The sequence below is a fragment of the Uranotaenia lowii genome, chromosome 2 (genome assembly GCF_029784155.1).
Source record: "Uranotaenia lowii strain MFRU-FL chromosome 2, ASM2978415v1, whole genome shotgun sequence".
NCBI lineage: Eukaryota > Metazoa > Arthropoda > Insecta > Diptera > Culicidae > Uranotaenia > Uranotaenia lowii.
This window is the reverse complement of record NC_073692.1, coordinates 378,318,737-378,390,825: the sequence shown is the minus strand read 5'-3', so window position 1 is coordinate 378,390,825 and position 72,089 is coordinate 378,318,737.

The following is a 72,089-nucleotide window of genomic DNA, read 5'->3' as shown; positions in this document are numbered from 1 at the left end:
CAGCCTACACCATCTTTAGAACTCGAGCACAGTAAATTATATTTCATTGCTGCAATTGGTATTGATACAAAATTTACTCTAAAAAGTTATCTATATATATAAAAAGCAATTTCTGTATGTTTGTTTGTTTGTTTGTTTTTTTGTTTGTTTGTTTGTTTGTCCTCTATAGACTCAGCCGTCTTAAAAGCTAGAGGTCTGAAATTTGGCATGGATGCTCATTAGGACCAGGAATGATGAAAAATGTTTTCAGATTTTCGGATTCAGAAGGGGGTCGTCCATACTAGACAAATATTGTTTTCGCGATATTGACGTTACTTTTCGTAGGATTGCTTTGAAAATTTGCACAGAAATGTTTCGAAAGATGAGCAATTGATTTCAGGTATCAAATTTTGTGAAAGGGGTCAGCCAAAGGGGTCGTCCATATTAATTGTTCGCTGTTTTTGCGATATTAACGTTATTATACATCGTATTCAGACGAAAATTGGTACACGATAGTTTTGAGTGACGTGCAATCGATTTAAGGTATCAAATTCAGTGTAAGGGGCCGGCAAAAGGGGTCGTCCATATCAACTTTTCAATATCTTAGTGATATTGACGTTTTTATACATAAGATTGGGATGAAAATTTTCACATAGGAGTTATTAGGAACAAACAATTGAATTCACTTATCCAAACTAAAATCAGGGGTTGGCCAAAGGGGTCGTCCATATCAACTATTCATCTTTCATGCGATATTGTCGTTATTGTACATCGGATTCAGACGAAAATTGGTACACGAGAGTTTTGAGAGACGAGCAATGGATTTCAGTTATTAAATTCAGTGTAAGGGGCCGGCAAAGGGGGTCATTGGATCGGGATGAAAATTTGCACACGGTAGTTTTCGGGGACGGGCAATTGATTTTCATTGAATGATTGTCAAATGTTTTGCCAGCGGTCGACTACTGAAATCGTCCACATTAATAAATTTTTCACTGTTTCTAGCAATATTGACGTTATTATACAATAGATTGCTTTGAAAATTTGCATACGGGAGCTTTGAGGTAATGGCAAACGATTTCAGATTTCAAAGATTGTATAAAAGGCCACCGAAAGGGGTTTCGCTTTTTGGCAATAATTGCGTTGTTATGCAACGATCGAGTCGAAATTCATACACGGGGTTTTTTGGCACGGTCAATTGATTCCTGATTTCAAATTTAGTAGCAGACGACAGACAAAGTGATCGTCCAATATTTTTGCAATTATAACTTAACAATGACTTCAGAAGTGCATCTGGAAAATGCTTGCAATCGACTTTCATACAAATTGTTCATGACATATTCCAAGTTGAAAGCGAAACGGAGTTCAGCTAGTATTTATTAAAATCTTACCGAAATCCCCCCCCATAATCCCTTTTTCCTACGGCCCATGTAACGAGTATTTTTATTTGTCTACACTGTCAAATCATTCCACATTTTAATGTGTAGAATTTCACACATTGTCGAGATAAGTAGACCTACACATGGAATGTGTGAAGGTATTGCAGCACATTAATGGGAAATGCCGTTTAAGGAAACAAAATGTGCGAGTTTCACACATTTTGCAAAAGGTATTTGATACGAAAATGTGTAAAATGTACATAGATTAACGATCCAATCAAGCTAATGAGCTCTGGATTTTTATTCATGATTTGAAACCAAATGAAACACAACAATTAATGTTTTTCCGAGGCGCTTTTATTAATAAAATTATACATAAAATTGCAAACAGAAGCACTTTTTACTTATGTGTTCGAGAAGAATTTGCAGAAACACAAAAAATGAATATGAGTGGATGTTAATAAGTTGAAAAAAATTACGGAAATTTTCCTTATTGTTAAGTGAGACTGTTGTCGACGATCTGGCCGTATAAATTATTCTCCTTGATTTGTTACTACTTAGTTGATACAAAAGTGATCAAGTAAAATAATTATCAAGTTTGCTTTCACACACTTTTTCCGAAATCCGCTATTTCAAATAATCTGTAAATTTAGAACTAGCATGGAGTGTGAAAATCACATTTGAATTTGATAGCTCCATAAATTTGCTGATTATGCGTGAAACAATTTTGCAAAATTTGTGAACTTATTTATCAGTGTAGAGTAAATCTATTTTTTATGATGACTTTCTGAAAATTTAAAAAAAGGGGAATGTTCAGATAGGTTGGACGAGTCATTTTCAAAACATCAGTATTTTTATAATAAACCATAGTGAGTCTTTTGGCCAAGTTTTGCGAGTTACAGATAATTTTTTGTGTGGTGTGCACACTTGACACATTAACGCCCTCTAAGAAATGTAAGTCGTTAGACAGCAAAATTCGGCATTCTATATCCAACAAACCACTGGGCTGAATTTCTTGAATTTTGTGGGTAGAGTAACTGAAAGTGTTGTGTTGAATTTCGTAGAACACACATTTTACTTTAAAATTTATAATGTTTGAATGTTCAGGAAGCTAAAAAATTTGATATCTCGTATTTGGTCCGCAAGGTTTTAATATCGAAAAATCTATATACCTAATAAAATTAAAAGTGCAGTAAGAAGTGGACTTTTCAAATTAAGACTGAACCTTTTTTTGAAGTTCTTTGTATACCAATCTAGTTTTTAAGAAATAGTTTTCATTTTGGTTCTGATATTCAAACTGTGTTCAATCGAAGTTATCAATGGAACAAAATACGCTGAAAATATACTGAAGTCTTTAAACCAGTTTTCATTTCTCGAAGACAAAATTTCAAAGGCCAGACTATATTTTGGAAAAAAAATCCACGAATTTCTTTTTTTTTTTGTTTCAAATCTTTTTCTATAAGTTATAAGATAACTATAGTCTATCCTTGAAGCAAACGACTGCAAATCTACACCGTGAAATTTCCCAAGATTATTAGTATTCATCGGATGTGCCGTTGCTGTTGCCAAAATCCGAGCCATGATTTCATGCGACTGGGTTGTTAAATTATTCCTAGCATAATTCAACGCCATTTCGTGGAAAGCTGCTGCTGCTCTGCTCCTGTCCCATAACTCTTCATACATTCATACCAGGGCACTTGCTAGCTGCTACTGCTGGTTTAGTACTTAAGCATCAAGTGCATCAAATCTTCATACTTTAGTCAGCCAAGCGGAGAGGGTTCATACATAATTTGGCAGCGATGGAATTTTGCTCGCTTCTTGTTAGTTGAAGTTTCCTGCACCAAAACGTTCGCTGGTTGGCTGATGACGGTGGCCGATTTTCCCGCCCGATAGTGCTAAGCAAGTCGACTCACGCACTCACAATTTTCGTGCACGTGAACGAGCACAGCAGCAACATCAGGACATGCACTTTCAGAATGAGCAACGTTTAAACCGCCCAACCACATTCATGCAATCAATGGTAGAACGAGCGCCTGCTGTGAATTGGTTTCTGCAATCGCACTCCCTGGAGTTGACAGAGCGACAGAGACAGAGATACAGATAGAGAGCCAAACAACCCTCAGGTCTCATTTGCATAATTAATAGACATTTAATTACAATAATAACAAAATTTATGGTAAATTTAAGCCATTTTCACACCCTTTAATTCGTAATTTATTATCCGGCTGAGTGACAGGCTCGGTGGTTTTCCGCTGGAATTTATGGCCCCGGGCAGTTTGTCGTTGACCGGATATACTCGTAGCGAGTTTGGGGCTGGTTGAAAAATGGAGGCCACACCATCATTCCAAATGGGCTGCTTCTAAATCAGGAAGTGACACATTCATTCGTTCGTTCTGCGACCATGCAGTGGAAATGAAATTATTTATACCATTGTGGTCATAATTTATGCCTATTGTTCTGATGAATGGCCCTCGTTCGGGACGACGATGCAGCTTTAGTCGTTTTATCGAGCGTTTTTCGATGCATTTCTATGGATGAAATCTCTGGTCACCTAGAGCGGTTTAAGTTTTGCACAAAAATGGAACGTGAACTAAAGATTTGTCAAGAGCTACCGTTTTAATAAATGTAGCTGTTTATACAAAAAAAAAAACAAATAGAAAAATCTAAATTGCTATTTCTTTTAATCTCGCGGGTTGCAAAAACATGTTTTTCAAAAGTTTGTAATGTTCAAATATTGCAAAAAGGAAGTAATAAAAACTTTTTTTGTAGCACTTATGGCACTTTGTCATAATTACCCCACTTAGCCCTATTTCCCTAAATCGACACTTTCAGTGTTTTCTTGAATTTCAAATGTTCCTTGTTTTAACATATTCTCTCCTTTTTATGGAAGAAGAAATGGGTGTAAAACATTTTCCAGATTATATTCATAAGTAAAGATATTCAAATACCACAAACTAATAAGAGTTGTTGCAAAATCAAATAAATGCGATAAGTTAAATAGCATGTGCCGAATAGTTTTGTCCAAGGCCGTGTGAACGAGGGGGTGTTTCAAGGGTTTAACGTTAAACCCCCCCCCCCCCCCTTCCAATGGAGATTTTATTCAAGTAAAATTTCCAGATTAGTTGAACTCAAAAGGTGTTCAAAACTAAGTATTAACAAACGTGTCTGAAAATGGTCTAGCCTCCGGCGATGTTCAGTCCTATATCGCTCTAGACCTAAAACATTTCATTCTACGACACTACATGACATTCATGAATTGAACTCATTTTAAATTGTCAATTTCGATTTGTAATTTAATAAACCTTTTTTTTTCATTGAAACTCAAATCATGACACACAAAACCCCTACCTCGTCTTTGAAATTATTTTTCTATTTAGAAATGGATCTCTAAACGTCTTTTTATATCATTAAAAACTTTATGCTGATATTAAATATTCTCCTAGAAACCAATATCAACGGCTAACGCGCCGTTGCACTGAAGCGGAGATTACAGGTTCAAGTCCTGCCGGTGAGCCGTTGTATCTTTTTCGAAAAACTCATGATATTTACGGCTTATGTTCTTTCGTTCTTTGATAGCTCATGTTTCTTTAATTCTTTCCGTCATCTACGAAAATGTGATTATTTTCAGGTACAAAGATGTACCGAACGATTTCATAACATCAGTATTGACAAATTCAGTACCATGGCAGAAAAATGAAGCCAAACAAAAATTGAATAAATATTTTTTTCCCGCAAGGTCGTACCTCATTTTAACGCCATTTGAATTTTTTCATCCAATGCTAATACATTAAATTGCTTCTATAGGGTTAAAATTCCGCCAAACCTGGCTCACAGAGCTAATATGATGTACAGAATCAAGCTCTATAGCTGACGTTAGAGCAGAATTGGTGCTAGTTTTTAGTGCTTATGGTTTTTTGGGACGTTTAAGCTTGTTTTTATGCGCAATGTTGACTTAATTAGTATTTGCTATGTATTTTCAATTTGATTGTCGTATCTGAAAAATATCGTTCATTTCCGAATCTGTTTTTTGTCGGTGATGATGAATTGAGCATGTTTTATTTTAAACATGTAAAGTTATTATTGTGAACTCTAATCAAACATAAACTCTTTTAGCCTTTTAATTTAATTTTGAACTGAAAAAATTTGAATATAAAAAATAATTTATCTCTCTCTGACTTTGATCACTGGCATTCTTGAAATAAAATTAAATATTTCCTTCCTTTTATTAAATTAAATTCAATCATCATTTTTGTGTTTTGCAGAAATTCTCTTGAGTTCAAAATGAATGTTTCCTTCCTTATTAAAAACTCACATTTCAAATCTTGACTAAATTTTTTTTAAATCTGGTGTTATTTTCAAGGTATTTTATTTCTGTGCACTGATTCCTATGCCCGAAGCTTTAAATTCTGATATTTATTTTAAATTTAAATCGCATTCGTTTTCTGATGTTTCGAAAACATTGACATAAAATTTATAGTTCAAAGTTTGTCTGATGGTCATAAGTAAGAAAATGGTTTAAGAAATAATTTTTCTAATGAAATGTGCATGTTTGGTATTGTTTTTATTTCTTGTTAAATTATTTCGAAAGCACCTCCCCTAAATGAACGGACTCTTCGCATGGGCCTGATTTTCTCTATCAGTGTATATGCTATTTTGTTAAGTTCAATACAATAATTTCATCTGGTTCATTTATTTTGTTTAATTCCGTTGTTCCTACGATATACCTCCTTTAGTATTTGTTGGGAACACGCATGAAAAATTGAGAACATATTTGTATAACAAGGTTTCCAGTTCATCCCCTTCGGAGTCTACATCAGTCTACGCAGTCTACTCTTGGACAAGCTAGTGTTTTTTTTTGTTAAGCTCAAGGAATAACTTGAGATGCATAATATATTTTCCATCGTACACGCAGCGAATTTTTTTTTTATTTCAAAGGGATGTGCCGCAAATACATAGGATGTTTTTCCTTTCATTTTTGGATAAATAAAAATTGCTTTGATTCAAATTCATCGTCATTTGATTCGAAGAAATATTTTCCTTTGAATCACAGGTGTTTCTTTGCTTTAAACAATAAAATGCTTTTGAACCAAACACAAACCTAACTTGTACTCCCGGAAAGATATTGGAAGTTATACAATTTTTTTCAAAATGATTTTTTTAATTTAAGCGTTTTTACTGTAAATTTGAAAGCTGCTTAACGTAGGATGAAAATATAATATCGCAAAAAATTACTTTGCATAACCAATGAGTTTGTTAATTTGTATAATCTTGGCAAAAACATTTCATGAAATTATTAAAGCTTTAGCAAGCAAAGTCTGCCATTTTCGAATACTCTTCAATGGATTCTAATTTTTTATTTTGAAATGTTTATAACTTTTTTCATGAAATGCTTAGCTGCTTGTCATGTTAGCAAAAAATGAAGCTTAAGAACAGTTAAAACCAAAAATCAAAGACCAACTTCGTTTCAAGCTTATTGAAATTTTCTGGAAGATTTAATGTGCAAAAATTTCTTCTTTCATATAAATATCCTTACAAAATTTAAACGCATTGCGCTAATTCAAGAATCAACCAAATCATCTCAAATTTTACACTGATGTTCGATGACTAAAAATACATTGAAAAAATATATGGGAGAAAAAGTCATTTTCAACAGCAGTCTAATGTTTTGCCTTTTACTTTGATGATTTTTAGACCGGTACATTTGTAAATGTACCAAGAACAAAAGAACAAAATTGACACATGAATAGTATTTACATAGCGCACAAATTTAATAAAAAAAATGCTTTTCAAGTTATGAAGCTTGAAAAGAGACTTTAAGCTAGTTACCTATAACATTTAGCATAATAAAAACAATGCTTAGTGTGTCAAATCTAAAGATTCTCCCGATGTTTGTGGTCGTAATTGAACCACTTTCTTTTAAATACTTTTAGCTTTACAAACACTTAGACAGAAAAATAATAAAAATTTCCTCGAATACCACACAGAATCGAAAAAAACTTGATGCGGTTTTTGTGAAATTATAGAAAATTATAGAAAACTTTTTTTTAATTTAAGGTGTTTAAGGATAGTTGGAAAACAGAAAAAAACATTCATAATTGAAGGAGGATAATTTTAAATTTTGAATTTTCAGTAACTTAAAAATTCGGAAATAAAAAAATTATGAAGAATCGTTGAAAAAGTGAATTAAAAAAACATTCAAAATTGAATGAACATAATGAATTATTAATATTGAGATTTTTTAAAGATTCGGGAACTTATATTTATTAATTAGGATATTCTGGAAATTTTGAAATGAATAATGAACATTTTTTGGAAAATTAGAAATCGAATGTTTAAAGATTTAGGAGATTACAGTTTGTCGAAATGAGAATTTTTAGTTTTTAAATAGTTGATAAAATAGGAAAGGAAGAGGTTGAATTACTGGGTGAGTATAACATCAATGACCAGAGACCAATAACTTCTCAGCTGGACAGGTATATACACGTAATGCGGAATACCAGTCGAAGATTCATAACATTGAACATGTTATTAATTTAATACGGCTGTCAAAATGATTGACTCATTCTTCAAAAAACACATATAGATACACGTAATAAATTCATTACAAAACAGTGCACACGAAGACATGGTGTTGGGTATGTTTTTAGTTGTAAACTGCGGTTAATTCGTGCATCCAGGGTGGATAACCTACATACATACATACATACATACATACATACATACATACATACATACATACATACATACATACATACATACAGCTCTGCGAAGTAGTTCCACCTCCTCGTGGTGCAGAGTGGAAACGTGTCTGCTTTACGCAGATGTACGGCCGAGAGAACTACAATCCCACCCCCACTTATGAAGACCTATGCAACGACCACGGAAATCGAAAATGGAAAAACTATTGGAAACCGACTCCATTTGGTGAAGGTGTTATGCTGAACCGTGCCGATGTACCTGGAAGGCTGGCGGGTCGCTAAATCACGCCAGTCTCTAACGGTAGCCTGTGGGGCACCGGGACACACCCCACAGTATTCCAGTCCTTGCTGCGCTAAGCAGGTCACTGGCGCAGTGGACCGTATACTTACCTCGCGACTCGTGGGATCAACATGACAACAAACAATAATATTAGAAACAGAAGGATGGATGCGAATGAGACGGAGAGGGACACCTGTCCCAATCCGTTTGGTAGGAGCGGACTAAGGCGCCCGCCGGTTAGGCAACCCGCCGAGCCGGTGAGGACGCCGGTTGAAAGTGGTGAGGGCGATGACCCCCTTGCAGAGGTTCAGCAGGCAGTCGAGGAACTCCTAAGCTCTCCGGAGCTTCAGGACCCTGAGACCCCTGCTGAACTGGCCGTAGCTATGGCCGGGATGGAAGACCTCGTGGACTGCGTTAGGAAAAAATCTAACATCCACAAAGAGGTGCGAGAGAAGCTCGCAAATGTGATGGCCCTGTTTGTGAAAGCAAACAGGGCGGTGGTGAGCTTGCTCACAGCTCCGGAATGCCGGACGAGGGCACGCGAAGACGCTGCGACTCCCCTTCGGGCAGATACAACCCGCCCGAAGAAGGTCAGCGTCTGCGTACAAACGGATGGCAATACAGAGGTAGCCGGAAACGGCAAGAGAAAAAGGGGGTCACCAGGCGAGACGAGGCCAGGAGCCCCAAAAAAGCGGGCCCGGGATCCTACGGTCCGGCAGGATCCGGGCGATGATAACGAGAGTGTTGGAGATGCGGAAAATCTAGCGAGGGTACTCGCACGTGCATGCGACGCTGCGATGACGAGAAGGGCGAAGCGGAAGGACACTCGACAACCCGTCTACTGGTGGACGGCGGAAATCGCGGACCTGCGTACTAGCTGCCTTCGGGCTAGGCGACATATGCAGAGAACGAGGTCTCCGTCAGCGAGAGCGGAGCGGAGAGTACCCTACGCAGTGGCGAGGTCTGCCCTCTGCAGGGCAATCAAGGCGAGCAAAAAGGCACGATTCAGGCAACTCTGCGAGGACGCCAACGACAACCCCTGGGGCGACGCTTACAGGATTGTCATGGCCAAAACGCGGAGTGGAGGTGCGCCACAGGAATCGTGTCCGATAAAACTGCGTGAGATCGTCAACGAGCTGTTCCCACAGAATGCGGAAGTGACATGGCCGAGGGTCCCATACGACTGGGATACGAGCGACGAGGAGAGGATTTCACTGGAGGAACTGCGCGACATCGCTAAGTCCCTTCAGCTGAACAAAGCTCCGGGTCCGGATGGCATCCCTAACGTTGCAGTGAAGGCCGCGCTCATGGAACATCCCGAAATGTTCCGGTCTTCACTGCAACAGTACGTGGATGATAGGGTCTTCCCAGATGAGTGGAAGTGGCAGCGATTGGTGCTCCTGCCAAAACCGGGCAAGCCACCTGGTGAACCATCAGCGTATCGACCGATATGTCTGCTGGACACCGCTGGCAAGGTTCTAGAAAAGGTGTTGCAGAGTAGGATCCAGCTCTACACCGAAGGAGCGAACGGCCTATCCGACGAACAGTTCGGTTTCCGGAAAGGTCGTAGCACGGTGGATGCCATTCGACTGGTCATCGAAAGGGCAGATGAAGCCCGGTTGAAGAAACGGAGAGGAGATCGGTTTTGCGCAGTGGTCACTCTCGACGTTAAGAATGCGTTTAACAGCGTCAGTTGGGCAGCGATTGCGTCGTCGCTCATCAACATGAGGATTCCGGCATATATCTGTAGGATGGTGGAGTGTTACTTCCGTGACCGCCAACTACAGTATATGACCAGCGAGGGACTGGAAACAGTGAGAGTCTCGGCAGGGGTTCCACAAGGATCGATACTTGGCCCGGTATTGTGGAACATCGTCTACGACGAACTGCTGAGACTGCGTCTCCCCACAGGAGTGAGACTTGTGGGATTCGCCGACGATGTAGTTCTCCTGGCATCGGGCCCGTCAACAGAAGAAGTCCAGCTACTCGCCACAGTAGCAATTGAGAAGGTGGAAAACTGGATGCGCTCTAAGAGCCTACGCCTAGCACACCATAAGACCGAGATGGTGCTGATCACTAACTTGATTTCGGCACAATCCGGGACGATCGCAGTTGGCCCGTGTGCAATCGAGTCCAAACGTGCGGTGAAATACCTGGGGGTGATGATCGACGACCGGCTGAGCTTTACGGCCCACGTCGACTACGCCTGTAAAAGAGCGGCAATGGCGACAGCAGCCCTCTCACGGGCCATGTCGAACAACTCGGCGATCCGCTGCAGCAGAAGGAGGGTCCTGGCGAGCGTGACCTCGTCCATTCTGCGTTACGGAGTGGCAGCCTGGAAGGCAGCCTTGAGTAGGCAGTGTAATCTGCAACAGCTCTGCAGGGTGCAGCGGCTGATGAACCTGCGTGTAATCAGCGCATACCGAACGGTGTCCTCGGTAGCTGCTGATGTTGTGGCGGGGGTCATGCCCGTCTCGGTCTTGCTAGAGGAAGATGCCTTCTGCTACGAGAACAGGCACGTGCCCGACGTGCGGAAACATGCCAGAGAGAACTCGCTGTCCAACTGGCAGCACCAGTGGGACAGCTCGGAACGTGGCCGGTGGACCCATCGCTTGATCCCTAATATCGGATCCTGGATGGATCGAAGACATGGTGAGGTGGACTTTTGCATGACACAGTTCCTGACTGGCCATGGATGTTTCATGCAGTACCACCATCGGTTTGGACACGTGGATTCGCCATCCTGTCTAACCTGCGGAGACATAATTGAGACGCCAGAACACGTAGTGTTCAGCTGTCCAAGGTTCGAGGAGGTACGTGCTAACATGCTTGCCGCCTGCGGACCAGACACGACAGCCGACAACATAGTGCAGAGGATGTGCGAAGACGCCAACACTTGGCGCGTGGTCAGCGATGGGTTCACCCGGATCATGACTGCCCTGCAGAGGAGTTGGAACCAGCACCAGTCCGCGATCGGTGTAGGGTGACTCCTTCGTCGGGGAGCACCTGAGTAGTGTGCGTTCGACCCTGGCAGTAAAGCATACAAAGATAAGACTATACCTTCTGCGTATGCCGAGCTGCTAGGTACGTCGCGCGTCTGTGTGTAGGATACCTCCAACGTTATCGTCGTGGAGTATCCGAGTCGAACGCGCCCTCTACGATGGAGGCTGTGGGGATAAGACTATACCTTCTTCGCAGTCGAATTCGTAGTGGGAAGAGTATTCACGTCGCGGAATACTCTCGGGTAGAGTGGTCTCACGTCGCCGCCGGATGAGCCACTCGAGTCGGGTAGGATGACATCACCGTCGGGATTCATCTGAGTCGTAAGCGTCTAAGACCCGTACGTGTGCTGTGACAGGCGCGAGTCCAGGATAAGCTGCTCTCGATTCGGCACACGGACGGGCAAAGAGGAGAGGGCCTCGAACCAAGCCAGGCGGAGCCAAGACTTCAAGTCGTTAGAGGCGAGGTCATTGGTCTCTTGCAGTGGTCTCGAACAGAGGCGGAGCGCACGTTTTTCGTGGGAACCAAGCTAGTCTCGATTTGCGAGTAAAGGCCGGATCTCAAGTCGTTAGAGGCGAGGTCCTTAGTCTTGAATCGTAACAAGAGGCAGGGTATATATGCTGGAGTTTGACTCGAACTGGAGTTTGCCGAAGAGCGCTTAAGCGCGGACTTGGTCTCCCATCTTGGGTACAGCCTTCGTTGCAGGTCCGGATGGGAATTATGGCCAGAGGTCCCAGGTGGACTTTATGGCGTAGGGGTACATAGTATCATGAGTCGTCCAATTGCACCCATGGACCCAGAGTAGCATACTGGGGGGACTCGGTCGCTCGCCGTGCCTTGGAATGCAATCCGTAAAAAGGATTTACCACCTGGGTGATCAACTAATAAAAAAAAAACATACATACATACATACATACAAACATACATACATACATACATACATACATAAGAAAGTTTTCAAATCATATAAATAAAATTTGAATTCAAAGTTCACAAGAATTTGGATTCAAAGGAGTAGTTTCTTTGATTCAATGGTACAAGTTTTCTCTGCAAGTAAAATTTGGATTTCTTGGATTATTTCACGAAAATGCAGTCCAACTCGTAAGAAAATATTTTTCAGAATCATTGAAAGGCTGACAATTACAAACCGTCAAGCTTTAAGCTTTTAAGCTGACTTTGGTCAGCTCATAATTTCTGGATGTATCACAAGTTGAGATTTCATCACATAAAAAAATCAGAAATCAATTTCAAAGGATTGTTACGTATCGCTGAGCATACCAAGGTTGCTGAAATCACAGAAAATTCTGTATTATCACAGAATTTCGAGTAAAATTTTGTCACTGAGTCTGTGTTACAGATGACTGATTTTTTGTCACTTTCTACTTTATATTTCTGATTTTTATTCACGAAAATATGAATACTAGGTAGTGTAAATTGATTTTTTTCTGTTAAACCTGTAAAAAAATTTCAATTTTTTTAATATCGTCGCAGAAAATCGTCACAGAATTTTTGGTTAAAATTATAGAATTCGAATTTTTTTTAATCAGAAATACAAAATTTTTATTCGGCAACCTTGGACCCCCCCCCCCCTCTCCAATGTCATAATTCGTAACGATCAAGCTTATTCCTTCCTCTCTAAGAGCATTATGTGATCAATGGACGCCCCCTTTTAATATTGTATTTTGAAAACATAGGACTTCGGATGTACAGTTTTAGAATGTGGATTCTTTCCATCCGCATTATATGGTTTGTGATTTGCATATCACTAGTAGGAAGATCTTGGAAGGATAGCTCACTCCTTTCCGACTCAACGCTTGGGTGACAAAGGTAGTTGCTTTCAAAATAATTAAACACTTTCCAGCAACTATCTCCCCCGTCCCCACACAGTTATTTAGTTGGCTGGCATAGTGTCAAGTCATTAGCGATGTCGGCAGGGTGTCAAAAACTTAATTGAAATGAACGGAATCGCGTGCTTGGAATGGCGGATTTCATGCTCAATTCAAGGGCGTGATGTTTTATGATGTCTTTTAATGGAGCATAGTCTAGAATGCATATGTTAACGGTGATGTTTTATCGGGGCTGATTGATGGGAAGATTTTATCTATTCAGGTGAGTTTTATTATGGCGAGCATTAATACGTTCCGATGAGCATGACTGATGAAGCAACTTGAGGAGCTACTCATCCAATTATAATCAAATAAAACGGATCGATGGAGTAGTTGGACGTAGGCTTCTAATATAACTTCTAATTTTGTTTGCTCATGTGCCTCTAGGAGCTGATCTCAAGAAATCTCTACCTCGACAGTCCATCAGATTTAATGCGTAAATAATTAATCCAGTGATACGAATCCTAAATTAGGTGCCTGAGAATGCTGACTAAAGCCGGCAAGCCAAAAGTCCACCGCCAAAAGTTGGACTATTTATCTTCCCATGAAAATGGGTCTAGTCCCACACTCTTCCTCCTCCATATGTTTCCCCTTCATGGTAGAAAATCTGACCTTTAGCCTCCGGAAAAACCACGCATCATCATAATCATAACTTCAGTCGAGCAAAACCACCCCTACACGATTTTCTCCGGCCAAGTAACTTACTCTTACATCATCGGCCAAGGTTTCATTAACATCACACGGATTCGAGCACACTGGTCTTCCCACACCATTTTGCCAAATTTTCCGGATGAGCAACTGGCCCCGGATCGTAATGAACAGAACCGGTAGCACCACTCATGATTTGGTCCGTGATAAATTATGAAATAAATTATACGCCGTCCATCCGAATGTGAACCAGTTCACCGGCGCACTTGGAACGATAATGTGGAAATTGAAGGGACCGGATCTGGTACTTACTCGATATATTTGCCATATGCGAGGCCACAGATTCTTACCGAGTTTATTGGTGAAAAGAGAAAGTTTCTAGAAGTGCGGAAAGTTTGTTTTGTGATTCTTGGAGGAGCGAAGAAGAAAATTGAGCTAGTTTCTGCTAAATGAAGACGTTTGAAATAGTTTTTGATTTTTGTCAATAAAAATTATATCGCAATTTTTTAATTGTTATGCAGTTCAATCGGTATTAATATTTTCAGATCTTTAAAACAGACTTGAAATAAAACCCAGTTTGATTGAATGGAAGTGACCACATGTCTCTTTTCTTTCATTGGACTGAGTTGATTTGGTGACATTTAACTTATAATCTGATCTTTGGATAAATGGAAAGTTTGCAGTGTACCCAGATGATGTGGTCGGGCAGAAATTAACTCAACAAACTGACCGATTCCAAATGCTCCACCCAAGTTGATCTAAGGACGACAAAGACGACGACGACGACGACGATTCCATGTGCCGGGTGTCCCCAAAGAGGTTCATTTGAATTAACTAGACGAGCCGTTGATGGAATGTCTGGACGAACGAGTCGGTTTTCTCAATTTAGCTCGACGCTGTTTGCTCGGGGACCTGTTATTTTTGATAATGGGATTTTTATTTAAATTGAATGGTCTGTTGGTTTCCTGATTGCTTCCGACTCTATTGCAACGACCCTAAGAGGAAGTAGTTTCGGATAGTATTTTGGAGCTCGAGAATGGTTCGTTCAGAGAGTTTATCATTGCAAATGGTGACAGTTTAATTTCAAATGGCGTGTTAAAAATAAAAGAATGGTTTAAATTCCTAAAATTACATTTTAGATCATTCTGATTTCCTGAAGTAACTATTACGGGTGAATAAAACTTATTTATCCGGTTATCATAGAGCTTTCTTTCCAAGTGTTTTCGAGCTTTCAGTTTGAACAATGAAACTGAAAAAAATCAAATTTCTTTTTGACCTCTCATCATAAGAGAAATCATTTTTGTTGTTATCTCTCATCATCACAGCTACTTAATTCGGATACAGCGAGGTTTCGAAACAAAACCCAAATCATTTTGGCAGTACATCAAGGACCAGCGGAAAGAATCCGGCCTACCGCCCTCCATGTTTCTGGATGATAATTTAGCGACCTCAGAACCTGAAATTTGTAATCTCTTCGCTGACAAATTCTGTAGTATATTTGACTCAAACTCAATATACTCGGACCAAGTTACCAGTGCGGCTTCAGGTATCAGGTATCAGAATGGGAGTAGGCTTAATAGCGGCACGTTATTCAAACATACGGGAAAATTGTGCCTAGCCTTTTTTTTATCCAAGATTTCACCATTTACCTGAGAAACCTGAAAAACCTATAAAAGGAAGAAATAAATTCAATCTATTTAAGATGGCATAAAGCCTTTCCACTAGGGATTATTAGCATTAAAGCTCTTTTCTACATTCGGTAAGGAATGATAGAATGTTTTTTAAGTTTAATTTCTTAAACTCGAGATTAAAGATTCGCTTAAAACGTAAGATCCCAGAGTACAAAAACGTAGTCTGGCAAATGACGGACAGTTACATATAAGATGGAAGGGATCTTCCACATCTGATTCACAACTACCACATACTGGAGATTCAGCACGCTGAATGTTGTGCATGTGATAGTTGAGTTTACAATGACCGGAGAGTGCTCTGATCAGGATGCTGCAATGAGCTTTACTTCAAGTTAACAAGTAACTCGAAATGGTTGGAGATGGTTTTTCTAAAAAAAATTTTGTTTGGCGACAAGTGTCCAACTCTTCCCAGTATCGTTTATGCTGGTTAGAGGACCAAGATTGAATTTGGTTTCTGAACCAACATGGCGATATTAGAACAGCCGGCTCTGGTCCATAATATTCCTTTTCCGATCCAGCTCTAGCGATTTAGTCGGCGCATTCGTTTCCAAAAATTCCCTTATGTCCGGGTACCCATAGAAGGTTTAATCCATTGCCTTCAGCAAGTTCTTCGATTACTTTCCGGCATGCGATTACCAGTTTTGATCTAGAACTGGGAGCACTGAGTGATTTGATAGCTGCTTGGCTATCTGAACAGAAATAAACTGTTCTGAACATAATTTTCTTTTGAAGTGCAATTTGCACTCCATACATAATAGCATATACCTCAGCCTGAAAGACTGTACAATATTTACCTAGAGGTTGGGCATGATCTATGTTCAACTCGTGACAGTAAATTCCTGCACCTGCACGGCCATTTGATAATGAACCGTCAGTATAGAATACAATGTGAGAGGACATTTGGTCCTCTACGAAACCTGGTAACCATTCTTGAGGAGAAGGAAATTTGACTTTGAACCGCATGTAGGGAAAACTACTCGAGAGTGTTAAATCGTTTGGCGCTAGATTAAACTCGTTTAATCTAACTAATTCAGGCCACACATTTGTATGACTCGATGATCTTTCGATATTTCCTGACAGCCAGAGTCCAACTGCCTGTAGACGAAAAGCACATGAGAAGGCTTCCTGTTTTAGGAACAAGTGTAAAGGTTTGATAGAAAACAGAGCCTCTAGTGCTGCAGTAGGAGTTGAAGTGAACGATCCGGACATTCCTAAGAGACACATTCTTTGAAGGTGATTTAGTTTTGTCTGAACTGTTGCAACTTCTCCTCTCTGCCACCACACTAGACACCCATAGTCCAGAATTGGTCTTACTATTGTGGAGCATGCATGCTTTTTTGATTCTGAATTCGATGTGATCTGACCAGTTTAATTCAAGAATGACACCCAAATATTTAACTTCATCAGACACGGTGATTTCGGAACCATAAAAGAGGAGAGGGCGTACCCCGCGGGTGATACGTTTTTAAGTAAATAAAACAATAATAGTTTTTAGAGGATGAACTGAAAGTTCTACATGAGAACACCATCGTTCAACAGAGCGCAGAGCTTGTTGCATTATATCAAATAATGTGCTTATGCACAAACCTCTTACCAGCAGAAGATAATCATCTGCGAATCCATAGGTTGGTATTCCACGGTCATTGAGTTTTCTCAACAAGCCATCTGCAACTAGGTTCCACAAAAGAGGTGATAGTACACCTCCTTGTGGGCAACCACGTGTGCTAACTTTTGTAATTGAAGCCTGTCTTATCCCTTAATTTCATGATTTTTTATTTATCGTTAAAAATCATTTCAAACAGTTGCAAATGATGTGTATATCAAGAAAAAAAAATAAAAATAAAATACGATTCTTTTTGAAGCAAAACTGGAAATAAACCGTCACTTCCAGGAGATTTGTATTGAGCAAAACCATCGATTGCCCATTTGATCGATTCTGTAGTAACTATTTTCCGAGCAAAATACAAGGAATCTAGACTTCCAGAAAAGAACTCAGGCTCTATCGATGAATCTTGATCAATACATCCTGGAAAGTGAGTATTGAATAGACAACTTAATGTTTCTTCGTCGTTTGATGTATAATCACCACTGGGGGTTTTAAGGTATGAAACCTGATAATCTTTTGATTTGGCTAAGACTTTATTTAACCTACTTGCTTCGTGCAAGCCTGAAATGTTAGTGCAGTAGCTCTGCCAACTTGAACGCTCGGCAGCTCTTGTTGCTTTCCGGTAAGCTCGGCGAGCTAACTTGAAAGCATCAAAACCTTCCGTGCGCCGTCGGTTCCAAGAGCGTCTGCAGTTCTTTCGTAATTTACTGAGATTTGAGTTCCACCAGGGTGTACTGCGTTTGTTGAATTTAAACGTGCGTAAGGGACATGCTTCTTCATAAGAATTCAAAATAATTTCTTTGGTTTTTGCAACCACTTAATCTAACTCAATAGGAGTAGTAATTTCAGGTGTATATCCATGAAATTTAGTAGCAAGATGCTCCAAATATAGGTCCCAGTTGGTTGTTCTTGGGTTTCTGAATGTATTTATTTCTAAAAATTCACCTGAGTGTTCAAAATAGATAAACCTGTGATCAGAAATCGATTCTTCGTTAGGCACATGCCAATTTGAAATTTCCTGAGAAATTGTTCTAGAACAAAGTGTGATGTCAATCACCTCTTCTCTGTCACACCTAACAAAAGTTGGTTTATTTCCTACCCCATACAAAATGATGAGCATTGGCATCACAGCCTATTACAAGCGGTATATTTTGTGATTCACAGAATGAATTGACATTTTTTAAATCATCCGTAGGGGATGATTGTTCATGTGGTGAATATGCTGAACAGTAGACGTATTTTCTATCAGGCAGCGAAACCTGAACGACGCAAATATCTCTTGTTGTTAGATTGGGTATAAGTGTTGCATTTAAAGAATTGTTTATTAATATACATGCACGAGGCATTATTCGGGCATTAGTCATTCCAATTACACTGAACACAGTAAAGTTTGGTTTGAACAAATTCCCTAAGTAAAAAGTTCCATTTCGGAAATAGGGTTCTTGGACCAAGGCGATTAATGCAGTTCCATGAAGGATTAAACGACATAAGTTAAGTGTAGCGGTTCTTTTGTGCTGCAGATTTATCTGTGCAACCTTAATAGAAAGCATTTCTATCAAAGAATTCCACACATATTTCCATCACACACAAGAACCACTGCACCTTCATATCGACGCATGAAGCGGGGTATCCAAAACAGGATGAAAATTTTAAAGTCGTGTATAATCTGAATCCCACGAGTTGCCAAGAAAAATACGGCCCTTTTCACCAGTGCCTGGCTATAGTGCAGACCTTAACAACGTTCTGCTTAAGGTAGGATTATTATACACCCTCCTACCCCCACTTTGGGGCCCACAGGCACAGAACCACCTTGAAGCGGGTGTTTACAAAATTTAGAAGAATACAACTAGTGCATGCGCATTAATGGCAATAAGCACAATTGGTGAATCCTCCCTGAAGAAACTTGGCTTGGAACCAAGCCAAGTTTCCCCCCTCCCAATGTGATAGTCGCATTTGAAGAATGACTAACACATATGGGAAGTACTGGATGAGTCGCCTTTTACGATGGGACCAGTATCCCAGTGGTAGTATTCTAAAGGCCGCCACCACACAGCACTTGTAACGTCCTTCATTTGAACACATGGCTAAATCAAATTGTTGTAGACGATTATATTATTTAGGAAGCGACCGCTAAGCTGAAACACAGCCTTTCCGCAGGACCAGATGGCATACCAGCTACCTTCTCGAAGCGCTGATACCTCTTAAAATAATCTTTCAAGTTTCACTCGATGAGTCTACGTTCCCATCCATATGGAAAGAGGCCTACATGTTTACGGTGCACAAAAAAGAGGACAGACGAAATGTAAACAACTATCGTGGCATTTCTGCCTTATGCGATAGCCTAATTGTTCGAGCTGGTTGTTTTGGAACCCATTTTTTCGTATTGCAAGCCTTATTTTTCGAATGAACAACATGGATTTATGGCTAAGCGCTCTACGACTACAAACCTATTGACATTCACGTCTTTTGACAAGGTGAATCATGACATAGCCATCGCCTAACTCGATCGTATTGGTATCTGCGGGTCTTTATTGGAATGGTTCTGCAGCTACCTGGTTGGACGAAAACTCATTGTTCGAATTGGTGAATTATTTTCCAGTCAATTCTCTGCCAAATCCGAAGTGCCTCAAGGAAGTCATCTAGGACCAATAATATTCCTGATATACTTCAACGACGTGCTGTTGCTGATGGTCCAAAACTATCGTATGCTGATGACCTGAAACTGTATCGCCTGTAAACTTTCTACAGAGTTCAACCTCTTCGCGTCTTAGTGTGATGTCAATTGCCTTCCCTTGAATCGCAGTAAATGCGCAGTAAATTCGTTTCACAATATCTACATCATCGATTCACAATAACTACATCATCGACAAAGCCTCCAGATGTCTAGGTCTTCTTTTCCGCGTGACGAAAGACTTCAAGGATGTCTACTGTTTGAAAAGTCTTTATTATAGCTTGGTTCGATCGACCCTTGAATATGCCACGGCTTTTTGGTGCCCATATTATCAAAACGGCTCAGAGCGTATTGAGCAGGGTTCAACAAAACGCACTCTTTTTGCCACGCGCGGCACACGCAAACCATTCCTCTCGAGCGAAACACTTCTTCGTTTGACGCGCTCTCGCTAGAAAAAAAAAAAAACACGCTCGCTCAATCTTTTCCCCTCGTTCTCGTCGACGAGATGCACTATCCGAAATCTGCGCGAGCGGTCGAGTCAAACAGGCACGGCTAGCTCTCGCGCGTCCTAATCGAGCGGCGGGTGAGGCCTCTCTTTTGGCTCAAAGAACAGCACGCAGCAGCTCACAATGCAGCGCGCGGCGGCTCTCCGAATGGTCCGAGGCGGCCCTCTTTTCGTCACCGGGCGGCGCGCACGGGCTCGAGTGAGGGCCTTGTGTTTCGTTCGTGTTTCTGTTTGCAGTGCCGATTGAGAAATCTGTGTGTATGATTTTATCAACAGGAGAGTTGAAATATACGTAAGCGCGCAATGGGATTTGGCGGAGGGTTATAAGAATTAATGTAGGAGATTTACGTTACCCATTCGTAAAAGTTACCAGCACTAGTAACTATGAAAAATTTACCATGCAATAGTAAAATTTCGCAAAAAAAACGCCAAGTCAAAGAGCTTTACACAAGGATTGTTAAAATGAATGTTAAAAATATTCTAGCCACTAGTAATAGTTACCAGCACTAGTAACTATGAAAAATTTACCATGCAATAGTAAAATTTTGCGAAAAACGCCAAATAAAAGAGTTTTAGACAAGGATTGTTAAAATGAATGTTGAAAATATTCTAGCCACTAGTAATAATTACTCGCACTAGTAACTATGAAAAATTTACCATGAAATAGTAGAATTTCGCAAAAAACGCCAAATCAAAGAGCTTTACACGAGGATTGTTAAAATGAATGCTGAAAATATTCTCGCCACTAGTAGGGTAGAAGCACTAGTTATTGAACAGGTACCAGATATTGAACACTAGTAAAACATTTACCGATTAAAACAATAATATACAGTGGAAAAATGAATCAAAATTCGTTGTGCCACTGTTGAAGCATTTTCTACCTTTGTTCAAATTTTTATCAAGAATCTCGGACTCTTAAAGCCACAATCCCCGAAACTTGAATATGTGTTCAAATTTTGGCTTGGTTTTTCGACTGGATGAAGAAAACAGCCTATTTTTGATTGGAGGAAAAATTGGATAAAAGACAAGTAAACGTCTTAGATAATGATATGAATGTTTTCAACTAAGTCTTTTTGAATGATTTCTGGAAGAGTGGCAGCCTTTATTATCCGTATTTTTTTAAAATTTAACAAATTAAAGTGTTCAATCATTGGATCACAGAAAACGCCAATGTTTCAATTATTGAACGTTCAATCTTGCAGTACTCGTTTCGTAAAAGAATGCATGTACCAGTTATTGAACAAACATCGGTTGGTGTTTGGAAATGTAAACAAACTGTTTCTTGGTTGCTAGCTCTACTAAAATCGCCCCTGCAAGGCATACTATCAAACGAAATACCCCTAAATATATGCAATGAAAATCAATGTTTACGTGTTCAATAATTAGAACATTGCCTGTTCAATATTTGAATCATTGTGTTTAATCATTGGGACAAAAGTAATTTTGAATAAAAAGGCTTAAATAATAATTTCAATACATATTTCCGCGAAAAAAATAAATCGATTCGAAGCAGAGAAATAAGCTTAAGCTACGCTATCAAAATTTTATCAGAAAAGCCTTTCGTTATTATTTATTGGCCACAAATGCGTTGAATCCCAAAGATGGTGTTCAATATATAGTGTTCTTACCCTAATAGTTACCAGCACTAGTAACTATGAAAAATTTACCATGAAAAAGTAAAATTGCGCGAAAAACGCCAAATCAAAGAGCTCTACGCAAGGATTGTTAAAGTGAATGTTAAAAATATTCTCGCCATTAGAAATAGTTACCAGCACTAGTAACATGAACGAATAAAATTTCGTGAAAAGTGCCAAATCAAAGAGCTTTACGCGTAGAATGTCGAAATAAATGTTGCAACATTCTAGCAACTAGTTATAGTTATCAGCACTGGTAACTATGAAAAATTGAAATATTAAAATTTCGCAAAAATTGCGAAATTTTAATATTGCATGGTAAATTTTTCATTGTTACTAGTGTTAACTATGGCTAGCATATATTCAACATTCATTTTAACAATCGTTGTGTAAAGCTCTTTGATTTAGCGTTTTTCTCGAATTTTTACTATTTCATGGTAAATTTTTCATAGTTACTAGTGCTGGTAACTATTACTAGTGGCTAGAATATTTTTAACATGCATTTTAACAATCCTTGTGTGAAGCTCTTTGATTTGGCATTTTTCGCGAAATTTTACTATTTCATGGTAAATTTTTCATAGTTACTAGTGCTGGTAACTATTACTAGTGGCTACAATATTTTCAACATTCAGGAATCGTGATCTTCAGGTCTTTATCCCTCTCCAGCTGAACAATGATGGGGCCAACACAGCTCTAATCGGTGTTATAAAAACATTTAACCGCTACTCAGAGTACTTCGACTTTACGTTTCGCGTGATGAATTCCGAAGAAAAGTCCTTAGAGTTTTAACCCTCCAAAGCTGTTCGGGTCAATATGACCCGAAGCGCACTTTTCAAACATCTTTATCATCACTCCGATATTCTGATGAACTGGTAATTTTGACGGACCAAGTATGTTCTGTGAAAATAATAATCGAATTAACGACAAAACATTAAAATTTGAGTTTTGAAAATCGGTTAATTGGGAAATGAAATACAGCTGAGCAAAGCTTAAACTGGATATCGTTTTTTTAAGTAAGATTTTTTTCTACCGGCAGATCTGTGATAGCGGTCAAAACTTTCATTGGATCCCAACATATCTATATATTGTCGGATAGATGGATTCTTGACGATTTCAAACATCAATGAAACACTTGAATACAGAAATGCTGTCAAAAGTTATGAGTATTTTAAAAATAAAAATGATTTTTCGGACTTTTTACTTTCTGAACCAGTTTCTGATAACCTAGTAATACATATCGACTTTATTTTGAAATGTTGAGTTATTAGAATAAATTATCTACACAATGAATATAATATCATCAAAATCGGTTAACATTCACAGCCAGGAGAACGAAATCAATCTACAACTCAAATTTTTCCGAAACGCATATTTAGCGAACGGCTTTGGAAGGTTAAGTTACACGTAGATTACCGCTGGTATGTATATTGTCTTTTATTTTAGTGTTGCATCTGGATCAATATGTGATCAGTTGATTTATAATAAATAACAATAATAATAGTAATAATAATAATTATAATAAAAGCAAAATTATTTTAAGTTAAGCGGGCCATAGACTACGCAACATTTGAACAAATGCGCTGTGAACACGATTTGCATCGTGTATGGCACTGCTGAAATGAGCGCTCAAACGGTGTAAGTAAAATCGATCGGGATCGGAATATTTTCTACAAACAACCCTCTGTGGCATGGTATATTTATGGTGCTGTTTGTGCAAATTTCAGGCTATTTACTCAGCCCCAGCGTTTGTTTTTGCGTGAAATATGTTTGTATTGTGTGTGTGCGAGCATAGAATCAAACAATCGTCGTGGAATAATCGAATTTGCACAAGCCATTTGTGTAGTTTATGGTCCGCTTTAGAAATCGGGAGCATGTTTAATTCGAACGAGATAGGTACTGAAAAACGTTCTTGTGCGTGAGTCATAAGTAGCGAGGATGTAGTCATGCCACGATTCCCGTCTTTTGCTGCCTATAGCATCGTGTGTGTGGTTTATTGGTTTAAGTTGAATGTTGTAACACAGATTTGACAAAAATGTCAATTAACCAGCCCAGGAAACAGCAGCACACTCGTAGCAACGAAAAAAAACACGATGGCAATGATGCAGCAGTTTTGCTTTCACGCTTTGCACTTTTCTTCCGCCAAAATAGCAATACGGGCCTATATGACTTTTATCGGAATATTGTTTTTTTAAGCGTAAAAAAGATTAAAATTTTGTACGGCATAATATATCTGTAAGGGTTGTATAGTTATCCTCTCATTCTATTCTTACACAGTTTTTATTTGGTTCGTCATTATTTTTTTTAAATATTTCTGATTTTCTTTTGTGAAGCGTTTAATTTTTCCCAAACATTACACCGGAAAAGTTGTTATTAAATTAATCTGACTCAGTTGGTTAGTCGTGTGCGAAGTTTTCCCTCTGCCTCATTGCTTCAAGTGGCAACGCAGCACCGGAATTCCTTCCAAGATCATCATAAACTTTGACCACCGCCCGCCGGAGGAACCGAAACCCAAATTGAATAAGCTTGTTTTCCTCGAAATATCAGGGAGCTCATATCCATCCCTTCCCCGAGTATGTACCTATGCCTGATTACATGTAGAGTCCATAAACTGGTAAGCTGCGAAGCATAAGTTATATCCCGGCTTATGCTGTAAATATGTATGAAGGCCTCTCTGTTTTAGCATTCGCTTGGCCCCCCAAAAGTCTCTAGAGTGGATGCCGGCTTGTTTGGTTGAAGATGTTTGCAAAAGTATGTTTGCGGCTATTTCAGTTTTCTTGAGTGTTTAGGGTGGGAGAAAGGGAAACTTTCCCATGACTTGGCGGCACCGGAAAAGTTTCGTTCTTGTGTACTGATATAGTTTCAGGATTGGTTTACCTTGTTTGTGAGGTATTATCAATTCTTCATAAGATAAATTTTTCTCTTGCCATTCCATATGATTTGATTAGGACGCTAATTTGTAAGCGCTGTTTAAGTTGCATTTTTTTAAAATTTTATTTAAAAATTTCTAAACTGTCCTTTGTATTCTTTATTGTTAGATAGGTACGTTTCAAAATACTATTATTTACAAATTAAGAGGCTTACATAATTATTTTTGGAAAAACGTGTGATTTAAAAAGCAATAAACAAACAAGCCAATTCAGTACTCAACTGGTTGATTTTGCTCCCAAATCGGTCAGGGGCAATCGACGTATAAAGGGGAAGGTCTAATTGAGTCGGATTCCTTAACAGTAACCAAAATAAGATGAAACCTATCTGCTCTGTGATGTGCTTGACCTTCCGTGTCGAATCGAAAAAACCAAGCCGGGAGACTATTTCCATGTGGGTCAGCCCCAAGGGGCTTTGGACGCACTCCACTTTCCGTCGCGCCACCGCCGTTTTTTGAGCCATTCCTCAATTCGTAAAGGACCACCGAAGGACATTTAGGTACATACATACGACATCCGATCTACAAACATACTTACTCTCATCCTAAGGGCTGGAAGAGCCTATAAACGGATTCTCTAAATTAAGATTTATGGGCACCCTTTGCTGCCGGCAGACGTTTGGAGAGTCGGGGAAGAAGTCTGGAGTGAGAAAAAACCCTTTCGGCCATTGACAATCATACCGGTAAAGAATGGAAAGGAGGATGAGCAGAGTTTTGCGGCCAGCCAAAAAAGGATATAAAATTATTTATTATCCTTATTACTTTTATATGTCCACACACACTTCCACGTACATATGTGTAGCGACCATATGGAAGGGGAACCCATTTTCCGACCGACAGATCACAGGAAAATTCTTCCACTTTACGTTGGCCTCGACACCGGTATCAGATCGGAGAAATCCTTCAACTTTTTTTTTGTCAAATGGGGTGTTGGTGGTTGGTGCGGGCAAGTGGTTTGTGTTTTTTTTTTTTTTTTTTTATTTATTTATTTTTTCCTCGGATAGGGAAAGCCCAGTGGAGTTAAGCTTATTCCAAGCCTCTTCTCCAACAGGCACAAAACCCTATCAAAACAGTTTAACAATTCATTTCAATACAATTTTTTTTTTCACAAAATGTAAAACCATTCCAGTGAGCAAATTATCGCTCTTTGAAGGAATGGTAGGGACTACTCGTAGGCTATTTCACAATTTTTTAATATAGAGTTGTGGTATATTCATTAGTTTGCAGCGTTGTGGTGGTGGCGGTGGAGGGTGATGAGGTGTTTTGATGATTGGCGGTGGCGGCTGGATGGAGTGGCTTGTGGGCGGCGGTGGTCTGGGTGGAGGGGCGAGAATAAAAAGAATAACAATTTTTTTAGCTATGTGGCAAGAAGATACTAGCGGAGGAAACGATGGATGTTTTGCTTGCAGATCGACAGCAGTTGTGATTTGAAACGGGAGGACGTTGGGCATTGCTTTAATGTGTCTGGTAGATTGTTGTATAGTTTACTTGCGAAGTAACTGGGTTTCTTCTTTCCAAATTCTGTTCTAACCCTGAGCAGACGAAGGTGATTTGCATTTCTGGACGAGCGGTGAGACGATATTCTTTCGAAGTGCATGTTGTGATGGGAATCCCTGCTTGTTAGGAGTTTGTGGGTATATACCAGAGTTTGAAATTCCTGGGCACCTCGTATGGGAAGTACTGAATCGTCCATACTATACAACAGTTCGGAAGGGTACAAATACGGCAATCTAAAGACAGCCTTTAGCGCTCTATTCTGCATGGCCTGTAACTCCCTTAGGCGGCTTTTACAGGCTTTACCCCATAGTGACACCAGATATTGTAGTCTCGAGTGAAACAGCGCAAAATATACATTTTTCAGCCAGTGGGTTGGAATGAACGCAGAAATTTTCCATATGGCACCAACGACCGGAGCGAGTGTTCGTTTAAGATGCTCTATATGGGCTGCCCAGCTTAAGGTATCATCGAAATGTAGTCCTAGATATTTAAACTCGTTCACTCGTTCAATTAGAGTGTTGCCTATACGGATTATTGGCAGCTGAGGTATGGAGCGACGACCAGAATTGAACAGCATGTACGAAGTTTTCAACAAGTTTAACGAGAGAAGATTACAGTCGAAGTAATGCTGAAGGATTTCCAGATCGTTTCCAATCCATTCCACTATCTGGAGAGGATTGGAATTGCTGTACGATATCAATGTGTCGTCGGCAAAGAGCCGAACTTTGCCGTGCAGATTCAACAGAGGGAGATCGTTGATGAATATCAAGAACAACAGCGGGCCCAAGTTGCTTCCCTGCGGTACTCCCGTTGATATGAATCTTTTACTACTTGAAGCTCCTTTGAGGGAAACAAATTGTTGGCGAGATGTTAAGTAGCTTTCGATAAGCCGAAGGGGTTGTCCACGTAATCCATACCATTCCAATTTCTGTAACAGCAAGGCATGATCAATGGTGTCAAACGCTTTCCTCAGGTCCAAAAATAGGGCACCAGCATATCTACGGTTATCCAGATCATCGTACACGTCCTCCAAAAGTTCGGTTGTTGCAGTTAGAGTGCTGCATCCCTTTCTGAAACCATACTGGCGTGGGCTTATGAGGTCATATCTAGTTAAATATTCATTCATTCGAGTGACGAGTAGTTTTTCAATAACTTTATTCAAGACAGAGAGCGTTGAAATTGGACGGTAGTTTGATACATTTGATCTGTCACCTGACTTGAAGACAGGAGTTACGCGGGCTAGTTTCAATGCATCAGGATAGACACCAGTTTCGATTGTTTCGTTGAAGATGTCTGTCAAGATGTTGGAAAAAGCCAAGTGATGGGCTTTCACTGTAGCTACGGAAATATTATCTGGACCAGATGATTTGTTGGTGTTAAGGTTACTGATCTCTAACAGAACCTCTGCAACAGATGCCGGTCTCAAGAACAGGGAGGGCGGATGCGAACGAATAGCATTGAACTGTTGAATATCTCTGGTGCTGACGATATTTGTAGCCAATTGAGGCCCCACGTTGCAAAAGTACTCGTTGATACTGTTCGATACTTGGGCTGGATCGGTTTGTACTTCATCGCCAAACTTGAGGGTGATGGGGTTGTGTTCTTTGGTGTTACGACCCAGGGCTTCATTTAGGAATTTCCAGGATTGCTTCGGGGTTGCCGTTTGCATAAGTCGAAAGTAGTAGGTCCGTTTGCAGTGGCTTTTAAGTTTTGACAACCTTTTAGAGATAAGTTTCAGGGCAGCTTTAGACTGTTCGTCCGCAGGATTCCGTTTACAGTGCTTCCAGATCTTGTCTTTAGTTGATATTAGGTTCCAAGCGTCGAAGGTCATCCACGGGCAATTCCTCTTCACTTTTGCTTTCACTGTTATTGTTTTTGTGGCGCGATTTCGAGTGTTATTATATGTTATATGTTATATGTTATATGTGTTGTTTTATTTTAAAATATATTTTATGTTTAAAGACAGCTTTAACAGTAGGTGGGGAGTGGAAATTTTTGTTTAACGCATCCACACTTTACTTTGTATTTTTGTGGATTCATTTGTTGGCCATCAGTTGAAAAAAGGGATTTTATCTGGTTGAAGGATAACGCGTTCTCGTGAAAGAATAATACTTGTTCCTTATCGCTGATCCCCTTTTTTCGTGAGAAAAGAATAAAATTTAGTGGATGACTGCACCCATTAACCCTGGTAATGAGGCTCATTAGCTTATCATGATATGTTAGTTCACATGTTCTCTATTGAGATATTTTAAGAAAAAAATTGGATCAGACACATTCTCGGCTTGAGTTTGAGCATTCACGGAAATTGGATAGGGAATTCGTGTCATGCTGGTAAGAGAAATAACCTCTAGTTGATTTCTGAGTTGTATTGTATGAATTAAGTTTTCAACCCTCTTATAGTTTTAAGATTTATTTTATGGATTACTGTTTATTGTAGATTTTTTTGTTTGTTATTGCTCAATTTTGGTTATCATTGAATGTTAGGTTTTTTTTAATAGACGAGCGTGGAACTTTTTTTTTATTTGCATGTTTGGTAACTTTCTGTTTTCACAACTACTAAATTCTACAGTATAAAATCTAGATGGAAAATAATTAACTAAAAATCACCGATTGATTTTGATTGATTAGTTGAACTAATTTTAGAACAACATTGAGGTAATAGATTTAAACAATGATTTCTTGATTTCAGATCTCAGATTGATTAGAAAATTTTGTGTTTATTATAGTGTCGTGTTCATAAAAAATGTTTAAAATCACAAAAACCGCAGAAGTTTATCGCTATTTGTAGAAAGCTGCTTATAAATATATATCGGAGTGGATAATCCGTCGAAACTTGAGACTTAAAATGCGAGGAACCGATCAAAATCATTGAGGGAAATTTGAAACATTAACAAGATTCGTCGTCATTTTGAAATGGTTGAGTCTTTTCACTCAATAGCGATATTGTTATATTCCTCAACAACTTTGTTATACGTTTCATATACATTATAAATGATCATATGAAACTCGTAAAATCAGTATTTACCTACCAAAGTGAAGGCAATACAGGGGAACATGCTCTATTATGCCCCATCTAAGAGAATCACAATCACATCTTCTGCAATAATTTGCCAATAATTTTTTATTATTGAAAATCACTTAACTACTTCAAAAGCCTAATTTTTTAAACCCTTATCAAAAGCCACAGAATTAAACCGTGTTGCTTTTCGCACCGGTGTGTATTCAATACGCGCCGTAGAGCCGAGCACACCCGAAAACAGCCGAAGACCTAAAACACACCAATACCAAAAGACATTTTGATTGGAAAGAAAAATCAAAATTGACTTAATGAAATTTAGGAAACAATCAAAGTTGATCCATTTGAGCTGAATTATTCCTGAAAAGTGGTTTGTTAACTTTCAATGTAAATTGGCCGTTTCGAAAAATAATGCTATTTTCAGCATTTTATGAGTGGCGCGTTCACGGAGAAAAATATATAGATTTATCAGTTATATTACGCGTCTACATGACCGTAAATATGATTGTTTGGTTCTGACCCGAAAAAACAATCAAGCCAACAATCTAATTATACGTTGCCACAATTGGATAAATGGCTGATTTAGCGATCACATCAGCTTCGAGAATCCAACAGGAATTTTTAGTCAATCATTCGTATGGCTGTAATGCTGATCCCCATGAACGTCGGAAATTGTAGATTCAAATATAAATAAAAATTAATTTGAGCAATTAAATGCAGTTTTTCCTTTTTATTTTTAATAAGACATATGTTTTTTAAATTGATTCATATATCACATTAGTGGCATATTTTTTTATGCAATAGATGCTGCTGCGTTTCCAGAAGAATATTTTTTTAGGCTTGCGCGGAAAACGCCACCCTGGCCCTGAAACAAAATTTTAAAACATCGTCAAAATCTAAATCGTTTTTTTTTCAACCGAGAAAACATTATAAATATCCAAAAAATATCAAATTACTTACTTTTCCCATTGCTTCGGCCTACCGGGATCAAAGTATGCGCGCTGCAGCATATATGTCCAAGCGGATGAATCTGAAACTGAAAACAACTGTTAGTAGAACAAACAAACATACACAACAAATTGAACTTACATTTCCGCTTTCTGAAGTGTGTCCTCCAAAAAAAAAAACTTCTACCATCTTCTGTTTTTGTGACATTCAAAAACTAACATTTAGAATCTTTAAGTTAACCTGAATAAAATAGCCAAATCCGCCATATGTTAGTTTATATTAGCGATGAGCAGATGAGAAATCCTCGATAGCCAAAGCAACTTTACAGCTAGTTTATTCGTAGTCATCGATGTAGATTTAGCAATATTATGGGTTCAACCAAAAATCAGTGATATGGAAGAGCCAACCATACGAATTTTGATAACAACCTGTAGAGTTTTTTATCCATGTTATAAAGAGCGCGAGGGCCGTGATAAAACATACCTGTAAAAAGCTTATTTTAGCGAGTTTAGAGTGATTTTTTAACATCAAATCATAATTTAGAATATTCTTTACCGATGTAATATTTTCTTATTCATTTTTCTTCGCTAAATGACACCGTTTTGAAAGTGTATCGAGATGTAGAAAAGAACTAAATTGTGAAATTGTCACGAATCAGGGATCTTTTAAGGAAAAAAACATACTTATCATGGCAAATCAAAGCATTAAAAACAAATTGGTAGTTATTTAATAGGCTTAAAATGTTACAGTTTCTTGAAAACACGAGTGGCGCTTATAAGCCACATGGGGCGCTATATGAACTTTTCCCCTACATACATATTTTCAACTTCTGGCTAAAGCGATAAGAGTATACGAATTGGACGATATTCGACACCTTATTCATTCATACTGAAAGAATGCAAGAGAGTATTTTTTTCTTTCAACTTAAGTTTTTTTTTCTCTCAACGCATGCGAACCGTTGCCAGCGACAATATTTGCTGCTTTTGTCATTGGGAAATTTTTGCAAATACACAATACACCATCTGATTTTTGACAATCTGGTTGCACTGCTGATCGTAGAGAGAACAACAAAGCTGTTCTCTCACTTGACCCACGCGGGAGAAAAAAAGAATGAAATCGTCTTCAAAAATTGCAAACATGGCAGACTATTGATCATTTCCGATTTAAACCATTTAATCCGACTTCGAGTAACGATTTTTTTTAACGACCTTTTACTTGCGTTAGTTGGAATTACGATTCGCAGTAACGTTTTTAATAATTTGAGTAATCATTTTTAATGCGATAGTATTTTCGCAGGGTACGAATTTAAATCTTTTAAAATGTGAAAGTTTCTATTTTGGATTTCGAGATAGCGTCAGATAACTGTCGACTCCTATTTGTTGAACCTTCTCATTCAATAGCTATACTGACGAAGTTTCATCCTACTTCTGATCTTTTAATATTTGAAAAGTAAAACGTACCGAACTTGGTAATTTTTTTTACCGTAATCCTAACATGTGTAGCTCGGTATCCCGTTCGGTAATTCCCGACAGAGAAGTGACTGCAGTACTTTCTCGGTTAAAAATTACCAAAACTTGTCTAACATGTTTGTTGAAAATAACATGAAAACACAAAACATTTGCATTATAAATATTTAACATTCCTCCAGAAACTAATATAAGTTTGGGATAAAAATTACAGTTTATTTAGATCTTTACACTAGTCAAAAGTGTCTCCTGATCATATCTTTTCACCCCATCCCAGAAAATTTATTTGCTAGGATGCAGAGGTGACCTCGGTCCTAAAGCTCAAAATTATATCTTTCATCCCTTTCTAATTTTTTCCCAACTATCTATTGACTACTAGGACGTGGCCGGCGCCGTTATTGATGGTCAAAGAGAGAGCATCACTTTTGTACAATGAAAATGAGCTACTAATCCCAAGTACCATTCTTTCGACCTTTGTACAAAACTGATGGCCACGGTCAATCACGGAGTAGCAACCATTAGCGATGAGGAATCATTTCTACTGAGCCACGCCTGCGATCATGGTGTTCGAAATGCATAAACTATAATGATATCAATCAAAATATATTCGTAAAATACATTCAATTTGAAAAGTCAGCACTATGTACAGAACCAGGATTAAAAAAACTTTTCAAATCTAATGATGAGGCATTTCGGATTCAATGATTAAAGGTGGATGTGAGTAGTCAATCAAGCTAAGCTAAAAATTACCAAAACTTGTCTAACATCAACTGTTAAGATATTGAAAGTTGTCAATATGACAGCTCCTTTTAATACTGAACAATCCGGTAGTGTTTACCGAAATACTTGAATAAAATGCCAAAAAGCCGGTAATGTTCAACCGGAAACCTCATTACTCAGTAATTTATACCGAACAGCCGGCAGAATTTACCGGAAACCCGTTATAATTACCGAAATACTTGTGATTATTACCGGAATACCTTTAATTATCACCGAGATATCTGCAACTTTTACCGAAATACCGTTATTTTTTTCCGGTAAGCTGTAATTTTTTTTTTAATATTTACTGAACAACCGGTAGATTTTGTAAAAGTTTTGGTAGTTTTCATCGAAGCTGCCTTTGAATTTGATCGAAATAGTTGGGTTTTAAAAGGATTTGTTTCTTCAACGGAATTCAGAGGATTTTCCCACCATTCAAAACAATTTTTGTACTTTTATGCATTTTTTAATTTCATTTTATTTACCTTGATCTTCATGAATTTTGTCCAAAGTCTACCTCGACGCCGCCATTTGCCAACATACCACCGTCTTATTAGTTGTTCCTTTAAATTCGAGCCTTTTCCCGAGCAGCTGATCTACAGATCCATGAAATCGGCAGAAATACAAATTCTTAACTAGGTCAAGATTTTTTTTTCCCGAAATTCGTAGTTTGCCGTCGCTCATTGCTAAGCGTGCCTCCGCCATCTGTTAAAAATGAAAAAAATTTGTTGAAAACAAAATTTTAAAAAAATGAACCACTTACCATAATGTAATGTAATGCATCGTTGATTACTACGCCGACAATCGCAAATAATTTACGCCAACCGCCAACCGAATTATTAGACTTTTTTTCTCGTAAGGATAAAATGGTGCTTCGAAGACTCGGTCAGTTTCGAAAAAAGAAAGTACATATTAGCTTCGTTCAATCGTTGGTAAAAAACGGTTTCAACTGGTTTCTGTCAACTGGTAGATGTTCAACGAGCCAATGTTTTGGTCGAAACTAGTCAGATCGTTGTTCAATGGAGCAAGTTGAAACTAGTCGAAACCGATCCAGCTCGGCAGCAGGATTCGTTTCAACTTGGTAGAAATCGGTCGAAGTCAATTGGAAAGAGACAGGATCAACTGTCAGTCCATTTCTACTTGTTTCGTCCCGTTTCGACCAGACTTCATTGAACAGACTTAACATTTGTATTGTTGTCATTATCATTAAGCCTGCTCAATGGAACCTAGTCGAAACGGGTTGAAACAAGTAGAAATGGATTGACAGTTGATCACCTGTCTCTTTCCAATTGACTTCGACCGATTTCTTCCAGGTCGAAACGAATCCTGCGGCCGAGCTGGATTGGTTTCGACTAGTTTCTACTTGCTCCATTAAACAACAATCTGACTAGTTTCGACCAAAACATTGGCTCGTTGAACATCTACCAGTTGACAGAAACCAGTTGAAACCGATTTTTACTAACCATTGAACGAAGCTATTGATCATCATCAACTGTCAACCGCTATTGTTCTCAATATGTGAAATAATGACGAAACAGAATGAAACCAAAAAAATGTGTTTTGGATTTCTGAAATCGGCAACCATCCGGAACTGGCCAATCCGGATGAAAAAAACGAAGTTTTTAGGAGTATCCGAGAATCGTAAGTCTCAACAATAAAATATGTTCACCAACTTTCGGAGGGGGTAACATGAAACAGTGATGCATGTTAAAGTATTTGTTTTTAGTTGAATAAGTGTCTTCTTTAATGTGCCCGTTGTGAATCAATCAAATAAACAGTTTTACCACAGGTTTTACCATCGATAATTTTGATCGAATGTTCTGCTGAACTTCCACAAGAAATAGTTTAATCTGAGCAGTAATGGTAATGTTATTGTAATCTCTATTTTCTGACTTTAGTTGTGACAAATGTTCATAAATGTTTCTGATGTAAGCTCTTCAATCATTGTCTATAATTTTTTTTTAAATTTACCCAAGAAAAGTATCATCCAAATGAATTCACGGAAAAACGCAACACTTCGTTTTGTGGATAACTTTTGAGTGCATGGATGAAAATCGAGGAACACATTCATAAATTACGTTAATAGGAAGTTCTTTACAAAACAGTGTTGGTTCTTTTTCAATTCATTACTATACAATACAAACAATACACTGATTTATAAAGAATACTAAGTTCTTGAACTCAAAAAAAAAAAAAAAAGAAATCCTTGAATAGTGTGGGATACCAAAATAATGCACATATTTTTCTAATCTTACCAAATCTCCATTCACCGAAATTCATCGAAAATTTTACGGTTGGTCTGACCCCATCAATCCTGACCTGGAGTTATGATGATGGAAAAGTGTAATGAAAATTACACTCCTGCCTCATACTTCGGTCCATTTTGTGGGTATCTCATCTCATCTTTCAGGCTGTTTTGGCTGAATTTGTCTAGTAGATGAGTAAATAGATGGTGTGGCTCTTCATCCTTGGTACAGAACGCCCATTGATGGGAACGTATGAATGTAGGGTTCGTTCATGGATCCAACCTGTTTTGCGTGCCTGCTCCCGGTGGACCAACTTATCATAAAAACCAAGAATATGTTGTGTACGATGTCTGTCAAGTTCCTTTCGGTTAGGCGGGGTATTCCACGGAGTTGTTCTACAAACAGGACAAAATCGACCGCTTCTTACAGGGCGAGTAAGCAAACATATGCTTGCGAAGCATCTTTACGGAAAATTCCTGCGGAAAACAACGAGTCGTGAATGAAAAACAAAAATATGAACTCAGTAGGCTGCGGTAAGGGAAAACCAGTAAAATCTCCGACCCATCTTCGCCACCATGATGGCGGGTGGGTAGTTCAAAGTTTCTGTTTGCGGATCGCAGCAGCCTTCAGGCCTTTTCCATCACGGCAAGTCAACACCACATAAACTCGAGGGCCACACGCGTGGGGTGGATGACTTTGATATGTGGTGGATGATGTCCGCATAAAGTCGAGGCAGCAACATTAGGCATCGAAGACTTTTTGCCACCCTCCCTATTGAATGTGAAACAACCGCACGGAATGGGCTGGAACCGTGACTTAATCAACCAAACAGGTCAAGTGAGACTTCACATAATTTTTCATCGCTCCCGGCTAGTGTGTGTTCCCCGTACAAATTGTGTGGGGTTCATTTTTGACGTTTAAATTTTGCCGCAGCTTCTTGGCTTGCGTAGGCTAGTGGAGAAAAAAACGTCAATTTCTGAATTGGATAAAAATACATTCCGGATTGGATTAAACGATCGTTATGGACATCAATTTATCACATATTTTTTCACTTTTACGAAACAATATAAGGGAATGGTCTTTCGGTCACCCAACCCCCTCTTAAAAAAGAAGGCACATTTTACTTTTGTCCGTCTGACAGGTTTAAAGTTTTAAGGACGAAAGCCGTAAATTGGTCCCTTGTCAATTTATGTGTGTAAACTTGAGACGGGTCGTTATTGGCTAGACTTTTCTGGGCAGATATGAACATGTGTATGGCAGATTAGCTAGATGGTTGGTCCCGGAGAAAAGTAGCAAAATTAAAAGGCTGCCAATTTCAATAAATCAAATTTTGCCATCCACCATTTTTATACGCTTTTTTTTGACCAGGAGTATTTTAGATCAGGCCTGAATAAGATTATATAGATATTTTGGTTACAGTATTTTTATAAAAAAATGTCTATCTCAAGTACCTACAGTACCGTTCATAATTGTATAGAAATTGGAAGCAAGCGCACTGTCACTTCGACTTTGAACTTCCATAACATTTTACTCTGATGATATTTTTAGATCAAGTTAGTTAGATCAACTATCAAACTATTATATCACAAAATTTGAGCTTTATAGAGTTTGTGTGGCCTGAGAAACAGTAATTCTACGAAAATCGGACTTTTTGGACTTTTCTCATTCAAACTGCAATATCTCTGAAACTACGCTACATTTTTTTTATTGAAATTTTGCACAATGATTGTTGAAATATGAAGCTAGCATGTCTGAAGTTTTCGGAAAGTTCTATCGATGAGATCAAAAGTTACGCGAGGTGCAATATTTCAGGCATGAACCTAGAAATGCGATTTCTATAGAATTTTGGACGAATGTCCGGAAAGAAACCAAAAAAATCAAAGTTTTTGAGTACGTTTCAGCAAAATCGATTATCGGTATGGAAATTTTCAACTGTTGTTTCAAATAATTTCGCTGATTTACTTTATAAACCTTTAAATATTTAAGTGTTCCAAAAAGTTGTTGGAAGTCTGCAATTACATTAATAAAATATTAATTTCGATTTTTTTTGCATTATTTTGCTTTTATTTATAATAACACCTAAAGGTTTTTTTTTTTGAAAAAATGCCTGGAATTGCTAGGCCCGGATGGTAGTGAAAAAAATTCTGGCAACCTTATTTTAGGGCAAGTATAAGTGGAAATCCCTAAGCAAATGTGCGATCATACAAAGGTCCCATGCTAATAAATTCGTGAAACTTATTTTAAATACTGTTAAAAACTGTTCCAAATTCTCCTATAATACTCTTTGTCAATTTAAAGAGTGTTCGGATCAAAAAGTGATCAACATTAATTCACCGTATTTTTTCTAATCATTCATATAAATAACAAAAACAACCCTCATTTTGTAGGCGTGTGTGCAGGATGATTCTTCTGTTTGGCTTTTGAAATAGGGTCTTTAGTTTTCAAAATGGCGTCCAAGCAAGAGGAGCTACGAACAAGAATTTTTCCTTTCCCCATTTCCCCCTTTATCACATATTGTAACAACTTCCGTAACCTCTCCTTTTTGTATTTCGTCACGTTTTCATAATTCCCATCCCCCTTATTTCTAAAAATTTTAAAATTCTAAAATACATATTTAAGTATGAAATTGAATTCAAGTTATAAATGTAAGTTAATTACACAATAATAATTCCTATCTTTTAATACTCGATTGATTTTGCAAGATTGTTGGTTCCTTAATTCAAATCAATCAGATTTGAAATAGAAATTTGGAAATTTTCTTTTCACACTCAATAATGAACCAACAAAAATACGTACAATAGATTTTAAACTTTCTGTTATCTTTCCTTTAAGCAATCATTCAAATATCTTGCTTAGATTTTTTAGTTCCGGAAGAACAATAAAAATTTAATAGTAGGTAGCTATCTATTTCTGACATCATTCAAAAAAGTCTTTGAGAATTTAATATTGTAGATTTTAACTTATTCCCCAACCTAGCCGAAGTCTATAAAACGTGACAGAAATATGATAGATTGTATGTTGTTCATTAAATTTAGGCTAAAATTTCCATTTTTGATTAATTGGAATAAAAATGACAAAACGGAAACTTTTAGCACTTTTTCCTCTGAAGTCAAAATTACTCGTGGTCCTCGGGAAAGTCGATGATGACTGAATTGAAAACATTTTTTTATATCTTTGTCATGTAGTTTTGCCAGCACATAAATTTATTGAATGCATTTTTAACCTTTTTATATCTAAAATAATAGCTTATATTGCTTGAAATTTTCTGACATGTGTTATCGATAAAAATTTTAAATTTAATTTGAATCCTTAACACGGTAAGGACTAACTACAAAACATTTCGTCTGATAAACATCACGCCTGATATTACACAAAAAGTATAAATACCTTTAAAAATTTACAATATTCTGCAATATAAAACTCTACACATTAAGTTAAAAATATGAAATGTAATATTAACTCCAGTGATTGTCGAGATTTGATCCATTTAATTTCAAGTTCTGTTCATAAATTTTTATTAATGAGTTAATTTCAAAACAGTACATGGACGATAAAGACAAATCCTTTTTTTGTCGTAATGAAATATCGAAAATAAATTTCGAGAATTTTTTCCTGTATTTATGAACTAAAACTCGTTTCAATAAGTTGGCTGTCTTAAACAAATTAACTTTACATCGTATGAGGAATGAATTTGTTTTGAAATTCTAAAGTGTTCTACTTCTTGATTCAGTTAAAGAGTTTTGAATTGAAAAACTGATAATGCAAACCTTATTGAATCTGAAATTAAAATTTTCTATATGATCTTCTCAATCTATTTTGTTTTTAAAACTCTCTTAAAGTGATCATCTTAAATACCACCATACTTCATAGATATCAAACTAAAGGAGAAGAGGTTTTATACTGATTTAATTATCAGAATTTGTGTACTCTTGTTGGGGGCTATCATTCGCTGTTAAAACAATTAAGTTATGCTGTTGAGAAAAAGAGACTATTGAAGCTCCTACTAACCTAGAATGAATGATAAGTACATGGTTATAGTCGTCACAAAAGTCTACTTGTAGAAGTTAAACATCTGGATAAATTATTTGTGCGGTTGCAAGCATTTGCGGAATACTGCAGTTGGAAAGATAATGGTTTAAAAAGATTTAACTCGGTTAGCCCACGGCGGTTCATCATCAATTGTATAAATCTGTATCAATGTTTAAAAATCTGTATAAAAATCTGTATGTATCGTATCTGTATAGACGTTGAAAAATCTGTATAATACAGAAAAATCTGTATATATGACACCGCTGATGCGTCGTGAAAATCCAAAGTAGGTACTGTGGTAGATAGATGCTAGAGATTATAATCAATGAACCAAGGTTTTTTGATACACTAGGTTCTCCGCCTTTCACAGTAAGTAGGCGAGGAGTGAGCGGGCTCTCAATGAGTTTGTTTATATTTTGCTCAGCTTTTCGGTGAGTTTACCAGTGGAATATTAACACAAGGATTGAGCTGAAACTATATCAATCTATTAATGTGGAGTGATTAAGAGTTGTGTGGAGAAAAAAATAACCCGGTGGCCATTGCATTGGCGGAAGATGCGGTTGCGGGGGCGAAGGGCGAGAATAGTTTTTGTTTTGTGTAGAGGCAGGGATTGCTCGTGAAAAACTCCAGTGCAGTGCGTGTTCCAAAATGAAAACTATAAAGGCAGAAAACCATGGGTCTATGCCAAATTTTGGTGATGGAGGAGCGAATAAAAATGTTTGAATTTTTGCTTCCCCCGCATGAAGGAAGCGTTTGCTGGAGAAATGAACTGTTTGAGCATTCTACACACACTACTAAATATTCGCGTGAACATCGTTGAAACGATGTATTAATACCGTATTTGTTTATGCCGAGTGTTGCACTAGTGTTGCACTGGTGCACCACTAGGTGCTGTCAAACTGTTTGTTTATTCGGACGGTGTTGCACTGGTTTTGACCTGTCGGAGTTCTGCTTACGGACGGTGGCCCACCGATAATTTTGCCAGTGTTGCGAGAGAGCGTGTGAGTGAGTGAGGTAGCAATACACTGGCGACGATTTGTGTTTGTTTTTGTCGGGTACGGTGGAGCACTGATCGAGGGGAGAAAACAAATACGGTATAAGTTGAATTGCGCGGGGGAACACAAGTGAAAGGCGCGTAGAAGAAATTTATAACGGTTGCATGTGGAATGAATGAAGAAAGTTTCGAACGATTTAAGTGTTCATGTGATTCTGTGCAAAAAAGAGACAAAAAAAACCGAAAAAAAAACATTTTGCTAGTCGAGAAGCCATCAAACATGACCGAACATGTTTATTGAATCATAACAGGCGAAAGACGCCTTCCTTGCTGCTAGCTGAAACCCCCGGTGAGCCAGTTCCAATTTACTTGTATATATTTCTTTTCTGAATTCTTAAATCTTACTAAGTATAAAATTTTTTATTCATTCATCAGATGAGTTTCAGCCCTCGTATCGTGCATGTGTGTGTGTGCTTGCTCATGTTCAGTCGGTGGAGTGGGAGCAGAACTGAGCATAACATTTAAGCGTTGGTTTAATTCATTATAAAGCGTTTTCTAGCGCAGCCTGCTTAGTTTTATATTTCGTGTTTGGTCTTTGAACCAAAAAAAAAAAAAATACAATTACCTATGTGCATACTGCATACACATTTTAAAACCATAATGTGCATATAATCAGTTTTAACTTGGTAGAAATTTTAGTCTCAACTTTCAGCGCTTTAATTCTTGCAATTGATAAATTTATAAATTCAAAACATTATTTTTATTTACAAAGATATAAAAATTATAAAAATCCAACAACATCAGATTGTTCTCCATGATAAAAAAAATCATTGAAAAATATATTTTGAGATTTATTTTATAAAATTTCTACATTCTACAAAACTGTTGAATATTGTTAATGCTATCATGCTCTGATTTTTTTTCCTGGGATTTTTATTCTTTTAACTTTGGGATTATTTTCCTGGTTTGCTCTGGTTCATATTATAAATTAAAAGCCTTATTATTTTGGTATTTTCAAACTAGAATGTTAATCTGCTTTTGATTTAATTATGTAACATTATACCTCGCAATATTTAGCAAAATGGTAAAATTTATCCCTTCAAATGTTTGCAATATTCTTTGAAATATTTTAAAATTTGCTTGGCCAAGTTCATTATTTAATATAAAAGAGGTTCTTTTAAATGCAGGTTTAGTTTTGTCATTTAAAAATTGCTACAGGTGATTCAGTTGCATCATCATTTTCCTAATTTCAATTACTCGATTATTAACGTTTGCATAAAAAATAAAGAAATTTTATTTTACAGAACTTTACTAAAAAAGAAATGGTTACTTCATTACAGAAAATTTTGAAACAGAGGAGAATGGAATTTACATCCCTGCGATATTTTAAAAAAAAGTGCTTAATATACATATTTTTTAATTGAATAACACTGAAAGCGTTTATATTACTTTAATTTTGAACTTTCAGCATGTCGCGGTCTATCAGCTCAACAAATTAGAAGTAATTTTGTCGAATTCAAACATTAATAGAAAAGTTTGATTGGTTAAACTCTTAGCAATGTACCGTATTTATCAATGCATAAGAGGCTCCAGTGTCATCTTTTTTTCTCTGTATTACAATTAAACTAAAGATGTTCGTAAAATGATAGCTTTAACAGTCATTACTAAATTTATTCTTCTGGATGAATACTTAATAGGAAATCTGATGATGGTGATGGTTTGAAAAGGGCGAAGGAATTTAAAAAAGGTAAAAGTTGTTTTCAACATAATATTAAAATTATTATCGTTTCTTTAGTTCTATTGAATTGTGCTAAAAATTTATTCAAATTATTTACCCGAGAAACTATAATAAACAAGTATGTATACCTAGCGTTCATAACTGTTTCAATTCGTCAGAAATTCTCTAATATTTTACAGGTTCGTCTTTACATGCTAATTTCTCAATATTGCTTCTAACAATTTTTATACAATAATACACTAAGGTTTTTTTTACGCGTTTTGAAATCTGTTGTTAACGTATAGGATTATTTTCGTTCAAAACATTTTCAGTCGCGTAGAAGAACCGTATCCATGGCCAAAAACCGTGTAAAAAGAAGCCGTGTAAGAAAAACTGAGCAAAATCAAAACCGCGTTAAAAAAAACCTTGGTGTACCTCCAAATAAGTATTTTTTACTGTTAATATTTCATATCATCTTGCTCTAAAATTTTATTGCAGAATCTTCACTTTCATTAACAAAGCTATGATTACAGGAAATCCAAAAATCGGTGGAATTAATGTTATAATATTTAGCAAATTTACTTTGTTTCTGATTTTTACAGGCAGTTTATGAATTATATTGACATAAGAACAAATAACCTCAATATCAGAATCATGAGGTCGCATATCACACTATGTTCATTACCATTCCATTCCATTTTGAAGGCTATTATAATCACTGTCCAATTTCCAAAGTATACGTTTCTCTATAGGTACAGGTCAGGATCGAATCATGGAGTTGAAATTAAATAGTGAATTATTGTATTGAATTCTATTCGATTACATTAATTAATATTACATTGCCTATAAAAATTTTTATTTTTTTTTTACTAGTTTTTTTTTCATCCCATGCAAACAAACATGCTTGAGATAAAATTCAAAAATCGCGAGGCATATTATTACATCGTTTAAGGCTAGAACAAATATCAAATTTTTCTTTTGTCACCCTCCATTTCATTTATAAGTTTTGTGCAACGATTAAGTATGCAATTTTGTCGAATACAAGCTTCCGTACAATTTATTCCAATTTATTTGTTTTGCGCATTTTTTTATTATCCTACCCGCCCCCCTCGCGATGTTCCAACTCCGAGGAACAAAAGAAGGATCTGAAACTTGTTCCGGCCTAATTAGTTCAATGAAAATGTCCTGGGTGAAAATATTTAAAAATGAATAACTCTCTTGAATTGCAGGAAATATTTAAATATTAGGGAGTATTATATTAATAATTTGTCTGTTTTCCATAAAATGTCATCCAGTAAAAGGTACTGAAATGTATTGATCCTTTTATTATATTAATCAAATGTTTCAGAATCAATATTTTCATGCATTTCACTGTTGTTATTATTTGTAGTTTCTGTTAAACATTTATTTAACATTTCAGCATTTCTTTAAACTTTACTGAAACTAATCTTATTTATTTTCAGCCTCGAGAAAGCAGTATAGCATTTGGTGAAAACTATCCTACAATATCTGTTTCTCTTCCACTTGAAGGAACATTTTTATATTAATTTTTAAATAATTCCTATTGAATTTTTATGGTTTTTCTACATTCACAGGTTTGCAAAATAATACATTCCTAATTGATGATGTTAATTATTTTATTCTTTTATATTAAATTATATTTTTATCTATGTTTTATTATATTACTTTTTATTATATTTTATTAAATTATACTGTATTATATTTATTATATTATTTCATTTAAAGACATTGTACTGATTTCATATTTTAACAACAAGGGCAGGGGCATCTGGGTATCCTCGTTTTACAAGAAGAGCGGGTTACCGTGTATGCTAGTACCGCATTGAATACTAGACGTTCCTCAATTTATGTCAAGGGAATTTGGCATGGTTGAGAAAAATAAAGTATTTGATTACTTTTTGTAAAATAAGGACGCACTCTTTTTTCGGAAGCCTTGGCGGCGGAATTATAATTTGCATGCTATCTTGATTAGTCAACAACATGGTTATAGCTCCTCGAGACTTTTCCCCTTTTCACCCTGGATACCGTTAGTGCCTCTGCTTGCGAATCCATCCCATTAGAAGTCTCATTGGGGGGTTATTATTGTGTTGCGTGGTAGCCAAGGTGGACGTGTGGATTATTTTTTTTTGCCACAACCGCGGCGCTGCCGTAAACCCAAGGTGGATACAATACATACAGACAATACAAATTTTGCTCAGCTTTTCGGTGGTTTGTTGGTAAACAAACTTCATGAGTTCCGCATAGTTGCATAGCCTACATAGCCAAAATGGCTGAATCGTGAATTCGATATTCGGTAACACCTCCTGAATATATACACGCGTGCCAGGTAAATGTTTGACGTTTTGTAGTTAGGAAAAAAGGTAAACAAAAGGGTGTAACTTTTTGATGAATTTAAAACTCATTTTACTACGCCTATTTACTTCAGAGATCTCTAAAAAAGTAAGTAGAATCAAGTTTTAGGTCTTCTTCTAGTGTTTTAAATTTTTTGAAAAAATATTGCTGCTACTAAGCGATAAATTGAGTTTCAAAAACTGGTGTTTTTCTTGCTAAGTATTTTATTAGTTTTTGAATGAAAAAGTGATATTTTCACAAAAACATTCATTCAAAAAAATGGTTGGAGATATTTGTAAGCTAAATTTTTGAAAGTTCTGTTTACAAGGAAAAAACCTGGTTGAAAAAACTGGAATTTTATCCTGATTTCTGTTAACCAATGTAACAAATTTGATGTTTTTTTCTGGAATCAACGAAGTGTTTGAGTTGTTTTTTGTATTGGAAGAAGATTTAAAATTATTTAGATTTTTTTATAGATTTATTTAAGAGTTGTATTCCATTTATGAAAATTGCACTTCCGAAATGTCTGCTCTTATGTGAGAACTGTTTTAACATTTTTGGAAAATTGTTGTAAGAAATCAAATGTATTTCTGTCGACGTGTCTTGCAAGTACCTTATCATGACAAAGTTTTGCCCAATAATTATTAAAAAATAACATTAGGAGCTTATTTCCTTTAAATTATATGCCTGTTCCTAAAAGCTTCCCAAATTCTCTAAACTCTAGTATGGAGCATTTTGTGGCGCTACTGTTTGGTTAATATCTCGGATAGAACGTTTGATTCAATTTATGATTGACGAAATGTATATTGCTTGTAATAGTGAGCTTGGAGAAACTGCAGAAAGTTTCACTATTAGGGGAGATAAGGGCATAATGGCCACCTTAAGGAAAACGCTTATTTAACCATAGAAAATATTTATAATATGTAGGTTACATTATTGTTTCGTGTTCAGACACTTAAAAAGCCTATTTCCTAACGGGCTGAAACGTGAAAAACTAGATGAAAACGTTAAAAAATGCCTTTTTAAAAATTTTGCCAAAGGTTGAAAACCAGCCACTGTAGGGGCATAATGAGAACCCCCTCTGGGGCAGTATAAGCACCATTAATCAGAGCAAGATGTGCGTTTTCTGCCGGGGAATCTAGCAGCAACTTCAACTCGATGAAGTCAGGTGAGTCGTAGATTAATCAAACAAAGCAATAACAAAATAATCTAGGTCAGTTTGTAGAATACAAACAATTCACGCACGCTCATACATTATGTGCTTTGTTTGGCGGATGATGCTACTAGCCGTATAATGTAACATTAAAAAAAAATCGATCATGAATTGCAAATGGAAAAATCATCTCGAACAGAAATCTAACTCTAATGTTTTGATTACCTCTCCGACACCTTACCAATAGGCTAAATCGTCGGATGTAAACTAGTCAAGTTGTGGCTCTATAAAACAATTTTAATTCGCTGCTAGATTCTACGGCAGAAAATGATGATATGGTGCTCTAGTCAACAAATTTACGTAAAAACGTGTTTTAAAATTGATAAAAGTGAAAAATCAAAAATTTTATGTGAGAAACAATGTGTACATCATGTTGCAGTGCGTACATTATAGATCAAGGTGATTTTAAAATCATAAGAGCTTATTTCGTGATGCTCAAAAATTATAATATTATCGTTACTTGAGAACCTAGCTGTTTTTTTTTTAATATCTCTGTAAAGATGATAAGGATATTCCTGTTTTTGCGAAAAATTAATGCTCTAGGAAGTACGAAACAAATCCTCATGAAAATTTATTTAAGAAAATACGTACTTTCGTAGAAAAGAGTAGTGCTTATTATGCCCTGGGTGCTCGTTATGCGCTTATCTTCCCTACATTAATAAAGCGTACATGAAAAATTTAGTGGGAGTTGGGTTACGGTTGGTCGAGTTAGTCTTTGAACAAGTTTTTGACAGAAGTGTTGCGTTCTCCGTCCTGGAGATTCAAATGTTAAAATCTGGAATTGTAGCTACGACAGGTACACGCACGTAGAAATAGCAAAATCGTTGAATGTGGCGAAATCAAACGTCATCTAAGTAATAAAAGTGTTCTGGGAACGTATGTATTTCGATAACTAGGGAGCCTGGATCAGGGGGAAATCGAAATCTGGGATCCGCAGTGACAAACAACAGAGTGGCTAGCACATTCAAGCGAAACTCCGATCTCTCCGTTCGAGATGTCGCCAATATCGTCTACAACCGTGCATGAAGCTTAAACACCATCCAGACTATCGACTTATAAGAAGATAGTGATTGCTAATCGTAATGAAAAGCAAAACCTTATGGAAAAACAAGATCTCGGAAGCTGTATACGATATTTTTGACAAAGTTTGATTGCGTGGTAATGGACGACGAAAACTACGCCAAGGCAGACTTCAGACAGCTTCCGGGACAAGAGTATTTAATCTCGTTTAGGAAGCTATCTGTACCTGAGGTTTGTAAAGCGACATTTTCGTTGCAGGCGTGACCGTCAACCAGGAAATTTAAGTAAAAGAATGTCTTCAACAGCGTTTACTGCCTTTCCGAAAGAAACATGACTTGTATGTGCTGTTTATGCCGGATTTGGCATCCTGCCATGTCGCTAGCAACATTCAGATTGTGCCCAAGGATAAGAACCCTCCCAACACACCAGAACTTCTCCAAATAGAAAAATATTGGACGATATCTAAGCAAAACCGTATAAATTACCAAAAAAAACTGTAAGCATCGAGAAGCAGTTCAAAGCAAACTAGCGTTATGCGCCGAAGAAAGTGAATAAGGTGACTGTACAAAATCTGATGTCAGGCGTCAAACGAAAGTTTCGCCAATTTGAAAAAGGTCGACTGGAATCTTAACTGAATATCTTTTCCGTCTTTTATACAGATTGAAATTAAAAAAAAAATAATTTGATTTCTTTTAATAAACAAATAATCAATTTACACGCAATTTAGTTTGATCTTCTTTTTTGACCCGAACACCCTTTATTTCGTACAGCTAGATTGATGTTCTCAACCACTGTGCAGTGTGTACAGATTTAAACTAAAACAACTTTTATTAATTTCGAGATAGGCATTAAGTCGAATGGTCAATAATTTGTGTATATCATAATTTGGTTTCAAGTTTCTAAATTTCAATATTGGCATTCAGCATGGACAAGAACTATAATAAAAATTTTGATATCGTAGTTTCGCTTACCTTCTCATATTGATTCTATCAACAGAACTTGATAAACAATAAATTACAAATTACAAACACACTTGGGTTAGTTATTGTTGATTGGCATGATTTAACCACAGCACTTTGATTAACTGATCTACGAATTAGACTTCTATCTTATTTGTTCAACATCTTTTTGAATCAAGCTTTATTTTTTGCCGCAATTTAACGAATATAGCGAGGAGATTTTAAATCAATTGAAGCCAGTTCTAATATTTCGTTTTTTTTTCGGCATAGGAGAGGAAAAAAAACGCTTCCAAATAACCAAATTTTCGCGTTTACGGTGTGACGATGAGGACGAAAATTCGGCATCAGGCAATGAAAAAAAAACCTGTAGGTATTTGACGCGCCTGAATGACGCTTCCCCGAGGGATCTCTGCCGCCGGTTGGTCGGTCGGTTTGGTTTCTCGGTTCTGGGCAAAGACAATTTAAAACTTATTTTATTATTCATGAACTTTTTTTCTGGTGCTCATTTTTTTTCTTGTTTTGGTGGTTTTCTGATATCTGGTGTAATTTCATGAATTTTCAACATTGACTTAGGCGATTATTTGCTTTCGGTGTTTTCATTCTAACGTAAGCTTGTCTAAAAAAATGAATGATTTGAATATGGTAACAATTGGCGAGGCAGTTTTGTGGGGGAGATGAGAAGATTGAAATGTTACGTTTGTTTCCGTCACGGTTAATCTAATTGTGGGATGGGCTGGGTGATGGGAATTCTTCGGAAAAACTCACGACTTCAAACGGCCAGAATTGCAAAGCCCGGTTCATAGGTGTTAATTATACTGACTAACGATTTTGTTTGACTTTTAGGTCTGCTTTGTTGAAACGTGGCCAATGACTAGGAATCGGACACGGTCAGAAACCCTCGTTCGGTCGGTGATTTCTGCCCCTGGGAGCAATACTCGTTTACCATTTGGCACAAAAACCCACATCCGGTAGCCACCGAACGAGCTCTAGTTCGTCGTTTTAGCAAACAATTGGCCAAACCAAATCGGAAACGTCCAGTTTATTGGAAGCCGTTTGGTTTGGTTTAAGGCTTTGTCAATATCGAAGCCCCTGGTAATGCAATGTATGGGGAAAATTGTGCAAACAAACATATTTGCTCAAGACGATTAAAGAAGGTTCCACCGGGCTGTTTCCTGCTTCGGAAGCCTTCCTTCCAACGTGAAGATACGATGGTAGGAAAAGAAGCTGGAAACATTGCAACTTTATGAGGTTGTAATAAAACAATAAATTTTATGTGTTTGAATCTGTTTACCGACTCCAATGTAGAACGGGAAGATTATTGCTGCCGCAATATATTGCAGAAACATGAAGAAGGGAAAAGATTTCTAGTTGTGTCTGGGTGTTTCTTATATAGTCCCTGGATTTCATTGTATTTAAAGGAAAACAGTTCGAAAGGACATTCCTATTTCAAATTTAACAATTCACAAATTCCAGCACGCCAGTCAAAAGCTTTTTGAAATAACATTTTCAAAAATTTTCAGCTGAAAATCTTTCACTCAGAAAATTTCACTTTAACAAATATTAAATGAAATTGATTAAAAATGACAAAAATGACAAAAATGACAAAAATGATAAAAATGACAAAAATGACAAAAATGACAAAAATGACAAAAATGACAAAAATGACAAAAATGACAAAAATGACAAAAATGACAAAAATGACAAAAATGACAAAAATGACAAAAATGACAAAAATGACAAAAATGACAAAAATGACAAAAATGACAAAAATGACAAAAATGACAAAAATGACAAAAATGACAAAAATGACAAAAATGACAAAAATGACAAAAATGACAAAAATGACAAAAATGACAAAAATGACAAAAATGACAAAAATGACAAAAATGACAAAAATGACAAAAATGACAAAAATGACAAAAATGACAAAAATGACAAAAATGACAAAAATGACAAAAATGACAAAAATGACAAAAATGACAAAAATGACAAAAATGACAAAAATGACAAAAATGACAAAAATGACAAAATTGACAAAAATGACAAAAATGACAAAAATGACAAAAATGACAAAAATGACAAAAATGACAAAAATGACAAAAATGACAAAAATGACAAAAATGACAAAAATGACAAAAATGACAAAAATGACAAAAATGACAAAAATGACAAAAATGACAAAAATGACAAAAATGACAAAAATGACAAAAATGACAAAAATGACAAAAATGACAAAAATGACAAAAATGACAAAAATGACAAAAATGACAAAAATGACAAAAATGACAAAAATGACAAAAATGACAAAAATGACAAAAATGACAAAAATGACAAAAATGACAAAAATGACAAAAATGACAAAAATGACAAAAATGACAAAAATGAAAAAAATGAAAAAAATTAAAAAAAATGAAAAAAATGACAAAAATGACAAAAATGACAAAAATGACAAAAATGACAAAAATGACAAAAATGACAAAAATGACAAAAATGACAAAAATGACAAAAATGACCAAAATGACCAAAATGACAAAAATGACAAAATTGACCAAAATTGACCAAAATGACAAAAATTTCAAAAATTAAAAAAAAATTAAAAATTACAGAAATTACAAAAGTTACAAAAATGACAAAAATGACAAAAATTACAAAAATTACAAAAATTACAAAAATTACAAAAATTACAAAAATTACAAAAATTACAAAAATTACAAAAACTACAAAAATTACAAAAATTACAAAAATTACAAAAATTACAAAAATTACAAAAATTACAAAAATTTCAAAAATTACAAAAATTACAAAAATTACAAAAATTACAAAAATTACAAAAATTACAAAAATTACAAAAATTACAAAAATTACAAAAATTACAAAAATTACAAAAATTACAAAAATTACAAAAATTACAAAAATTACAAAAATTACAAAAATTACAAAAATTACAAAAATTACAAAAATTACAAAAATAACAAAAATTACAAAAGTTACAAAAATTACAAAAATTACAAAAATTACAAAAATTACAAAAATTACAAAAATTACAAAAATTACAAAAATTACAAAAATTACAAAAATTACAAAAAATTACAAGAATTACAAAAATTACAAAAATTACAAAAATTACAAAAATTACAAAAATTACAAAAATTACAAAAATTACAAAAATTACAAAAATTACAAAAATTACAAAAATTACAAAAATTACAAAAATTACAAAAATTACAAAAATTACAAAAATTACAAAAATTACAAAAATTACAAAAATTACAAAAATTACAAAAATTACAAAAATTACAAAAATTACAAAAATTACAAAAATTACAAAAATTACAAAAATTACAAAAATTACAAAAATTACACTAATTACAAAAATTACACTAATTACAAAAATTACAAAAAATACAAAAATTACAGAAATCACAAAAATTACAAAAATTACAAAAATTTAGACTGGTATTTCCGTCTTTTTTATGTCTCCTCGTAGAAAGTAAAGAACATATTGAAAATTACAGTTTTGGAGTGATTTGATTTTTTTTCGATAATTATCTCAAGTTAAGAATCATTTTGACGTTCAATCATGCATTTTTTTCGCCAATTAAATTTTGGAAGACTGAAGAATTTTTTGTCATTTTAATTTCGGTTGTACTGGTTTTCAATTGAATTATTTCGTTTTCATAGTGATTTTTTTTCTAGTCGAAAATTTTCCTTCTGTCTCAAGTGAATTAAATTCGGTTCCATTGGTTCTCCTCCAGGATTGCATCGTGGTTGGTTCAGCAAATAAGTGTAATTTGTTCGCCTCACGTACACCGAAATGATTTATTTATAGCCTTAGCATTATTTTTATTCCGGCGGCGGCGGCGGCTTCTTGCCACTTCTTGACCATTGTTTATTTCTGGTGGTGGTTTCGCCCTCCAGCTTTTTTTTGGTTCCGGTGTGGCTGCAATATTTTTTCATAACATCATGATTGTTCGGAAGCAAACGGGTGTATGATTTTTTTTCGGCTGTCTGAAAAATAACAGCAAAAAATGAGGCTCACAAATAGAAACAAAAAAAAACAATCAACAGAAACTGCCACTCGATTGTTTCTCTTTCAGATGAATTACTTTTTTACGAGTTTCGGTACCGAGAAACGAGATGAAATTAATTTTATTTTTTGTGTCCTTCGTCAACCTAGGGAGTCTTAACTGGAGGAAAATGTACTCCTACTAACATCGAATGAAAAAAGCTTCTGGAAAATTTATTGTCTTGATTAGGATGTTGATGTTAAGATTTACCTTCGGAAGGTATGCGAACACTTTGGAGAAGTTCTAGCTGGGAATTACTCCTGACAAAGCTTCCACACCTTGCTGCAATGCTAATGAAGAGCGCCACGACTCATCACATTAATTAGCTTTTAATCAGTAAAAGTGTCATAAAATTTAAATTTTAATTACAATCGGCCACAGGAGACACGTTTCAGTGCCATGAAAAGACACTCAGTAGCTGCCCGAAAGCCGACTTGAAGGTTAATTTTGGTATTTATATTTATTCGAAACTTTGCCGGCTCAATTCTTTGCCCAACAGTTCGGCTGGAAATGGCTGTGAAAATTGAGAAAGAAAATAAAAACCGGGGGTCACATTACACCGAAGTTCTCCTTCTTCCTGCGCCGTGAACTTTCGTCGTAATGTCTTACAAAACGGGAAGACGACACCCCATTCCAGGACTTTAGAAAGGTACGGCATCATTTTTTCGTGAACCAGGAGGGGAAAGGCCACTTTAATTTTATGACCTGCCAAAGAAGAAGAAGTGCGTCGCTCAATTTTCCTCCCGGCTCGTATAATCATTAGTTATGCATTAAAATTTGTCGCACAACAACGCGCTCGCTCGGGCCAAGGAAAGATGTTGTGCTGGCTCCTGGAGTTATGCAAACAGGATCAGCGCCAGGGAAGCATTCTGGGAAGCTGTTCGGAATAATCTTCGGCGTTCACAATGACCATCGAGACTGGGCGAGAGGATTTTTTTCAACTGCTTCCGAAAAAAAGTTCTGCAATATGATCAGTCAATCCTCTGAGGAAAATACTTTTTTTTATTGGCGACGGAGAAAAGAGCAGGCATCATAAAGTCAGAACGGCAAAAGTGAAATGGAGCGCTTAAACCGGAGAATATGGTTAACTACAAGTTGACAATAAAGTTCTCGTACTTTTTTTTATCAAAAAAAACTTCAACAACCTACAACTTTTTGTATATACAATCAAATCGATCCACCAAACCATAGTAACATTTTTTGGAATCTTGGCTATCAAATTGAACCGGTAAAAATACAAGAATAGCTCAAAATACCATCTCTAAACTTCCATACATTTTCTCAGTAAGTGGAACATGCCTTCGACGCTGCTCGCTACAACTCTTCACTGTTTTTTCTTCATCAAGGCCTAGATTTTCAGGACCAAGCTACCTCACTACAATCAATTGCCAAAGGAGGGTCCGCAGAAAAATTCTACTGTATGTATGTATGTATGTTGGTAATCCACCAGGGGTGCACGGATTCACCGCAGTTTCTGCCAAAGTATGTGCTCACATGCATTCTTTAGATTATTAAGTTCGACATATCTCCAATGCAACGCGTACACCATACCCGGACCCCATGGCTTCGTATGAACTGTTATGGAGTGAATGTATTGTGTTGGTGTAGGTTTATTTTGGAAGAACGAGTCAATCAGGTGGGTTAGTTTACTTATTCCGGCATCCGTGTATATACCTGACCAGCTGGCAACTGATTGACCAGTCAGTTATAAGAGGAAACACATCTTACCTGTCGGCCACTTATGGGATTCGAACCAAAAAGTTTTTCTTGCCGATAACGGAAATCGAACCCAGTACGCCTGGCATACCAATACCAGACTCGCGCCAGCCTATCCGCTAGACCACATCGGCGCTGCGGGTCCGCAGAAAAAATCTACTGTAAAAAAATCTGAAAAGTTTTACAACTTTTGCATGTAAAAACCGAACCTGTGTCCCCGGAAAAATCCTTGTGCAGTGTTTTGAATGTAACTTCAAGGCCAGTACTGTTAACAACTTAGCACCGGATTTTTCGTAACGTACTGAAGCCGTGCTCAACTCAGATTTTGGTCCAGTTGGATTCACAGCATCAGTAAGCTTGGAGCTTGACGAATTCCGTAATGCTCTGTTTTTATTTCGCTTTTGGAGCTTTAGGGTCAAGAATTCCAGCCTGCCAAACTCACAGGTCTGTGCCGTAAGGAACATGCTATGTTATCCATCTTGTAGGAAAACACTCAGCTTTATGACGTGGTACCGGAGATGACCTAAAAATGGCGCTGATAAAGTCTGGAACGGTGTTTACAGAAAAAGTGCGAAAGAGCATCATCCGAGGCATTTGCAACCGACTGAAGGAATGCATTGAGGTGAATTTTTGCTTCAATTGATGTTGTTGCCAAGGTTCCATAGAATGTTGTTTTTTATTCAGGTTTTCCGATTTGATTAATGACTAAGAAGGGTTACGATTTTGAAGCATTTCACCCTGTATGCGTGATTTTTTGAAAAATTTTTTTTTATTTAGGTAGAAAAACGATCTACAATGAAAACAAACTGTAGGGGAGAGTATCCTGGGCCATGATGAAACGTGGACCACTCTCAATATCGAAACATTCAAGCTGTCCTCTCAACCTGCTTAAAATTTAAATCGATACGATCTGGCTGTCTTCTCAACTGGCCTTTTGATTTCAAGCTGTCCTCTCCACTCGCTTGCAATTTTAAACATGATCAATTTTCTGACATATTTTTGATTTTCTTTTGAAATATTCGACAGACCACAACTCCCTGCGTGGCTGTCAGCGTCTTCTGTTTTGGCTTGGCTGACGGTCAGCAATGCAGTCCCATCTTTTGACTGCACCAACAAAAATTTACAAATATTTTAATCTATAGCGACTATCATGTTTATCAAAAATCCTTTTAGGTTTGGAAAAACATTAAACTATAATATGTATAACATAGTTAAAATAAAACAAATTATATAAACTCTCGTGTTTTTTTTTTAATTTTTGCGCGCGCACTGTCACTACGACTTTGAAATTCCATAACTTTTTACTCTGATGATATTTTTAATCAAATTTTCTGCGGAAGATAGATCAACTATCACACTATTATATCACAAAATTTGACTTGGACTTTTACCATTCAAATTGCAATATCTCAGAAACTACACTACGCATTTTATTGAAATTATGCAGAGTAATTGTTGAAATATTAAGTTAGCATGTCTGACAACTTCAATGGCTTCTAAAATCTTAATGCTTACAGATAATCGTACCTCTTGTGCATCAAAAGTTTTAAGGTTGATGGGACACCAAACTGACGTAGTCAGAAAAATTATTGGTTTTACCAGTTATTTTTAAATTTACAAAAACATGCCATTTTCACCCTACTAAGAAAAAGGGGTAAGTTGCAACAGACTCTGAAATTAATGAAAAATCAAATGATAACGTTTGAAAATTTATATTTTTTGATACATTTATGATGTCATAACGCATAAAGCACCAATTGCAGTAATTTTTGGTTTTGTTTGAATTAAATTTTACATTTTTTCTGTCAAAAATGTTTTTAAGGAAACAGTGTTCGTCTGCTGCATACATTTAGGGGTAAAAAATACTACAAAATATTCTATTAGCTTAAATCATGAAAATTAATCTTAGGATGGATGAAATTTTAATGTTAACAAACGCATAATGCAAAACAATCATATCCCAGCATATGCAAACACGATTTATGAGATTTAGTTCGGATTTTCATTTTATTGCATTTTGCCCCAGACAGCTAACTGATTTATAAAAATATTTATTTGAAAAAATTTGGTGATTGTCCGAAAAATATTTATACACCAACAGTGTTGGTATGTGGTAATGAAAGCAATATAAAGTTTGTAGGTGATTTCATTAAACCAATCTGTCATACTAGGTAAAATGTTTTATGGCATCGAAAAATGTAAAAAATTGTAGATCTATTACTCGATTTTTTTATTTTTTTTATGAAAATCAAAAACTTTAAAAAACTCTTTCACGATGTTAAAAACTATGTCAATCAATTTGTTATCATTCAATGATAACTTTATCACAGTATATTGAAGTAAAAATTGATTGAGTGTTGCATCTAACCTAGGGTTACCATATCCTGCAACGCCAAAAAGAGTACATTGAGAAATATTTTCAAAATTGTCAAGACATACGCCATTTAGTCAAAACCAGAATGTTCTAAGTCGTTGAAATAGCGTCAATTTGTTGCAAGATATGTGATTTAATTGACAAATGTTCAATATTTTAAGATGGATTATTCAAAGTTTTCGATTTAATACTGAGAAAGCATACCAAAGTTGATAAAAAAACTGCATTTTCAAAAGAGTTTTTTCAAAGGCGTATTTTTCCACTCTTCAAAAACATGCTGTTTCGTTCGATTTTGATTTGTGCACTATGTTTTTAAGTAAGTTGTCGTTATGCATATTGCCTACTATTCAGGAGTTCATTGCATACTCAAAGGCGCTTACTTCGAACGAAAAAATCCAGATTGAAATTGTGGATGTACTCGTTATTTCTTCCATAGGAATCCATTCTTTGAAACATTTGAGAAAAGAAGCAAAACTAAAGTGTTGTGCAACAAATGCATAACAAGTTTGAATTTTTGTATTTATAAGAATACAATCTTCATGTATCGGAAGAAATAAGTTAATTTAAATGACAAAATTTCATTTATTTCCATTCACCAGAAAAAGAGTACATTTGGTGAAATTTTACAAAAAGAAGAGTACGCTCATTTTTCGATCAAAAAAGAGTACATGTACTCTTAAAAGAGTACGTATGGTATCCCTAATCTAACCCTGCTTTTGCATGATGCCCCGTTTGGTACCTTTAAGTTGCCCGCCACACTCCCACACACCAAAAAACTCATTTGAGTTCCCTGGAAATGGACGCTTCTGTTCCCAGCATGTCGACAGCACAAAAACAATAACAAACGCGAACGAAACTCTACTCATGCTGGGAAACCAATGATTTTTTTTAAATGAATGAACGAAAATAAATACGATAAATACGTTACATGTGAATCTCAGTGCATAAAATATCCTTTTAAGAGATTCACAACAATTTTTGACTTGTGACAGTCCAAGAATCTGTTGATCCTTGACTGTCGGAATGCCATTTTTCAATTTTAGATTGCGTGACTGTCATGGAAAAATTAAAAAAAAATGTCATGATTTTGACAGTCGTGAAGTTCATTGGCCACGGCAACTCGGGCCGGTTCCGGGATCCGAAAAATCGAAATGATCAAATTTTAACTTTTAACACATGAATAGAAAGCTCTTGATCTGTACATGATGGAAATTGATAGGAAAAGTGGTTTGGGGACATCTGGCCCTGGCCTAACAATTCCCATCATGTACAGATCAAGAGCTTACTATTAATTTGTCTTGAAAATCTGATAATTTTGATATTTCGGATTCCGGAACTGGTCAGATGTCCAGTCCACACGGGCAAAGTCTCACTTCTAAAATTTGTTACGAATAGATGAGCAGCGGCTAGACCAGCCAAGGCAAGGTACTCTAAAGTACGGAACCTCAGGGCCGGCTGGCTACTGGGTAACCAAGGACTTACTGATAAAATACAGAAATCGGAAATTTCATGCTACTTTGCGTTTTTTATTAACGTTTTCTTGTGGCGTGTTGTCTGTTTGTATAAAACAATGTTCTGTGTCTTGTATGGCGTGTAATTGTATAACTAACCGTGATTGTGCTGCTGTTGCTGTAGCGTCGCGACGTCGTGGTTCCAGAATCCCAGTTCCGGAAGCAGGAGGGCCGTCGATTTAAGGGCGTATCGACGGGGTGCCGAAACCGTCGGCGCCAGCGGGCGTTGCTGGACTCGGTCGTTGCAGGCGTCTTCCTTCATAGGCTTTTAATCGGTCTGCCCACGAGAGTGCCCCGTATCCGGACAGACCGAGAAGGGAAGTTCTCCTTTATATTTAGAGGTCCTCAGACCCCGAGAACGTTGTTGATGCTGATCCTTTACGATAAGGCGCGAGACCACAAGGGATCTGCGGGCCGACCCGTGAGAAAGCGAACCGGCGTTATCGGGTGAATTCCTTAGAACGTCACAGACACTAAACGGAAACTATGACTTCACACACGGACGCCTGATTTAGAAGAGAGCTCGAAATATGGAAGCAAGCTTCTTTTCCGACTTTTTTCATTCCATTTTCCATTTGATCCTCCTTTCCTCCTCTGTTAGTTGACAGCAGCCAGCAGCATAATGTAGCCTACTCTGGTGCTATCTTGTTGTGAGACTTGACAAGGAACATGAATTTTCTAGAGCTTAATATATAAAACTACAAAATGAAAACAAAAATCAAACGATTTGTAACCAACCGGTTACAAATCCTCCAGAATAAAACTAGCAAGGAAACGTTTTAACAGTCGCAACATTCATTTGTATAAAATTTCATTGAAAATGTTATTTGACATTTTCTCGAGGAAATTTCCTAGCGATGACATTCACAAAATCTAAAAAGGACATGACTGCGACGGTCTTTTTCGTACTGATAAATGTTGCTCTAGGCTTCGGAAAAATGTCAAATGACATTAGGACAGTTATCATCCCTTCTGAAATCTTATCAGCGCTGAAATGTCCCCTATTTTTTCACCGTTAAGCTGAAAGTGTTGCCTCGTTAAAAGTCATGTAAACCTAACCTCTAACAACAAAATTTTGCTAGTTCTAGAGCTCGAAAGCTATATAGCCGGTACCGAGGCTATGAGACAGATGATTTCTGTCGGACGACAAAACTTATGAAAAACCCTATATTAAACAATCTCCAGCGTTTGAACCCTATACCATGTCTGCTCGCGGCAAGGTCCCTGGCAAATAAAAGAATGTATTTGCTGGTTGTTTTGTATAAAATATAATGATTTTCCAAGATTCTGCTCCTGTGGAAAAAACTACATTTTCCAAAACGAAAACTTTGGTTTTCGCTGATTTTAAAAGCCTAAAAAAAGTAATCTTGTATGCACCCTTCGCAACGTACGATCTACACTAACCAATTAAATATACAGGGTGGGGCAGAGTGGACTCCCTGTTTCGATAGGTTAACTGTGTGAAAACCATAGAAGATAATTACAAAAGCTTTTTATTTCTGAAATCTACATACAATGCCATTTATTTTTTATTGGGTTTTAAAAATGATATCGTCCAGGTTGACGAGCGATGCACATATTCAGCCGTTAAATGAAGTTTTCAAAAACTCTACACAGCATGTCTGGCGATATTCCAGCGATAACATCAACAATTGCTCCCTCAAGGGCTTCCAAGGTCCTTGGTCGAACTTTGGCAATCTGCAGGCATCAATTCTTGAACAACCATCATCTTTTACGGGTGTAAATGAAAGTCTGAGTGTAAAATTCGTATGAGAAATGCTCGCTGGGTCGCCACCACACTATCCTTATTTTTAAAGAACGTTTCGACTACAAAACCCCGATGCAAGTCCTCAGCATAGTGACTACTAAAAATGGCGTCTTTCCTCCGACCACATGGAACTACTCCGACCCCGCTAACTTGCGCACGCGTTTTCAGCGACTGATTGAAACTAGGGAGTCCACTCTGCCCCACTAGACTGAGTCGATTTGGGGTCATTTTTGAATTTCTCAAACCCTGGGGTCTTAAAAGCTTCGTTTTGGTCCAAAACTCATCCATGATTTTTTGCAAAATTTTTAAGTAAGGTTTACATGAGTAAATTTGAACTTTACGGTTTGTATGGGAAAATTGAATATTTTGTACTGAAAAATCAACGTCATTTTTGTTTCTTCTGTGGAACCGAGCCAGCTGATGCATTTTGAGCCAATTTATAAATTTCTTACAGGAAATTTTCCGCTGTACAACTTTGTGGAATATCATAAGTTCGTATCTTTTTAGACAAAAAAGTTATTAGCACATTAACAGGTGTATGTCTTTTGGCATTGATAAACAAGAATTTCAAATGACACCACTGCTGGGTGCCTAGCGAAGTATTGCAAGACCACTTTTTATGCCATACTTCGTGGGGCACAATCAGTCGTGTCAATTGAATTCATGGTTTATCAATCCAAAAAGACATACACCTGTTAAACAGCTAATAACTTTTTTGTCTAAAAAGATACGAAGTTATGATATTCGTCAAAGTTGTTCAGCGGAAAATTTCCTGTAAGAAATTTATAAATTGGCACAAAAACCATTAGCAGGCTCGGTTCCACAGAAGAAACAAAAATGATGTTGATTTTTCAGTACAAAATATTCAATTTTCCCATACAAACCTAAAAGTTGAAATTTACTCATGTAAACGTTACTTAAAAATTCTGCAAAAAATCATGGATGAGTTTTGGACCAAAACAAAGCTTTTAAGACCCCAGGGTTTGAGAAATTCAAAAATGACCTCAAATCGACTCAGTCTACTGCCCCACCCTGTACTTTAAGTTTATTCTCATGATGGTTTTACTCCGTTATTGTCAGATTTCGCCAGCAGAAATTCCACTAAAAACGCTTTAAAGTGACTCATAAATAATCAAGTTTTGTTAACTCTGAAACAGCTGCATCCACTTAATCGCCCTCAGTTTCTTTTAAAAGAGAAGTATTGGATCGAAAAGTAGCAGAAATTGAAGGAGGAGGATGCAGCCACCTAAAATAAAGGTTAAACGAAGTATAAGTAAGAAAAACTGATGAATATCATGACTGAAAAAAGTGTGCGCCGGTCGATGGGAGGTAACTAGAATAAAGTAGATTTTTTTCTTACAAAAAACGTTAAATATTTTTTTTAAATTTGTTCATCAATTATTATATGACTACCATCATTCCCTCAATAGAAAGTATTTCAATCAAACGAATGGTTTGTGAGATACACGCATTCGTAACTGTCCCATTCCTCAAAGAACAAAGCTTTACAAACCACCAAACTTCCAATAAGTGTCATATTGACACTCCAGAGCGGATTAAATATGGACGACGTGCATGAAAAGATAAGTTTTAAAATTGAATTCAACTCTAAGATTTAGTTCAATAGTAGAATATGGATTCATTGGATTTCTTAATTCGAAATCTAACATTGGATTTCCAATCTCAACGCTGAATATCAATATCAAATTCTAAAATGATTGATACCTAATTAATTTTTGTAATATTGTTCGTTGTTCGTTGCTTATGTTTTTTGTAGTCACATGCTCGCAAGGCCCGCAGCTGAAGCATGGATCACTACAAATCTGGACGCGTTAAAACGGGTTTATCTCGGAGCTATGTAAACGAAAAAAAAAGTTTTATAATCAAAATGTAGGGTTTGTATTGAACTTCAAAGGAAAAATAAGAAAAAAAATGTTTTGATGTTTTTGTGATAAAATTTCGAACGTTTCGTCTAGAACCACTCATCAAAGTCTGGACACCCTATTCACTGACCTCAGCGGCCATTTTGTTCCACAATCTCTTCATCTCTGTTGCTTCACGAGTCGTCCTACCATTCTTCTTCATCTTCTGCTTGACAATTGCCCAAAAATTTTCGATAGGGCGGAATTGAGGGCAGTTGAGTGGGTTGATGTCCTTTTCAACAAAATCCCCCCTTTGGCCGAATACCACTGGAGTACCTCTTAGCTGTAGTGGCAGCATGCCAAATCTGGCGAAAACTTTACTGGTCTTTTTGAGATCTATTGTACGAAAAAAACATTTTTTAAGGCACTCCTCCTTGTACATTTCGGAGTTCATGGTCTTGTTTTTCACAAAACCTGGGTTTTTCGTCCGCAGCTGCAAATACCTTGCCAGATCAAACACTTTCTTGCCAACTTATCAGCAAAAACGAATTTGAACTTGGCGGGGACATCACTCCGACCAGTGCAGTGCACCACTGCAGTGGCTTTATAAAATTTTTGGCCAGGAAGCTGCCCAAAATCCATCTTCGCGTACGTTTCGTCATCCAAGAGGATGCATCCGTCGTACTTCGTTTGAATCTTGTTGTATAACTTCCGGGCACGTCCTTTGGCTACTGAATTCTGCTTCAATGTCCGGTTTGGTTGCTTACTGGCCCGATAGGATCGTATTCCTTCGCGGAGACTAATCCTCCTGACGGTGTACCGGTCGACGTTGAATTTCTTGGCGATGTCGTAGTCCGCCTACCCTGTGTTTGCCTTGATCGTTCTCAACACCTTCAAATGCAGTTTCTGATTCTTAAGTCCACTATAACGCTTGGTATGAAGCTGCCGATCGATAGTATGCATCTCACGGAAACGTTTGAGAACGCTGCACACGGTTGATTTGAACATTTTTAACGATTTCGCGATTTTTTTAACTCGACCACGTCGGTTTTTAACGTGAGTGTTCAAAATTTATTTTCGTCTCGCGGCTTCCATCACGTGTAACTTTTTTGGAACAAACCAACAAAACGAATCGTAATGAAATTTTCAGCACTGATAGAAGAAACATTTCCGAACAAAGTGCTGTCAAAACATTCCAGATCCAACAACTAGGAGCGCAATGGTATGATAAACAGTGCGTCCAGATTCATGGTGATCCATGCTTTAATCCCACTATCTCGCAGGAGGACCGTCGTGATGTTGCTGTTTTGGGTCCCGAACACCACAAGGACGTTGTTGCACTCCGCACGCCGCCCCTGACATGGAGAACAGACGCGTACGAAGCCCCCTAACTCAGTTTGCATGCGACCAAAGCATCCACCGGGGTTGGGTATCCGATCTCCGCTAAGGTTGCTCGCACAAGACAAGAGGTGATATGACCACTACCCGAAGGTTGGGTGTATGGGGTCTCGAGTTGCACATTGTCTACCGTTCACTAGCCAATTTTTGTAAAATGAATAATAATTCAATAGAAACGAAATTATTATCAACTTTCAAAATTTTCAATAAATTCAAATCAAAATTGGAGCATCTATTACTCTTAAACAAAATTTAAATTTCAGAGTACATATTTATAGCACAAACAGTGACAATAATTGAATCATCTCCTGAATTGGATTAACCTCCCCCGTTGATGAGCGTGATTTTCCGCAACGGTGTGGTTTTCCATCGTTACTTTCGTTCGACAGTTGAAAGATTTTTTTTTGTTAGAACTCATGTTTGCATGACAATACTCTTGAAGTCCCCTACTTTCCAAGACGACTGAAATCGTCTTCAGCCCCTCTCCAAACTGTAACCATTTAAAGGGTTGGATAATTTCACCGATTATCGAGTACCTATAGGACATCACAAACAACAACTAACAAACCGTGCTTGATTAGTGCATAACACTTGCTCCCGTCAATTATCCGGTATGTCAACTGTCAATAGAGCTGTCATGCGTGGGTGATTCATGAATCGAGGTTGGGTTGGGTTTGTCGATTCCCCGGCTGCTTCTGCTGGAGTTCGCTTATTGCATTAAGCGGTGATGCAACAGCCATAAATTATTTGCCAGCCTCGATACAAGATTTAAAATATGGGTAGCCCGCAGATGGCCTCTTTCTCTCTCTCTCTGAAACTCAGTTGAAAATGGACGGTTCAGCGAGCTTCACGTTGCCTTCGGAGGGTTCCGGAAATGAGTCAGGAGGTGTGCGGCACAACAATGCAAAATGCAATACAACAAAACCAGGAGGGTGAAAGGGTAGTTTAAATTTATTAACAGACCAAACTCACCGGAATCTGCCGTTGAGTTTGGTTGGACACCAGGAACAGGTTCCTGACTTCCTTCAGTACTGACTGGAAGGTACCAAGCGCTGCCTGCTAGCTGCTGGTGTTTATTGGTTGGGACATGTCAGTCTTAATTACTGCGTGCAATGTATGCTAGGTTCCGTATCGTTTCCGGTGTGCTCTCCGGTGAGTCGCTCGATGCAGGTTCTTCGTAATGACATGGGCCGTCTCGATAAGGTGTTCTTGGTGGACTTCTGTAAACAGTAGCCTTCGGATAATGGGTCAGGTTGCGTTTAGTGAACTGAAAATTTCGGAATGTTACGGAAAAGTTCGTTGAGAAATGTAGATACGTTCGGTATCTGATAATTTTCAAGTAATCTATGTTTTCTGTAACAATCTTCTGTAAAATGTTTTAACAGATTATTTGATTTCTTCTTTTTTTTTTGACAAAAGGTTGTAAATTCCTCTAACAATCATTATTTTATATTCATAGTTCAATACATTTTCATGCAAGATCTTTGATGCAAAATATCTACCAAGAATAACACAAAAACAAAAGTTACCTCGCTAAACGCATCCCATTTGTTTGGAAGTTCGTTTCCGACCCGCTATGCGATCCACAAATGAGGTGAGAAAATTTGAAAATCAAACTCAATGGAACGGAAAATTGCAACGTTTAGTCGAATGTAGAATCCAGCAAGAAGGTGTCAGCAAAAGGGTATCTTCTCTTATATTAGGAAGAACAAAAAGCAACATCTTAAGACTTTTGCTATGATAAACTGAATTATGAAAAAAAGATTGGAAATTTTTTATCCAAATAACTATTGTAGAATTACATCTTTTTTTTTGCAAATTTTGCAATCAACACGACTGTTGATACATAGCTACATGTCTATTGAAAAAAAAAGTAACTTTGAGAGAAAATTCCGGTTTTTTTTATAGTGAAAATAGGGAGACCTTAGGATCATACCAAACAGCTTTAATATGAAAGTTGCATTGAGTATTCAGAAACTCAAGTCTTTTTTTTATGGCAGGAAATTGAAAAAAAAAGTAGAAACGTTCAAAACTGCATTTTAAAAAAGTGTGTCGAAAGCAGAAATCCAGTCTCTATTTAATTTGTTTAAAAAAATATAAAAAAAAATACATATTGCATAAATACCGTAAAACGGGGTAAAATTGATCATTTTTTTTGAATATTCATTTATTTCTTTTTCTGTTAAGGAAAATGTGGCATGTTTCAAATTTTTAAAACCAGTACTGGACTTAGAAGTACGTAAAACATGTTTGCTTAAATTTATTGGACTACTTTAAATTTGATTTAAAATTCGATATCTTCTATGTTTAGAATTTGATACTTTGGGAGATACTTTTCAGCTTTAAAAATTTATTTTAAGAAAAAAAGAAAAAAATCCCCAACAACAAACCGAAATTAAGCCTTTTGAAACTAAAATTATAGGCTTTCAAACGTAGATAACAGTTTTCAAATATTTTAACTTCATACTTAGTTAGTGATGATTATCTGCAAAAATTTCGTGTTGGTAAAAGTTCCTCCAGGTTATGGTACTTGTAACATTTTAACGATAAAAAAAAAAGAAATTTTGTCTTCATTCAATTCCCTAAGCCCTCGCACTGTTCCCCTTTAATGTTATCCTTCAAACTTTACCATTTGATAGAGTTTTTAGGCTTTTGTCCTAGACCGGCTTACTCTTCGTAAATGTCCCTATTTTTTTAAAATTTCAAAAATTTACCTCAAAATTCAACAAAAACTACACAAAAACTACACAAAAACTATACCTTTACTGAGGAAAAAAGTTGAATTCTCACATTAATCAACCTGCTGTTTTGAAACGCTTTGATTTCATCAGGAAGGATGTTTGTTTGTGAGCCTTCGAAAAAACAGATATATTAAGATTTTGAAATTACATTTTTTTCACTTAAATTTCAAATTTTCAAAAACAAACCAAGTTTTTCGCAGTATGAAACTCAACTTTTTAAACGTAGAAAAAAGTTTTGAGATATTTTTACTTTAGACTTAGTTATTGATGATTACAACCACATGTTACAAACTTGCCATCTCCCTTGTATCATTTTTTTTCTTATATTTTGAATTTAGAGAATTTGTTTTGATTTTTGAGGTCCACTGATATCTGCTTTCTTAAGAAAGGACCAAATGCGTCTACAACCCTTATTCTGGTGTGTTCCCAAGAATAACTTAAATTTTGAGTGAATTTTAAACAATTTTATTTGCCCATGAGTAAGGTTGCAAGATTGCCGGTTTTATCCGGGTTTGCCCGGATATTTAAGACTCAATTGAAGAACAGTCCGGCCCGGCCTGGTTGCCCGGATTTCATTGAAAAATGCCCGTATTTTGCCCGGATTTTTCCACAATTTTGCCCGGATTTTGCCCGGATTTCTTCACCTCCACACCTCCAAAACGAAAGCCTATAACGCGGTTTAAAATCTATCGATGAGTTTTGATGAAAAAAAAAATGTTTTTTTCATTTTTTTTTTCTTGATTTTTGTTTAAGAATTTCTGTGTTTTGACAAAATTTCCCGGATTTATGGTCGTCAATTTGAAATTGAATGCCCGCATTTTGTCAGGTTTTTCCATAAAAATTGCCCGGTTTGTCCGGCCCGATGCGTGCTGAAAAAATTCAGGCAACCTTACCCATGAGGTATCAAAATGCGAAATGTTCTTCGCTAAATCAAAAGTTCAAATTTCCAAAAAAAAATGTTACTTGTTGATAACAATTTAATCCTGAATATTGCATTCAATAAAATTAGACTAAGCTTGCAGATAACCCGGATTTTGCCCAGATTTTTTTCACTTTATTTGCAAAATAAAAGAAAAATGGTGAATTTTGCGTCCAGAACAAATGTTTTCAATAAATTTTGTTAAAAATAAACTCGAACGATGTTTTGGAAATCTTTTCAATGATTCTAAATTGGCTGATATGTTTCGATTCAAAATCCAATTTTTAAAGTGTTCAAGAGTTCTTATTGATTTTAAAGGAATAATTTCGAAATGTGTCTGGATATTAGCCGGAATTTTAGAAAAAAGTCCAAAAATATGGCCGTATTTAGCAAAGTTGTAAGGTAAAATAGCCTATAGATTTGCAATTCAGACTAAAATACCCAAGTAACATTAAAAGTTTTATAGCTAGTAGCATGCCTGTAGCTTTGGTTGTATAAAGCACTTGAGGAGTCTAATTAAACTACCGGTGTTACTTGGGTAAGAAGAATTTCCCTTATCCGGAACTTGAAATTCAACCCATTTTAAAGACTTGGATTTGGATTCGAAGATTCTTTCTCAATTCTTATGCAGAATTGAAAATAAAAATATTTCATTATGGTTTTAAGAATAAATAATAATAAAAAAAATATTGAAAACCATAAATTAAGAATTCAAATAAGAGATTTCTTATACAAATTTCGCAATTTGTTTTATAATTCATTGGAATTATTGACTAGAATGTATATTCAGATTTTGATTTAAGGTTCAAAATGCAAAATTCTGTCAAGGAATTGAAATTCAAAATTTAGGTTGTGAGTCAGCTCGAATCATGACTCGAATCATAGTTTACGAAATCGCTCAGAATTTGCCCAAATTTTTGCACTTAATTTGTAAAATCAAACGAAAATTTATATTGAGACATTTATATTATGTGTTTTGCATCTTAATTAATAGAATAAATTTTATCAAAATGTATGTAAACAATTTTTTAATGCTTAAAATATGATAAAAATTTGATTGATGTATTTCGTCGAACAGAACTCAAAGGGGTTTCTTCATGATTTTAATTTAATAATTTTGATATTGGCAGATATTGACGAAAATATCTCGGATTTGCTCGGCCCGTTTATTTTGGGAAAAACATCTGGAAAGCTTACGCTAGAATAATTCCGGATTTTCTGGTAACAAATTTGCTTATAATCCTTAAAATTCGATGCCTATGATAAGAATCCAGATTCTGTATCCAGTGTATTGTTACTGATCTACAGTTTGAATCATCATCATAAAAAAAATCTCAATTCGAATCTCGGTATTGCATTTCAATCATTTATGTTCGGAACTCATCATTTCGAAATATGAGAAGAAAATATTTAAAATTACAAACCATTTTTGAGATAAGGAATTTTGAGTTTTGATTCATATGCTGAATTGGATCTGAAGGAAGATTCATGGTGATCCAGAATTGAAAAATCTGAAACAGTTTCATCTTTCGAAATTTTCCATCAGATTCACTAGTTGAATTTCGAATAAAAGACTGAAGGAAGAATGCACATTGAAGGCCTACAATTCAGAATTCAAATATGAGAATTTTGGTTGAGAAATCTGATCCAAATTTTGCTTCCGGCTCAAGTTTAGTAAGAATTATTCTCTGGAACTTAGATTCAAAAATCGTTTTCAAATTCGGAATCCCGATTTCGAATCCAGGTTAAAAAGGCAGTAAGTACTCTGATTCGGAGTCAAAATTTAAAATACAGATTCAGCTCGACGTTAAATTTTATAATCAAGATTAAAATATTAATGTGAGAATTTTATTGAGGTTTCAAATGACATGCGAAATTTTGAAAATTTGAAAATTTTGATTCTGGATTCAAAATCAAAATTTTATATTCAATCAGAGTTAGTTTGAAATACAAACCACAAGAAATCATAAATCTATATATATAAAAATGAATTTCTGTCTGTCTGTCTGTCTGTTCCCTATAGACAAGGAAACTACTGAACCGATTTGCGTGAAACTTGCCAGGTGGGGGTGTTGGAGGCAGGGGAAGGTTCCTATTATGGTTTGGGACCCCTCCCTCTCTCAATAAAGGAGGGAGGGGCCTCCCAAACAAAAGACAAGTTTTTGCATAACTCGAGCACCCATCAAGCAAATGGTATCAAAATTTGCATGGGGTGGTATTTGGGTACGAGGAATAATTCTATGAATATTGTGTACCCCTCCCTCCTTTCAGTGGGGTGATAGGAAGGGGGAGGGGGGGGGTATTTTACAATTTTTCATATAACTCGAAAACTAATCAAGATATTGGAACCAAATTTGGCACGGGAAAGTATTTGGATACGAAAAATATTTCAATGATTTCTTGAGACCCCTCCCTCTTTCCAGTAGAAAGGAGGAGGGGACCTCTTTCATATTTTTTTACATAACGCAAAAACTAATGGAGCAAATGGAACCAAATTTGGCATGGGAGGGTATTTGGATACGAAAAATATTTCTATGATTATTTGAGACCCATCCCTTTTTCCTGGAGGGAGAACTAAAGGGGGGAGGGGCCTCTTTTATAATTTTTTACACAACTCAAAACATTTTCAACACCTTTCATGCTTCCTAATCTAATCTATCCGTCTTTATTTTTTTTTAATTTCATTTGATATTCTTCCTATTAGAATGTATAGTTCACCGAAATGCCATTAATCATTCAATCAAATCAAAAACTTATTAAGCTAATGGAACTAAATTTGGCATAAGCGGGTATTTGGCAACGTGACATGTTCTAATGATGGTTTGAGACCCCTTCCTTCTTCCAGCGGGGAGAAAAGAAAGAGGGAGGGAAGTTTCATACAATTTTTACTGCATAACTCTAAAACTACAACAGCAAATGGAACCAAATTTGGCATGGAACGATATTTGGGTACGAGAAATGCTTCTATGAATATTTGGTATCCCTCACTCCTTCAAAGAGGTGGATTAAAAGGGGGAGAAGAGGTCTCCCTTACAATTTTCAGTATAACTGGAGAGTTGATCGAGCAAATTTAACCATATTTGGCATATGAGGGTATTTGGATACGAGAAATGTTTCTATCATAAATTGAAGCCCCACCTTTTTCAGCGGAAAGATATAACGAGGGAAAGGGGAGCTTCCATATGATTTTTTTTTTTCAATACTCGAGAATTTATCGAGCAAATGAAACAAAATTTGGCATCAAAAAGTATTTGAGTACGAAAAATACTTTTTCAATACCTTTCTTGCAGTAGGATAATAGAATTGAGAATATAGGAAGGGAAGAGGAGGCTTACATTTAACTTTTTTTTTTAACAAAATCCAAGAAATGGACAAAACTTAAAATGGAAAATCATTTTGGTATGATTCTATCATTATCTGACACACCATCATCCTTTCAGTGAGTAGGTACATAGGAGGAGGGAGGTGAGCCCAATACAATTTTGTTAGCATTAGTTCTCAATTTATGCTAACGAAGCCAATAAATGGAAACAAATATGGCATGGAAAGGTACTTGGTTACGAGATATGTTTCTACGATTGTTATAGATCCGTACGCTTTACAGTGTAGAAAGGGAAAGAAAGGAGGAGGGTCCATATAAATTTTGTTGTAAAGCTTAAAAACTTATCAACCAATGGAACTATATTTGATATATGAGGATTTTTGGGAACTGAAAAATTAGGTATGATTATTGAAAATTACGACCTCCATTCAGCAGGGGGTGACGGTAAGGACAGGGGGCTCTCTTATCAGTTTTTCAGCATAAATCCAGAAGATATCAAGAAAAAACATTCATATTTTTTAAGTTAGATTGATTGCGTACGATTCATTTGAGACCGCCCAGAAAGATTCAAATTATCAGTTCTTTAACACATTTTTTTTAGAGCAAGATTTAGAATATTTGTTTAAGTTATTTTTGTGTAGCAATTCGAAACTCCAGCTGCAGCTCTCATTTTATAGCGGTTGCCTATAAATTATGCTATAGTTTGATTTAAAATAATGCCAATAAAAAAATAAAAATTTGAATAATTTTTAAAAATATCATTTGATTTTGAAAGGTGTAGCAAAGCACACCGGGTCAGCTAGTATAAAATAAAATTTAGATTTTAGAGAAAACTAGATTTTATATTTTTTGAATTCAACTGAAAACTTTTTTTTTTGTATAACATTATTTATATTGCAGATTCCTCTTAAACAAAGTTTCAAACCATCAACTTTAATTTTAATCGAGTTATAAGAGTAGAAAATAAATCTAATTTGAACCGCAAACCTCACTTTTACTTTTATTCCTAAATATTTGGAAAAAAAATTCCAATGCCTCAATTGGCCATGCTTGTGGTTAAAAAGAATTAGCTAACACTTTCTTATTTAAGAAAATACAAAAAGTTTTTCTTTAAAATGAAACTTCAAAACCATATTTTATTAAGAAGTTTTACTTTTAAAAAAATGGTATCTTTAGGACTTATTTTCGAAAGTTAGAAATTAAAATAAATACCTTACTATTAATTTAAAATGTCTCAAACCTCAATAGATATATAGAACTTTCAATAACATGTACTATTCTTTATGTATACATTTTTCAAGCAAAAATGATATTGGAAAAGTTCTGTCCCTAAACCCCTTCCCCCCCCCCCCCTCCCCGAGCCGGTTCTTCATACGGCCCTGGCTCGAATTATAATAAAAATCAACAGTTCAATGTGAAATTTTCATGATTAAAATTGGATCAGAGGAGGAGATCGTAGTTTTATAATTTTAACTCTTGATTCAAATTTTAAATTCAAACTGTGTCAGTTTGGAAACACAAACCCGGTGAGAATCACAAACCTGGTAAAAATATCAAATAAGATCTGAATCCATTTCCAAGTATTTGTTTTCCTCAAAAATCTAAATTAAATTTTTAAAACTTTGTTCACAGGATTTAAAGTATGAAACATAAAATAATTAATGATATTTTATTGTTGATAAAAGAACTTGTATTTAATCTTAACAAAAAATTCAGCTGGAAATGTATTTATTGGTTAGTTGTTTGACATTTTTTATATTGCAGAATCTTCAGAACAAAATTTCAAACACAAATCTTAAATTTTAATCAAGTTTATAAAAGAAGACGTATAAAAATGTTATTTGAACCGCGAACTTAATCTTTTACTTTTATTACTGAATATTAAAAATTGTTCATCAATGCTTAAATTGGTTATGCTGGTGGTTAAAAAGTATTTGCTTACTGCTTGCTTATTTAAGTACGTAAATACGAAAAGTTTAATTGAAGCCTTAAAAATCCCTTATTTGTTTTTAAAGCTTCATAAAAAAATTGACAACTGCTAGGACTTATTTTTGAAAGTTATTATTTAAAATATGAAACTATAAGTGTAAAATAACTTTGACCTAAACTTTGCCCCCTCCAACACCTCCCTCCCCCCTTGAGCCGGTTCTTTCTACGATCCTGAAAACGGCCACATACAAAATTTCACGTTCAGTACTTTCCGAGAATTGTTTGAAATGTGTCATATTATTGTAAATTTAGTATGAGAGCCTCAGGTCCTTTATATCGGCGCGGTTTGGAAGTATTTTAAATCCATCTCCAATTTCACATTAATCGGTTTAGTAGGTTTCGAGTCTATAGAGAATAGAACAACGGAGAACAGACAAACATGCATTTTTATATAGAAAGATAGACTAAGGTTGCCAGATTGCCTGGTTTTGTCCGGGTTTGCCTGGATATTTAATACAAAATTTTGAAATAGTCCGACCCGGTCCGATTGCCCAGATTTCATTGAAAAAATGCTCAGATTTAACCGCTTTTTTAACAATTAATCAAAAAATATACAAACTGTGACATAATTGTTTATATATGCCTCTAAAACGAAATTTTGAAAAGTTGTATAAAATTAATCATTGAAGGTTTTTTTTTTCAAAACTTAAAATTCGATTTAAAATCTGTTGAAAAGTTTTGATGAAAAAAAACTGGTATTATTATTATTATTTTTTATTTTTGCTGATTAATTTTTGGGTTTTGACAAAATTTTCCCGGATTTTGTCCGTATTTATGGTCGTCAGATTCGAAATCCAATACCCAGTTTTGCCAGGTTTTTATACAAAATTGCCTGGATTTGTTCAACCCTGTTTTGGTTGGTGTCATGGCTTGTGGTTCTATCATTTTTAATGGGCGACCACGAGATACAGCATTATTGATGTATGGTTAACTAATATCAGATGATGATCCCAACTGAACGCACTGATGTTTCCGTTCCAGCTATGAGTATTTTGAAATATTATATGGAAATTTTTTTTAATATTATAATTACCCTATAAATTACATTTAGTTTTTCTAAATTCCATTGAATACTTTTCATGAGTTTTTTTCCCATACTTTGTTTCACATTATATTGCTAAAAATATGGTAATGAATTAGGTTGATCTTTCCTTTTTCAGCTTATTAACATATGTGTTTATACCACTATTTTAAAGACAAAAACCTTTTCAAACCCTAATTTATTTCTCTCTTATAATTATATTACTTTCACTCTTAAGCAGTTTGTTTTTACGATGTAAAATATTCAATTGAGATATCTGCCGAAAAA